At 36.0% G+C, this 72,089-nt stretch overlaps 5 protein-coding genes, 3 long non-coding RNA genes and 1 pseudogene across 9 annotated transcripts; 2 read left to right on the top strand and 7 right to left on the bottom strand.

The window, feature by feature from the left end:
• Positions 1 to 3,969: 3,969 nt before the first annotated feature.
• On the bottom strand, positions 3,970 to 4,673 carry LOC131012764 (dirigent protein 22-like). The gene has a single exon (XM_057940786.1). The coding sequence runs from the start codon at positions 4,603 to 4,605 to the stop codon at positions 4,078 to 4,080; it is 528 nt and encodes a 175-aa protein (XP_057796769.1). The 5' UTR covers positions 4,606 to 4,673; the 3' UTR covers positions 3,970 to 4,077.
• Positions 4,674 to 7,389: 2,716 nt separating this feature from the next.
• LOC131012763 (dirigent protein 22-like) lies at positions 7,390 to 8,201 on the bottom strand. Its single transcript, XM_057940785.1, has one exon. The coding sequence runs from the start codon at positions 8,153 to 8,155 to the stop codon at positions 7,625 to 7,627; it is 531 nt and encodes a 176-aa protein (XP_057796768.1). The 5' UTR covers positions 8,156 to 8,201; the 3' UTR covers positions 7,390 to 7,624.
• Positions 8,202 to 18,777: 10,576 nt separating this feature from the next.
• Positions 18,778 to 19,596, top strand: LOC131012775 (uncharacterized). The gene is made up of 2 exons (XR_009097431.1): positions 18,778 to 19,178; positions 19,421 to 19,596. It is a non-coding gene; the product is annotated as an uncharacterized LOC131012775 (long non-coding RNA).
• Positions 19,597 to 26,077: 6,481 nt separating this feature from the next.
• LOC131012774 (uncharacterized) lies at positions 26,078 to 28,094 on the bottom strand. The gene is made up of 4 exons (XR_009097430.1): positions 27,999 to 28,094; positions 27,470 to 27,520; positions 26,948 to 27,018; positions 26,078 to 26,284 (listed from the first exon to the last, which is right to left on the bottom strand). It is a non-coding gene; the product is annotated as an uncharacterized LOC131012774 (long non-coding RNA).
• Positions 28,095 to 28,384: 290 nt separating this feature from the next.
• LOC131007858 (uncharacterized) lies at positions 28,385 to 30,151 on the bottom strand. Its single transcript, XM_057934772.1, has 7 exons — positions 29,904 to 30,151; positions 29,528 to 29,670; positions 29,395 to 29,442; positions 29,256 to 29,308; positions 28,933 to 29,017; positions 28,640 to 28,846; positions 28,385 to 28,492 (listed from the first exon to the last, which is right to left on the bottom strand). Exons 2-7 carry the CDS (start codon positions 29,573 to 29,575, stop codon positions 28,385 to 28,387), a joined length of 549 nt encoding a protein of 182 aa, XP_057790755.1. The 5' UTR covers positions 29,576 to 29,670; positions 29,904 to 30,151.
• A 6,578-nt stretch (positions 30,152 to 36,729) lies between these two features.
• LOC131012739 (uncharacterized) lies at positions 36,730 to 39,481 on the bottom strand. Of its 2 annotated transcripts, none has more exons than XM_057940737.1 (3): positions 39,409 to 39,481; positions 37,774 to 38,625; positions 36,730 to 37,376 (listed from the first exon to the last, which is right to left on the bottom strand). In XM_057940737.1, exons 2-3 carry the CDS (start codon positions 38,614 to 38,616, stop codon positions 36,840 to 36,842), a joined length of 1,380 nt encoding a protein of 459 aa, XP_057796720.1. In that variant the 5' UTR covers positions 38,617 to 38,625; positions 39,409 to 39,481; the 3' UTR covers positions 36,730 to 36,839. The 2 variants fall into 2 exon arrangements, with proteins under 2 accessions (XP_057796720.1, XP_057796721.1); XM_057940738.1 differs by lacking the exon at positions 39,409 to 39,481 and adding an exon at positions 38,723 to 38,766.
• A 7,748-nt stretch (positions 39,482 to 47,229) lies between these two features.
• LOC131012771 (pentatricopeptide repeat-containing protein At1g62670, mitochondrial-like) lies at positions 47,230 to 60,047 on the bottom strand (annotated as a pseudogene).
• A 3,197-nt stretch (positions 60,048 to 63,244) lies between these two features.
• On the bottom strand, positions 63,245 to 65,518 carry LOC131012730 (pentatricopeptide repeat-containing protein At1g12620-like). The gene is made up of 2 exons (XM_057940726.1): positions 63,845 to 65,518; positions 63,245 to 63,605 (listed from the first exon to the last, which is right to left on the bottom strand). Exon 1 carries the CDS (start codon positions 65,446 to 65,448, stop codon positions 63,868 to 63,870), a length of 1,581 nt encoding a protein of 526 aa, XP_057796709.1. The 5' UTR covers positions 65,449 to 65,518; the 3' UTR covers positions 63,245 to 63,605; positions 63,845 to 63,867.
• Positions 65,519 to 68,920: 3,402 nt separating this feature from the next.
• On the top strand, positions 68,921 to 70,170 carry LOC131012776 (uncharacterized). The gene is made up of 2 exons (XR_009097432.1): positions 68,921 to 69,375; positions 69,887 to 70,170. It is a non-coding gene; the product is annotated as an uncharacterized LOC131012776 (long non-coding RNA).
• Positions 70,171 to 72,089: the final 1,919 nt, after the last annotated feature.

The following is a 72,089-nucleotide window of genomic DNA, read 5'->3' as shown; positions in this document are numbered from 1 at the left end:
GATTAAATAGAGAATGAACAACTCACGTTCAATACCTTTACAATGACCTAGGTATTGAACATATGACACTCTCACAAAAGAACAAAACTCGGTTCAAGAGTAATACTCCGAAACCTTACAAAATAAAACAACGAGTGTTGACTCAGATGTTATACAGAATCACACTCGTACACAATTGCCCTACATGGCTTGATTTCTCTCTGTAAGCTTTTGGCAGACTGAGGGAACAACGAGTGCTGCAAAAGATGTTATCGTAACACACAACATAACACTTGTACAAGAACCGCCTATCACCCTCTCAAGCTGCACTTTGAATGAGAATTCTTCCCCAGCTTATATAGGCGTCTCCAACTTGATCCCCAAGCCTTGAAAAACGTGCTGCAAGTGATGGATGGAGTGATTGTTGAAGTGGTTAGGTTTTCCTAGTTTGTAGGAACAAACTCCACCAACTTTCTTCCCTTAACTTCCAACAACCACGTTTGAGCCTCCAACCACTTCCTTTATGTTTTGTTTTCCCTCTTCTCATCTTCCTTATTTGTAGGAGTCTTCAACCTCTCTTTGACTCAGCCATTCGAACCCTACAAAACACACGTGAAGAAGGAAAAACAAACCAAAACTTTAAGAAAGTTTTATGGAGTTAAAAATTAACTCCAACATACCCTTATAGTCCCCATTTAAAATTTGTAATAAATTATAAGTTATAAAAATTAATTTGAAAGAAAAATAAGTACGATTTTTTCACATATAAATCATATAACCCCCATCCTGGTCTAATATTAAAAATACTGATAAATAATCCTAATAACTCCATCATCAAGAACGTGAATTTACATATAAATCATATAACCCCCATTCTGATATAATATTAAAAAATAATGATAAATAACCTTAATAACTCCATGGTATAGCTCCGAACAAAAGTTTAAGAACTTGATTTTGCAGAAGACGCAAAATGCAGAAACTCACGGAGAAGAACATCAATATAATTAAGGAAGAATAAAGTATAACATCATCTTGGATTCGTTTATCTTGTGGTTTGAAGATATTTGCTTTCTATGATGCAAAATCTAAATGAGAGTTATGAAAGTACATCTGCAATCTCATGAAAGGGGCGAGCTTTCTAGGCCTGGCTAATATAGAATTTGCTATAAAGCTATGAACACTACTATTTCTAGATTTAATATATGTATTGATCAAATGAGATCTAGAAATAAAGAAACAACTCTTTTTATTACTGATACTGCCAAAGGAAATTTAGCAGTACCAAAAACCATAAAATGGAATCAAGTGACTCTTCCAGAAGTCTGGAAACTTGAAAATATAACTCCACTTGTTAAAGAGGAAAAAAGAGAACTTGAAAGCATCATTCAGTATTTCGATGGTGATGTTGAAATCAAGTTCAAGTCTAGAAGGTTTCGTCTTAAATTAGATGAAGAACTTCTAAGTACTTCTAGAGCTTCTACTTCCTCTGTTCCTTTATCTGATTTTGAAAGAGTCAGTATATCTGGAATTAATAAAACTCCAGAACGGGTATCTCAACCTGAATACAGGGTTGAAGTCCCAGAAAGTAAAAATACTAGGAGAAATGCGGGATCTCCTACATTCTCTGATATGGGATATAGTAGTAATGTTTTTATGATTAAAAATAATCTTTCTTTCTCTAAAAGAGTAGAGAAAAGTCTTAATAAGACTAAAAATAGTGAAAAAAGAAAATGGTTTCTTTGTTCTCTTTCAACAGGTCAAAAATCTCTTTACACAAAGAGATATGATGAATGGAGTAATACTCATGGATTTAAATTAGATTTTTTCTCTTGGCTTGAAAATCTCTACTTTCCTCAAAGAGAAAAAGAATTTCCTGATTTCAATAACAAAACCTTTTTATCTGTTTTAGATAGATATATATATATAGGGGCGCACTCTAGTGAGACCCAATATTTTTCGTGTAACACTGTGGATAATGAATAAGACATATAATACTAATGAACAAGATGTATATTTAACGGACAAGATGTATATACTGATGCAAAATAAAATTTAAAAAAATAGTAATGAACAAGACATATATACTGATGAACAAGACAATATATAGTGATGAACAATGCAGTATATACTGATGAATAACCAAATGTAAAATATTCCACTCCCTCCAGGATTCGAACACTGCGAAAAAAATTCTCCCCTCCAGATACAATATCAGCCATAGGATTGATAAAATAAACGCACCACATTGTGCCCTAGATCTCACTAAAATTAGGGGGTCTCATTGGATAGAGTGAAAATATACTTTATCCTAAGATTTAATTACCATGTTCGTTAATATCAATTCACATGATTAATCTCATCGTATGATTTAATATTGACGATTAATCGCATTCAACATTTATACTCATTTCATCATTTTAATATACTTATGATTTCATCTATACATGTTCTTATATATAATATGATATATATATATATTATATAATAGTCTTGGCTTATATATTTGATTTACCAAAATAAATATAATCACTTAATTTTGGTAATCTAGAAAAAATTCAAAAAATTGTGATAATGATTTTTATTTTATTATTGATCATTTATTTATATAATATTAAATGATCTAAAACAGGTGGTTTCGTGAGGAACAACGAACGATGTACCGTAGACCGAGTTACACCACACTAGACTCTGACCGGCATCCTACCCACCCCATTTCAACTGATGTACCCCGGTTGTACCCAAGTTTTTTTTGAAAATAAATAGTTCCTTTTTCCTTAGCCAATTGAGTATATAAGCAAAGCCAATCAAAAGCAATATCAATGTTTATTACCTGCATTTTAAAAAAAAAAATGTTTATTAACCTGCATGAACCTGCCGTTGAGGCAATTTGTCAAACAGCTACAGTGCAGTATGAACCTGCCATTGAGGCATTTTGTCAAACAGCTACAGTGCAGCATGATCGCGCAGAAAATCGGGCCTCCAATTCATCTGCTTCTTCATTTAAATTTCATCCACACGAGAATTATGCTTCTCAATAAAATTGACCAATTGCTTAAATTAATTTGATGCTGTATTGTTTTTATGTGCGGGACATCTTGCAAATGTAAAGAATAATACAAATTAAATTGAGTTGATGGAAACAACCGATCTACTATTATAGCAAAGGGATTCATCAATACAATAAAATGTCTTCGAGACTTTTAAACAATTTACTGTTGAGCTTGACAATTTTGTATTTAACTTATTACTCCCTCCGTCCCAAACGAAATGTCATATTTATTTTCGGCACGGAGATTAAGAAATATGTATAAAGTAGATAAAGTGGGTTGGTGGAAATTATTTAATATTAAGTATAGAGAGAGAGTGTATTGCCCAAAAAGGAAACATTATATTTCGTTTGGGACGGAGGGAGTACTACTTTATTCTGTACTAATTAAGCATTTTTCTTTTTTTGAGACAAAGCATTTTATTAGTTATCTTGTTTATTAACAATATTGAGTAAGATTTCGGTTCTTACGGTTAAAGTGTCCCACATTAGTTGGAGATAGTGGCATGAGCCACTTTATATGGTGAGGCAACCCTCTCACTTATAAGGCCTTTTAAGGGAGGAATGAGCTCAATATCCATTTCTAACTTAAGCTGTTTTAATCAATAATCACTACAAGAAAACGTGTTCTTATATAAAGGTTAACTAAATACGGAAATGAAAAAAATAAATTTCAAACAAAAACATTAACGACCGTTATTAATGGTTGTAAACATAAAATTAAATCGAAAGTAAATTAAATTCTTAAAGGTTAACTAAATACGGAAATGAAAAAAATAAATTTCAAACAAAAACATTAACGACCGTTATTAATGGTTATAAACATAAAATTAAATCGAAAATCAAAAGTAAATTAAAAATATTAACGACCGACATACGGTCGTATCCAATTTTTTGATCGTTAAAATCGGTAGCAGGAGCTGTGTTTTTCTTGTAGTGAATTGAAATGCAAATCCATCACATCCATCACCGATGGCACAAATATTTCGAATACAATCAAATTGAAATCCATGTATGATTGCTTCATTAACCAATTGAAGCACAAGAGTTTAGTAATGTAGCACAGTCATGTTAGATTGAGTGACTGAATAGCCGCTCACGGAGTCATAGGAAAGAACCTCGTACGTCGCGTAACCGCGTGCCAGCCGGAATATTCCGGTGCCGCCCACCACCGCCGCCTCATTCAGCCGCTCAAACTGCGCGTATGAACCTTGTATTTCCAACGTGCTGCCTTTGTACTCGCCATTGATAAACACAATCGACATCACTACTTGAGCGTGGGTCCCATCTAGGGCCGAGATGACGTATGTACCTCGGCCCCTCGCAATTAGGGTTGAGCCTTCCTCGATTTCTTCGGTTATCGGGTCGTCCGTGACGAATGAGGCTCCGAACCGTATGAAGCTTAAGGGCTCGGTCGAAGGGCCGCGTGCCTCGATCGTGGTCGCATTCGGGCCGCCGGCGTAATCGTGGTAGTAGAATGACATTTTGGTCTCTTTGAGAAGCCCTAATTCTGCCTTAGAATGTATGGAAATAGTAAGAAATAGAATAATAGATAATGTGATTTTTATGGATGCCATAGCTTAAAAATTTGTGAGAACTCAAATTGAAGATTATTTTGAGTTTTGTGTGATTTGGTTATAACTTTTCAAGACTTATTTAAAGGGTCGAGTGTTTGAGCATATGAGCATGTGAAAGAGACTTGCCAACTAATTAGTAATTTAATAGTGGATAATATATTCAATATCTGTCAGTTGCTATATAAAATTATGAATAGAGCATATGTAATATTATCTTTATTGGCATACACTGCAAGGCATGATGTTGTTTTATTGTTTTTACAAAAAACAAAAATTGATGATTTGTTTAAATTGATTTGGCGTTGGTGTTTGGCATGTTCAACATATATATTGCATATTATTAATTGTAGAAAAGGGACAGCAATTATTGATGATTTTTTTGGAGCATATAGAAATTAATTAAGGGAATATCCAGACAATAAAATGTTTATTAATTACGTAGGATTATAAATGAGTCGAGCCAGCCCTCTGTGACCAGCATCATCCAACAAGTATCAGTTACTATTATTAAAATTATTATTTGCATGAATTAAAAGTATAATTTGATTGTAATGTATTATAATATCATGCACTATATACAATTTTGTTTGTTATTGATATAATAAAAAAGTGATTTGTTATTAGTAAAAATATTATTGACACAATAAAACTAGATAAAAGATGGGGTGGGGGGTCATTCAATACACTAATTAATAAATCCAAGTACTATATATTATAGGGTTAATTCGCTCTAAATCCTTAAACTATAGTCATTTTCCGTTTTTTCCCTCAATTTTTGAACTTCCCACAAAAAACCCCCAACTATTGATTTTTCCTAATTTTCCCATGACGGGTTTTCCGGCCAAATTCGATCACGCGTGGAATCGGAATTAACTGACGTAGACACACTGGAAACTTAATAAAACGACATAGTATCTATTGTACATAAACGACGTCATTTTTTGGTTGTTCTTCTTCAATTAAAATTAGGGCAAAAATGACGTCAACCCTCATTTAATAAATCTCACGAATTCTGTGAAATCTTGCAAGGATTGAAGAAAATTTCTTGTGTTTTTACTTTAACTGAAGAATTCGCAGCTGTTGATGGGGTTGAATTGCTATTTCGCCAGCTCCACCACAAAATACGATTTGGAGAAAAATCAAGAGAAGATGTGTAAATGCTAGTCGACTGCCGTGATTTTGATGCCGAGGACGCCGGCCAATGAGAGGTGATCGTTAATATTCTTACCTCCTTTTAAAACTTTCCAAGGCAAAACGACGTCGTATAGGGTGATTTGGCATTAATAGAACACGTTGGCGCTACGTATTGCCACGTATTAAGTGAATAACGCTAGGAAAATTCCGACTTCGGATTTGGCCGAAAAACCCGTCATGGGAAAAATAGGAAAAATCAATGGTTGGGGGTTTTTTGTGGGAAGTTCAAAAATTGAGGGAAAAAATGAAAAATGACTATAGTTTAAGGATTTAGAGCGAATTAACCCTATATTATATCGATGGTAGCTAGGTACATGACCTTATTCTGAAAATATAAATATATGCCTATTATAAAAAAACCTTATTTTATCAAATTTGATTTGCCTATTATATCCCTCATACATACTTAATTTAAAGTTAATTGTGTAATTTAATACTCCATCCTTCTCACAACATGAATATTTTGTCATTTCGGGGTGTCTCACAAAAACATGAACATTTCCATTTTTGCACACTATCCCCTTATTTTCATACTTATTTACCAAAAAACCATCATGGCCCACCACTAATTTTCCTCAATTAATTTATTACTCCCATAACACTTTATAAAGTGAGAACCATTTTTCACTCACAATAACTCTCAAATAACAATTCTTAGGATCCGTGTCACTCCCAATTCTTCATCCACACTTTAGTTGATTAGTACTTTTTTATTCTATAAATTCTTAAGATCCGTGTAACTCTCAAATAACAATTCTTAAGACCCGTGTCATTCCCAATTCTTCATCCACACACTGGGAAGTTCGTCTAACTTATGCAATACTGTATAAATACGAAAATAAATTGTGGGTATAAATAAATAAAATAAAAAAAATAAATAAATAATTGTCGGTGGCAAAACGCCGCCGCTAATCAACGGCGGTAACCGCCGCCGGTATTGCTCTGGCATTCCGGCGAAAGGCGCCACCGCTGTCTGGTCACAATTACCGGCGTCGGTAGAGCTGCCGCTAAGTACCGACGGCAGTCGTCGGCTTTGCTCAACCGTTCAACAGCGACAATTACCGCGGCGCAGCTACCGTTATTTGCCGGCGGCATTCGTTTGCCGCCGGTAATCGACTCACCGACGAGTAATGTGCTGGCGGCATCTCGTCGCCAGTAAACTTCTTTCCAACGGCCGCCTCCCTATTACCGACGGCAAACGCCGCCGGTAATCAGGGTTTTTTTTGTAGTGTTAGTGTTACTAGAATCCTTGAAATTAAAACTAATTATATATGTAATGATAAAATCTAGAAAATAAACACAAATATGTATCAATCTTCTTTTCTTTTTGGTGGTGTTTTCTTTGTCTAATTAATGACGACAAAATTAGGTGATGCTTAATTAATTAAAATTAATTTTTTATATTAAATTTAGATGAGTTTTTTCAATTTTATGAGTTTAAAATAATACAATTTTCAAAAATATCCAATAATTGATTCAAAAAATATATTAAAATTGATAAATAATACTATAAAATATAAATTTATATTCATAAAAAATTATTTATTAAAATAATTTATTTTACGTACGAATGCACGTCACCTCTACTAGTAGAAATAAAGATACCATAAAATAGAGTATATCTTATTTGAATTTTTACTACTCCATATGTAAGTAAGTATTACAAGTCCACGCCGAATGCCAAACATTCTTATTTAACCATATCAATAATTGAAATGCAAAACCCATCACATATCCATCACTAATTACATAAATATTTCAAGTAGAATCACATTGAAATTTGAAATTGATGGATAATTTCTTTATTAACCAATTGAAGCACAGGCTAGTAATGTAGCACAGTGATATTAGATCGGGTGACTGAATAGCCGCTCACGGGATCATAGGAAAGAATCTCGTACGTAGCGTAACCGCGGGCTAGCCGGAATTTTCCAGTGCCGCCCACCACCGCCGCCTCCGCCACCGGCTCAAACTGCGCGTAGGAACCTTGTATTTCCAATGTGCTGCCTTTATACTTGCCATTGATAAATACAACTGACATTAGCAACTGAGCATGGGACCCATCTAAGGCCGAAATGATGTAGACGCCTCGGCCCCTTGCAATAATTGGGGCCGAGGCGTCCTCAATGTCTTCGACTGCCGGGTCGTCTACGACAAACATGGCTCCAAACATGGTGAAATTTAGGGGCCCGGTCGACGGGCCCGGTATCGGGATTGATGTCGCATTTGGGCCGCCGGCATAATCTTTGTAGTAGAGTGTCATTTCTGTCTCTTTGTGATGCCTTAACTTTGCCTGAGAATATGTAAAAATGGTAAGAAATAGAAGCATGGATAATGTGATTTTGATTGATGCCATAACCTTGAAATTTGAGAAATCAAATGCAAGATTATTTTGAGTTTTGTGTGATTTGGTGATAACTTTGCAAGACTTATTTATAGCTTCGAGGGTTTGACCAAATGAGCATGTGAAAAGTAGACTTGCCAACTAATAGTGGATAGCTGTCACTAGCCAGCTATTTAAAGTCAATAAGAATATAGAATATGTAATATATTATCATCGTGGGCATAGTGCAAGGGTTTGATATATGTAATTGTTTTGTTTGTTAGAAAAATGATATTGATTTGTTTAAATTAATTTGGTGCAAGTGTTTAGCATGGTATTGTTTTTAGTTATGTGCTCTTGCATGTATAGGTGTTGTGACAGAATACGATTATAGAGCAATAAACGAACAGAAACGTAAAGAAGACACAGATTTACGTGGTTCACCAAATGGTCTACGTCCACGTGCAGAGATGAGAACGGATTTTATTATGCGGCTAGGTTACAGATTACAGATCTCAAGACCATATATAGTACTGAGATAATACACCAAAATTGGGCTTAAATTCTGCAAAGCGAGAGATTCAAGACATATCAACAGTAACTAAGGAAGGGACTGCAGGCAATTATTGATAAATTAAATATTTTGGGGAGCATATCGTAATTAAGGGGATATCCACATAACAAGTTAATGTTGAGTTCAAATATTGTTGTCTCGCGAAGCTTGTTAATATATATATTTGTGGGTTAGATAAAAATTTGACTGTCAATTTTATTAATTACCGTATGTGTTTAATATATGATAAATATGTTAATTATGTTATAACATTTCTATCAAAATAATCAATTTTAATAAATATATTATTATATTTTTGAGGCGCTCCTCGCCACGAAGCGCTTGAAAATCGCATCTGAGACGTCACCTCAGGTTTAGGTTCTATAAAATTTAAAAAGCATTCACATTATCATTTGAATAAATAATACACTAATGGCTCGTTTGCTATTCATGATAAGTGTGAGATATATATCTATAACACCTTAATATGTTGCTTGCTTCGTATATCAAAGTCCTTTTGAAAATATATTCCTTAATCTAATGATGAACTGATAAATTTTGTTAAGTAGCCCATTTTTTATTATAATTAAGGGTTAAATGCATGTAATATCATGAACTTAAGCCGAAATCCAAATTTAGCACGACTTTTAAAAGTTCCAATTAATATGGATACCTTTGCTCCGTGTTCAATTTTAGCACCGATTTATTTTCCGGCATAACCACGTGGCAATGACGTGAACCACGTGGCAATGATGTGTATTCCAAGTGACACGTCATAATCTGTAACTTACGAACCTCCAATTTTAATGTGTAACTTACTTCGTATTCAATTTAAATATTTAACTTTACTCCTTGTTCAATTTTAGCATTGAATAGAGAGAGAGAGAGAGAGAGAGAGAGAGACGAGCATGGTTGGAGAAGAAGAGACGCGGCGGTTTAGCTTCGTCAGTCGGCGCTTGGGACGACGCACGGCGAGGCCGACGCTCTTCCATCCGGCGTCGCCTTCATTTTCCTTTCTCTTTCCCTCTTCGCTCCCCTTTCTCAGACACACAATCAGGGCTAAAAGGGCGCGAGCCCCATTTTTTTCGATCCAGACCAGGTGAGGTCGCCGTCGCTGCCGCTGAAGGCCCAGTGAACGGAAGCACACAATTAAGGGGGAGCGGGAAAAAGGGATCGAGCCCTAGCTTCTCCGCCTGAAAGCGCGGGTGACCGCACGCCGCCGCGCCTTCGTTGGCCAGAGATCGCCGCACCGCTGATCTCCGTCCTCTGCTTTCGTTCGGCGAGCGACAGACACGCTGGCCACCGCCGCCGCCTGGTGGAGATTGGGGTTTTTGTCTTTTTGGGGTTGCCGAAAATTGCCAGCCACTCCCACCGGAAACTGGAAAATTGAAAGAGATGGTGGACTGATTTCTAGAAATTTTTGATCGGAGGTGGGGACTTTTTGTGGAAGATAAACAAGGTTTTTGGTGGGCTGTGGAGATTAGGAACTGAAACGCGGTGAACGCCGATTTTGCGAAGGAAGCTAACCGGAGAAGATGAGGGGCGGCGGGAGAGAGAGAAAGCTTGGCGAGCAAAACGCAGCGTTTTGCTCGCCGGCCGGAAGCTTATGCCGGCAAGCCACGTAGGATTGAAGCGTGTGCCGGCAAGCCACGTCAAAAAGGGGTGCTAAAATTGAACACGGAGCAAAGGTAGCCATATTAATTGGAACTTTTAAAGGTCGTGCTAAATTTGGATTTCGGCTTAAGTTCATGATATTACATGCATTTAACCCTATAATTAAACATATATAATTGTATGGCATTTTCTTACATGCATGTTAGTTAAATTAGTTAGTGGAGATGAAGTTCTTAACTCGTAATCGAGATTTGTTTAGCTCATGTTGTAACTGTAAATAAATGAATCCATGCATGCAGAATAATGATTGATTTGATAATTAACCTTTTCACTTGATTTGTGGATAACTTATAAGCATTTCTCACTAGAGTTTACTTGAGAGAGAAATTAAATTGGTAGTAAGAAGAGTAATTACATGATTTTGCAGCATCTAATTAAGCAAGACAGGCTCGCCTGGTTCTGCAGGTTGAGAGACACTTTACGAGGAAGTGAAAGAACCACACTTTACCAGCGATTTCCTCCACACCACTTTACTTGCGATGTCAATGTGTGAAGCTAGGGTTTCAGAGAGAACATTTAAGAGGGATTTAAGAACGATGAAGAGAAACAAAAGAAAATGAAACGACGGCGTTCTAATTTACATGTATTTTAGTCTTTTTCTTTTTTCTTTTCAATCCACGTAGACACGCCATATAGGAACTCCGACTATCCACGAGGAAAATATTTTTTTGGTAGGTTGGGTATCGCGTTTTGGTATTATCGTTAGGTTAGGTTGGAACATTTTTTAGAATCCGCTAAAACGATGGGACATAAACATTTACCCTTATAATTAACTCCATATTTATATATATATGTACATATGTATATATGTATATAAAGCTCTCCATATATAGGATATTAAATTAATTAAGATAAAATAAGTAAGTCTGAGAACTTTTCATGTTTTTCAGGAAACAAATATAGCCCTACTTGCTTCTAAGTGCAAATTAAATTAACTGATCTACTATACCCCCAATCTATTTCTTTAGTATTATTATAAATTTTTTAAACTTTAATAACATTTTATATTTTGTACTCCCTTATTAACCATCAACCCTTTACTCTTTACCCCTTTTCGATTTTTCCCTTTCCCTTATTACAAACAAATATAGAGAGAAACAAAGAGGCGAGGGCTTGAGTGATAACAAAAATAAAAAACTTCTCTTTTGATACGCCCGGCCCATCTCTAGCTTGGCCCTATTATGCTCCAGCCCATTAGCAGGGCCGGCCCTTGCATAGGCCCAAAGGGGCAAGGGCCTAGGCCCCCTAAATTTAGGGGAGCCCAAAATAAATACAAGTCCACTAATATTAATCCTATTAAAAAATTTAGATTATTTTTCTAATATTTTTATTGCATATAGAATATTGTTGATTATAATGTGGTTATTATCCCCTCAAAAAAAGACTATACTGGTTATTGTAACTTTAGTAGAAAGAAGTTTTTTAAAATTAAAATCAATAAAATTATAGTATATATATATATTTGCATTCTACTATATCTCAGAAAAGGTTAAATGTATTAGCAATTTTATACTTTAAACATTGGGTATTCTTGAAGAGGTTATTGATAATTTTGTTCCCAAAATATTAAAAATCTACTTTATTTCTATAATTATTTGATCATTAATTTGTGATTTATTGCACTTTATAATAATGTTAGTTATATATGGAACTATCTCAAATTTGCTATAAAATTATGAAGCTTCATTTTCTAGGGGGATTTTTTTTTTCCTTTCGCCTAGGGCCCCAAGAGAGTTTAAAATTATTGAAGGCCATTATCGTAGGGCAATTTCCAAAAATAGGCCACTATTTTACGGACTTGCAAAAATAGGCCAATTATTTTAGTTTTTGGCATTTTTAGGCCACATTTGAGCTCAATTCAGCATTTATAGGCCACTTTTTGGGGTCAAAATGTGGCCCAAAATAGCTTGATTGGGTACACATGTGGCCTAAAAATACCAAAAACTTTAATAATTGGCTTATTTTTGCAAGTCCGAAAAATAGTGGCCTACTTTTGCAAATCGCCCTAAGATAATGGCGTGAAATAATTTTAAACTCGGCCCCAAGAATGTCAGGGCCGGCCCTGCCCATTAGCTCATTAGACTTTCATCATTAGATATAAATAATGTAATCTCTAAGCTTATTATTAAATTGAGGTTTATTGTAAAAACCCTTGAGAGCACAAAACGCAGACTAAGGGCACGAAAAACTTATGGATTATGGAATGAATATTTTGGTTGATGCTTTTCAAATCTCTCTCTTCGATCTCTTGATTTCTGGAGTTTGAGCTACTCGCATTGCTCCACCATTGATACGGATCGTATCATCTTTCTTCTTGAATCTCTCTGTCGTTCAATCTCATTCATCGTACCCCCAAATATAAAATCCTAGATCCACCGCTACTTACCTAACAACACTATATATAAATTATTGAAATGCAAAAGCCATCACATCCATATATAATTGCATAAATATTTAAAGAGTTTAGTAATGTAGAACAGTCATATTACATTGAAGGACTGTATACACAGAATCATAGTGAACAGTCTCGAAAGTAGTATAACCGCAGGCTAGCCGGAACTTCCCGGTGCCGCCCACCACCGCCACCTCCGTCACCCGCTCAAACTGCGCATAAGCACCTTGTATTTCCAATGTGCTGCCTTTATACTTGCCATTGGTAAACACAATCGACATTAGCATGAGAAAATCGGCCCCATCTAGGCAGGGGCGGAGCCAGAGGGGGGGCAGTGGGGTGACTGGACCCCCTTAGGATTTTTCAAAATTTTTAGGGATATTTTTGTCATTTCACATATATTAATTAAAAATATAAAAATATTGTTTCTTTTCAAATTTTTAACATGAAATAATATAACACTCAATCTCTAGCCTTTGAAAATTTTCTTATTCTTATTTCTTTCCTCTCTAAATTGTTTGTGGTGTTAATCTGCCTATTTTCAGTTCTTTTCTAATACTCATTTCCTCTAGAACAAGCTCTACAATGCTTATTCGTGTATTCACTTCATATTCACTTCATAGCTAATATTCAATTTGAACTTGAATAATAATAATGTAATACTCTTAAATACTAAAATAAAATATACTAGAACTTAACAGAGCTGGTCTTACAATTGTTAACCTACCCATTCGTGATTTCAGCCAAATAATAATTTTTACATATGTATATTATTAGTTTTTTCTAGTACTATATTCTTTATTTTTAATTTTCAGTGTTTACACGGAATTAGGTTCTATTTTTCTGCCAATTATGAGTTCTCTCTTGGAATATATTTATAAATGTTACCATACTAATGAAGCTATTATAGAGAGGTTCTAGAACATGAAAAATAGGAAAGAAATGTTATGTTTATTTTATTTTTTTGACTTGTTATGTAACTTAAATGACATTCTAATTGTGTTAATGGTTATTATTTTATTTTTTATTTTTTTAATTATTAATTTTATCGGGAAAAAAAAATTGGATCCCCCTGTGCTGAAAGTCTAGCTCCGCCCCTGCATCTAGGGCCGAGGTGACGATTAAACGCTGGCCCCTTCCGATGGGGGCCGAGCCTTCCCCAACTTCTTTGGTTATCACGTCGTCCATGACGAACATGGCTCCGAACTTGGTGAAGTTTAGGGGCCCGGTCGACAGGCCCGGTATCGCGATCGTGGTGAGGTTTGGGCCGCTGAGATAGTCTTTGAAGTAGACTGTCATTTCGGTCTCTTTGTGATGCCTCAACTTTGCCCTAGAATGTGTAAGAATAGCAAGTAATAGAAGTAAAGATAATGTGATTTTGATGGATGCCATAACTTGAAACTTTTAGATAATTGAAGATTATTTTGAGTTTTGTGTGATTTGGTTATAAGTTTTTCAAGACTTATTTATACAGGGTTTGAACAAAGTGAGCATGTGAGAGACTTGCCAACTAATAGTGGCATATTGATTAGTTGTGAGTAGCTATATAAAATTATGAATAAATTAAGAATAATATTATCGTCATTGGCATCTCAAGGCTTGATGTTATTTAATTTCAAATTAATTATATTTTAACAGCTAATCTACTGCCGAATGGGACAACAAACAATTTTCTAAAGGAAACAATTGTAGCACGTCAAAAAGGACTATTATCAATCACTATTTAAAAAAAAATAACTGTAATATAACCTGTCTAATTTCCGCAGGAAATCACTCCAGGTTGTGATTTATATTAGAGATGTTTACTTGGGACTCTAGATTAAGTGCTCGTTTGGTTCAAGTAGAGGAATGAAAAAAGAATGAAATCAAATAAAGGAGAGGAATGGTAACAATAACCATTACTTTTATTGAGTGTTTGGTTTAACAATGGAAAGGAAACATTAGTAAGGGATTCCCTTCCTTTTGTTTCCCCTCTATTTTGAGGGGTAACAAATTGGGTGATTGGGTTACCCTCAAGTAAGGGTAATGATTATCTCATTACCCAAACCAAACAACAAGTAATGGATTCAATTACTTGATTCCCTTTCCAACCTCTAAAAACATCCAACCAAACGTGGGCTAAGAAGATAAATTTAATACTTCCGTCCATAAAAGAATTTCTTACTTTTCCTTGTTGAGATGTCCAAAAAAAGAAACTTTCTACCTATTTTTATACTATATCCCACCAAGCGGAAGCTGGTGGGCCTGTGACGCCCGGGGATGAAGTGCAGAGTGATCGTCGGTGCAAAAGAGTCACAGACAAGGAGTGGCTCCGATTAAGACTTCCAAGCGAAGGGGCGCAAGGATGAACCGAAACATACCCGAACGAGAAGCATTCCGAGAATATGTTGGAATGGGATGACATATTCGAGGAGAGCGTAAATGATTTGATAGATGCTACTCATATAAACAAGATGCATCCTTTTTTTGGGGGCTCATGTAGAAAAAACTCCAAGATTAAGCGTGCTTGGCTCAATTTCAGGATGAGTGACCCCCTGTGAAGTTTCTTGGGAAGCGTGTGAGTGAGGACAAAACATGTTAGAAAAAGACTCGCGTTGGTCTTTGGGGACAACCATCAAATCTGGAGTCGGGCTGTTACAATATTAATAACTAATATTTTAATAATTCACATAATAATAAAAATGAATGTGTGAAAAAGCTAAAATAGGCTAAAAGAAACAAGCTATTACATAAAATAACAATTAACATGAATTAGAAATATCTAGTTAAATTATATTAATAACTAATATTTTAATAATTCATATAATAATAGAAATTGAATGTGTGAAAAGCTAAAAGAAACAAGCTATAGAGAACTAAACATAAAAGGTAAATTACAAGTATATTTGTAAAGAATTCTACAGTCAAACTCAAATTTTAATGTTTTATGAGTCCAATACAAAAAATTACCCTACAAAAGAAATTTAAATCAAACTTACCTATTAGATAGAGAAAAATGAACAAATTAAATATCAAATAACAACAATGTTACATCATATAATACTATGAGAATTTTGTTGTAAAAAAATCAAAATGAATTTCATATTAATAATAAATAAAGAAATACAACATATATATATATATATATAGGGGCGCGCTCCAGTGAGACCCCCTATTTTTCGTGTAACATGAGTACAATGAATAAGACATATAATACTAATGAACAAAACGTATATCTAATGAACAAGTTGTATATACTAATGAAAAATAAAATTTAAAAAATTCGTAATGAATAAGACATATATACTGATGAACAGGGCCGTATATACTGATGAACAATGCAGTATATACTGATTAATAACAAAATTTAAAATATTTTGCTCCCTCCAAGATTCGAACCCTGCGAAAAAAAATCACCCTCCAGATACAATATCAACCATAAGATTGATAAAATAAACGCACCAGATCGTGCCCTAGATCTCACTAAAATTAGGGGGTCTCATTGGAGCGGCGGTTATTCAATAAACCACCCTTATCTTAAAATTACGAACCAGCAAAAATGCATGAATTTTATGTATAACACGCATGAATAAACTGTATAAAGGCATGAATTGCGAAAAATAATTTTTTGCTACTTTTGGGATTCGAACTCAGGACCATGAATTTATCCAACAAGGTGATGAATCAACCGTAGATCTTGATGATCTAAGGGCTGAAAATGGTTCCTAATTTATATTTTAAGAAGCGTTCTTATTTTAGCCTTCCCCTATATATATATATATATATATATATATATATATATATATATAGTGGAAGGATCAAGTGTAAACTCTATCTTACGGTGAAAACTGTTAGATCCTATGAACAAACACATAAAATACGTGAACAAGAGATAGTCAAGTTGTGAACAATTGTAATATATAAAATACATGAACAAAAAGCATTGAATCTTGTATACACGTGAACATTTAATTATTCACGTATTTTATGTGTTTGTTCATAGGATCTAGTTTTCACCGTAAGATAGAGTTTACACTTGAATCAAACCCTATATATATATATATATATATATATATATATATATATAGGGAGAGGTTCAAGAAAGAACCATAAATAAAAGAAGACCGGAGAACCATTTTCAGCCATTCGATCATCAAGATCTACGGTGGATGCATCATCTTGTTGGATGAATGCAGATCCTGAGTTCGAATTGTCACAGCCCGACCTAAGCTAGTGAATAGTTAAGTCGGGAAAAAGAAAAATGAAAACAAAATAAGAAAAATGAAAAAGAAAATAGATCTCAATAAAAATCACTTACCTGCTTAAACAATAATTTACCAAAATGTTTGGTAATCATAAACAATCTTTTCTAAAACTCAAAAGCAGACAACTCGCAATACATAACGACAAGTTGTCTAAGTATCGAGTGACATAATTCTGTAAGCTATTAGTTTGAAATCTTTGCAACACATCAATAAAGTAAAACGCACTAAGCGTTGCAGCGGAGTAACTTAAGTGGATTACATGTATGAAGACATGAAATCCTGAGCCTAATTTAGTACTTATGTTTCAAAGCTTCGCTCTGCCGACATCCATCTGCATCACAGCTTAACCTGCACATTTAGAAAACATATGCAGGGCTGAGTACTAAAAAGGTACTCAATGGTCACATGCCGAAATAACTTTAAAGCTTGCTCTTAGAGCTATATATTGAACTTGCCATCTCAAACATCACACAGGAGTTTTATTTAAATAACCTGCGCACGCCAAAACTGTAAAACTTCTATATATATATATATATATATATATATCATAACATCATATACGTCTGCAGACATACTTCTTTGTACTCTACCATATCTGCAATGATAACTGTGTGCCGAGAAGGTGGCCACCTTCTACGGTCACTGACCGGCCGATACGCTAAACCGGCTCACAGTCCTAGACCGGCCGATATGCTAAACCAACTCACGGACCTAGACCGGCCGATACGCTAAACCGGCTCACGGTCCTAGGCCGGCCGATATGCTAGATCGGCTCACGGTCCCTTGTGTACACTAATCCTGTCTAACATCTGGATAGAACAGGATCCGAATTCGATTAACTTCTGGCGCCAGATAGGTATCATACAAGCTCATAAAATAATTTGGCAAGTCAATAACTTTAATATAACTTAATTCATGTAATCATCATGAAATAGTGTGCACTTCAGATTTTGAGTTTAGAAAGCCCACCTGATCGTGGTCTGACGACACAAGTAACTCTGAACTAATGCTTTACTTCTTTTCCCTTGTATTTGACCTTCAGTATAAATACTGACTAATAAATAATGAGAACATGATATGGACTGATTTATAAAGAATGCTTATGTTGGTTTTATGGTAATAGTTCTACTGAAAATTTTGATATAAAGACTAGCTGCTACTTGACAAACTTATCAAAATACCAACAAGGAATTAAACTGTGATATCATAACTCTGTCATTAGTCATAACTCTACTTGCACTAATTAATAAATAACTATGAATTTAGAAATAATATAAACCTCTTTTTCTCTTCTTTAAAGACTTGATTCTGGAATACTTTAATGTGCAACTATTAGGCTCACATTGAAATGATTTAAGCTTAGTTAAATAAATTAAAGACTCAAGTATATAAATTAAATCCATTGTCTAATTAACCATCGAAGCTAAGAATTAAAACTAACCCAACTCAATTGAATAAATGAAGAGCCCAATTAATAAGTTGAGTCCATAATTAACTTACTATTCTGGTCCAATATCAATCTTATACTCCCTCCGTCCACGAAATGAGTACCCATTTGTGGACGGCACGGGTTTTAAAAAATGTATGGAGTGTAGTGTGAATAGTTTAAGAGTCCCACTTTTTGAGTGTATTAATTAAAGAGATGTGTGGGGTACACTTGCCAAAAAGGGAAATGGATACTCATTTCGTGGACGGACGAAAAAGGAAATATGGGTACTCATTTCGTGGACGGAGGACGGAGGGAGTATAAACCAAGTCATCCGAAATAGGGCCCAAAAATAAATAGGCTTAAGAATTTACTTAGCCTAATTAAATTAACCCCTCTTATAACATAAATCTATATAAAATAAAAACTAGTCTTCTTCTTAAAATAGAGGAAATCAGATTCCTCCTTCTCTCCTCAGACGTGGTCTTTCTCTCTCTGTTCACTCGCCCGCGTCTGTCACTCTCCCTCTCTCTCACGCTTGGCGACGTCGCCGGTCATCGCCGCCTCCGGCGCGGCGAGGCCGGCGCCTCCCTCTCCCCTTCTTCTTCCTTTCCTTCCTTTTCCCTTAATTCTCAAATCAAAAACCAACCTAGGTTTTTTTTTAATCTCCCCCATCATTTTTACTCCTCTGGAGAATCCCGGCGAATAACGTCGCCGCCGCCCCAGCTCGTCGGATTTCCGCTCCTCCGTCGTTCTTCCTGCCTCAGGTAAGTCCCCTATCTCTCTTCTTCTCTCTATATCCTCCCTCTCAGTCTCTCTCACTCTGCCCCTCTCGATCTTTCTTTCTCTGCCCTGTTCGCGGCTGCCGCCGTGAGCCGTGGCTGCGTAGCAGCGCCGGGGGTGGCCGCCGCCTCTGCTTTCCCTTTCTTTCTCTATCTCTTCTCTTTTTCTCTATTTTCTGGTTTTAATACGTTAAATTAAATAAATCTCTAACTATGTTCTATATCAGGAATTGGTCGGCATCGTCGACTCCGGTGTGGCAGCTTCGTCTACTGCCCAAGATTCTACCTTTTCTTCCTTCGTTTTTATTTATCTGGTTTCTTGTTCAATTACTGAAAATTGGGATTGTTGATGATAAAGCATACTGCTTATGCTTAACTTGTATAACTATATCATTTTTCTATTGTTCGTGGCTGTTAGATCTATACTCAATGAATGGATTATTGAATAAAAGAAACACTACCTTCTTTGCTGTGAACTGATGTGGTTTATTGCTGTGGATGATTTGTGTTTGGATGAGGCGTCTGCTTTGCTTTTGCTGTGTAGAATTTGCAGAATGAGAAAAGAAATGGAATTTCAGTGGCTTCTCAGTCATATACTGGACTGAGTCGGTTAGCAAAGGAGCTGCGTCAAAAGTTGAAGGCTACGTGTTGGATTGATACCTAATCAAGATTAAAAATTCCAACGATCTAATTTAGAGTTAATAAACAATCAACTAATCATATACATAAGTTGGGCTCGACTACTCCAGCCCAAAATAACTATTGGGCTTTCTACTCTTACACAACTTTTAGCCCATTTATCCATAATTGTTGGGCTTTTTGCATAAAATCCTATCAACCTTAAAATCATGAAATACTTGGGCTTCTATGATTTAAAAAAAAATCTCGATATAATCTGCTCGTTAAATAACTAAGTTCAGGTTTTGCATAAAAATTGAGACTTCTCTTTCTTCTTTAAAATCATAGAAAACAATATTAATAATATATATACTGTGGTGAAAATGCTGGGTGTTACACGAATCCTGAAGGGAGCATTTTTTTAAAAAAAATTTAGTGCATTAATTTTAACAGCGAATGCATTAATTTTTACAGTGGATGCATTAGATTTGATGGTTCTCCCGTTCTCACAAATAATGTAGTTCTCTCTAGAACTACACCCTATATATATATATATACTATTTTTTTGAAAAATTCTAGTGGGGCCTCCACTGGACCCCCTAGCTCCGTCACTAATCTCAAGGTCAAGTTGACCTCGAGCGAGAATTTCAACCATTAGTCATGAATGTTCATAACTCATAAAGAAATGAAAGTTTATGTATCTCAAAGAAGGATTTTGAACCTTGATATATATAGAAAGCTCATTAAGCTAGGTTCAATAAAATTTAAAAAGCAATCACATCATCACTTGAATAAATATAAATAATACACTTTAATCTTATAACTCAAACTCAAGATACAAAATATGTTTGATTTGTAAGATTTCTTTGGTTTTATAACTTTTCAAGCATGTGGAACTGCCTAGATTCTCTAGCATCGTCTATGTATAGCATGAATAGTTTTTTGTTTAAAATATGGCCATTTGTTTAAATTAATTTGTTTTTTTTTTTAATCTTCGTTGTTTATTCTAAAGTACAAATTAAATTAACTAGATTCTAACGGCTAATCTACGACTGTCGGAAGAGGACAGCAGACAATTTTATAAAGGAAAAAGTTGTAGCACATCAAAATGGACTACTAATTATAGCAATCACCATTTTAATTTAAAAATTAATTGAAATATAATAACACGATTTACTAATTTAGTCGATGTTATTTTAGTTACATACAACATATATTCGAATTGTTATGTTTTATTAATTAATTTAGTGGAGCTGCAGAAGTTCTCAACTCATGATGGACATTTGTTTTAAACATAATTATTCTTTTAGCTCGTGTTGTAACTGCATGAAATTAATATAAATGAATTCATGCATATATGCAGAATAATGATTGATTTAATAATTAACCTTCTTAATTACTTGATTTTTTTTTTTTTTTCTAATTTAGCGTTTCTCTAGAGTTGACTTGAGAGAGAAATTAAATTGGTAGGAAGAAGATTAATTACATGTCCTTCAATACTATAATGAACTCGTTAGATATATATATCTGTAGCTTTCCTTTAATTAGGATATTAAATTAATTAAGATAAAAACATATATCGATCTTGACCATATAAGTGTGAGAATTTTTCATGTTTTTCAGGAAATAATATATAGCCCTACCTGCTTCTAAGTGCAAATTAAATTGATTTGATGCTACTCAACAACTATCTACTATAGGAAATGGACTATATATAGTCACTTTTAATGAAAATTGCTTTGAGTTTATTTTCGTAACACAAAATACATTCTTACATAGGCGGAATTAATTAACTAGCATGGGGCGATGGGGGTATAGCCAGTGACGTAGCTAGAGGGGGGCAGTGGGGGCACTGGGCCCACTGAAAATTTTAAAAATATTAGGAGTATTTTAGTAATTTTATATTTAATATTAAATAAATCATGGGCGGATCTTAGTTGGGGCTGCATTATGTATTAATATATTTAACTTAATATTTATGTAGCTCAGCTCATAGCCCAGTCCAATTTTCAGAGAAAGATAAAAAAAAATTCAAAATAATAATAAAAAATTAATTTATTCTTGTAGAAGATAGATTAATTTTTTTAAAAACATAGAGAGATAGTTTTTTATATGCTTTCAATATATTTGTTATTGAATCAATAAAAAGAGAACAAATATTGATTATAATTAGTGATCAAACTATAATTCTAAGTCCATTAAGATTATACTTGAACATAAAGATAAACTGTACGGACTGTTCGAAAAATTTGGCTCGGGGGCTACCGCCCCCCAACCCCCGGGCATACCTTCAAGTTCAGCCTCCCCTATCGGCAAATCTAGATCCGCCCCTGAAATAAATACATAAATATTAGTATTTTTTTTTAGTAATAATTCCAATTTCTCTCTACTCAATCGTATATGAGATACGCTATCGAATGATTGTCTAATATTTTACATCAGAAATGATGAATTTGTAAATATGTACTAATGAAACGATTATGTAGCGATTTCAAAACATGAAAATTAAATAGAAGAGAAATTTTATGATGGTAGAATATTTATTTTTATTTTTGTAATATTATGATGCAACTAATGTAGCATTATGATTTTATTGAAATTGCTATATATTCGGAGTCTTTTAGGAGTATAATATTATGATTATTACTTTCTTCGTCTCAGCTAAGTTGATCAACTTATTTTTGACAAAAAATTTAAGAACTTAGTATTTTAAGTGTCTTTGGTAATAAAGTGAATAAGTGATTAATTTTATTTTTTTTTTGCTTTTATATATTTATTCCATATAAGAAAATTGATCATCTTAATTGAGACGGTCAATAAAAAATATTTACGAAGTTAGTTGGAACCAAGAGAGTATTTGCCCCCCTCCCCCCCCCCCCCTCCGACTGAAAAGTCTGGCTACGTCACTGGGTATAGCTATATCCTAATTTTTTCTACCCCCGATTTGTTTTTATAGTATTATTATATAGAGAAATATTAACCAGTGATAATGATCAAATGTGGTGAGAAATAAAACTTAAGTTAGAACATGAGATATTCAAAATCATATGGTTGCTTTTACTTGGAGGGACGAAAATTTCACCATATATTAACTTTGACGGCTATTCGTGCATTACACTCAACTTATTCGTTATTCTCATTTTTTTCACGAATAATAGTTATTCATACTGTATCATTTCTCTCTATACATATAAAATGGTTCAAATAATAACACTTACTTATTATGAAGACGGGAAATCTTGTTCAACCTTTTGATTACGAAGATCTATAGTGAATGCATCACTTTCATGTTCGTGACAAATCAAATTAATTAGCTTTTAACAGCTAACCTATTGCCGGAAAGGGACAATTACAATCAATTTTGTAGCACGTCAAAAAGGACTATTAGTATAACTTACCGTATAACTACTCTTTTTGTTTTTTAAAAAAAAGAGTATCAATAATGGTTCCCCATTTTCCCCCTTAGTGACTCGAATAATATTTCCTAATTTAGTTGGTGTTATTTTAGTTGGAATGAGATTTAAGGGGTGTATTTGATTAAGAATTTTTAAGATTTTAGTGTTTGAAAATTTGTGTGTACATCATCGCGTTCAACTATATTATACATCTATTATTTAATACTCTCTCCGTCCACTAATTCGTGATCCATTTTGTCATTTTCGTTCATCCACCAATTCTAAACCCATTCTATTTTTAGTAACATTTTCACTCCTAATAAGGTGAGAGCCTCGTTCCACTCTCAATATATTACACCAATTTCGTAAAACTTGTGCCATTAGCAAATGGGTCAAGAAATAATGGACGGAGGGAGTAATAGTTTTTTATAAAGGAAAATATTTACTTTAAATTTTTTTTATCACCACGTCAACCTTCCCGAAGCCACCATTTCATGTGATGAGTTAGCATGATTGAAATTTTTACTCGGGCTATAAACTGAACAATAGGTTCTATTGTTATGAGTAAATTCAAACTAAAAAGTGACTATGGGGTCAAAGCTTGGACTATTTTTTTAATAATAACCCTTAAAATATATATAGACTACAATTTTGGTAGAATTGCATATAATTTCAATTACAACCAAGTTGAGCTCGAAGGAGAATTTTATTATTGGTGAGAAATAAAGAATCTAGTAATGTAGCAGAGTGATACTCCCTCCGTCTCATAAAAACATGAACATTAATTGTAAGTGGCACGGATTTTAAGAAATGTTAGATAAAAGTATATTGTGAGTGGAAAAGGGGTCCCACTTTATGAAAAGTAGAGATGAAAAGTAAAGGGATTGTGGTGGGGTAGTGTACTAAAATAGAAATATTCATGTTTTTGTGAGACACCCCAAAATGGCAAAATGTTCATATTTTTGTGAGACGGAGGGAGCATTAGATTGGATGAGTGAATAACCGCGCACCGGATCATAGGAAAGAGTCTCGAAAGTGGCGTAACCGCGGGCTAGCCGGAATTTCCCCATGCCGCCCACCACCGCCACCTCCGACACCCGCTCAAACTGCATATAAGAACCTTGTATTTCCACTGTGCTACCTTTATACTTGCCATTGATAAACACAATCGACATTAGCAAGAGAAAATCGGACCCATCGAGGGCCGATGTAACGGACAAGGCCCAGCCCCTTGCAGTCAGGGCCGTGCCTTCCCCAAATTCTTCAGTAATCGGGTCATCCGTGACGAACATGCCCCCGAACTTGGAAAAGTTTGGAGGCCTGGTCGACGGGCCCGAGATCTCAATCACGGTCGTGTTGCGATAATGTGAGTTTGATGGATGCCATAACCTTTTAATTTGACAACTTAAATTGAAACTAATGTTTGATTTGTAGCATTTTAAACCTTATTTATAGCGTAGAGGGTAAAACAAAATGAGCATGTGATGTAAACATGCCAACTAAAAGATGATTTTCATTGGCTGCAGCAGCTATATGTGTATCATATTAAAGAATAATCTATACACACATACATAGGGAAGAGATAATATAATATAAATTCTTTAACTTCTTGTAATACCATAGATTCCTTTAATAGTGTACATTATTGAACACGAAAATAAATATATAAATTTAAAAGTGCATAAATACATTAATTCAAAAATATACATGTTAACTATATAGAGAGAGGTAGAGAGAAATATTAAGAATGATAAATGTTGTGAGAATGGAACCGATAACAAATTATCAGTAAAATCTACAGATAAATTAATGTAACGTACGAATATAGTCATTTTCAATTGGGTTCGAATCTCTGAGGGGGTGAGAATTTCACCACATTAACTGGATACAGCTATTTGTGTGTTATATTGATTTATTCATATATTTTATTAATTTATTATTTATTCTCATTTCTCACGAAATTAAAATAGCTAGCTCACTATAAGGTAATAAGGATGAAAAAATTGTGAACTTCTTTTTCGTATAAAATGTGCGGGGGGGGGGGGGGGGAATGAGGCATTTAAAGGCATAAATTTTTATTATCCCTCATTTTTCCATGATAAATTTATTCATCAAAGTAAACGCACCCTGAAATAAAAATTGTTCAGCAAGATAGTTACTACTAGAAAAACGCTCATAGATAACGGATTATCCGTTATCTATGAGCAAAAAAACCGTTGTGTATAGTGGTGTTATCTATTATAGGTGTCATACACAACGGTTTAAAAACTGTTATCTATGAAGGGAAAAGATAACAGTATAAACATACATATATCACGGTTATGAAACCGTTATCTATATTGATTATACATAACGGTTTTTTACTGTTATGTATTATAATTTATCCGTTATGTATTCTATAATATATATTTTTTTTTCATATTATAGTTAACAGTTTTTATACTTTTTATAACGGTTTAAACCGTTATCTTTTTCTTACAAAGATAACGGTTTTTTACTGTTATGTATTATAATTTATCCGTTATGTATTCTATAATATTTTTTTTTTTCATATTATAGTTAACAGTTTTTATACTTTTTATAACGGTTTAAACCGTTATCTTTTTCTCACAAAGATAACGATTTTCCACTGTTATGTATTAGAATTTATCCGTTATGTATTATGTAATATTTTTTTTTCCATATTATAGTTAACAGTTTTTTATACTTTTTATAACGGTTTAAACCGTTATCTATGTAAGACATAGATAACGGTTTTTTGTACCTTTTATAACGATTTTAACCATTATCTTTAATATTTAATATTTTTTTCTCAATTTTTATGTTATTTATATCAAGAAATAAATAAATAACTTTAAAACAACAAAATGATAAAATCAACAATAACAATATTATATATTATCCAAAATATTCGTACATTATCATCCGAATGAACCAAGTATCAAGTATCTAAGATCATTACATATTTCGATTCACTTCCTGGCTTATCCACTCCGACAAAGTCCTCATCGACCTCTCAAAGGCTTCCTTCGCGCTCATCTCCATCTTGATCTTCCTCCCTTTTTGAAAGTAACATCCCTTGATAACATACAAACATATACGCCACTTGTCAAATACTCAGTTATATGAAAGGAAAATAGTGTTAAAAAAAGATATTATGCATACACTAGCATTATTGATTGAGAAAATCCCCTTCTGAAGAAATGATAAAAAGGAAAAAGACATTGTTCTTCATGCATATGTACATTCAAGGAATATGATGGAGTTAAACCTCAATATTTTGTTAGTTATCAGCCAGATCTAACTAAACCTTTGGGTCTTTTTTTTTTCTAACAAATTTCCAAAGAGCAAAGGATAGGAAACTTATCCATGTAAAGTTCAAATTCCACATATCTACACAAGATATCAAGATGCCTCAGTTTACAGTATAAATCATAAATATGTTCTGATATGACTATATACAGTTCAGAGCATCGATACGATATCACCTTCTTTCAGTCCACATTAGCAAAGAAATTCTGAGGTGAGTACTTTCCAGCAGAATGCATCAACTTAATCATGAAAAAATCTGAAAGTCTTCTCACATTAATATATATCTATGTGTGTGTGTAATGGACCAATTTACGACAGATATAAAGCGGTAGACAATTTTACGACAGATATGAAGAGGCTCATTGAGATGCTCAGATGGGATAATATATCAACAGCAAGAACGCCTGATATGGAAAGAGCAGAGGCTACCTCGTAGCAATTCCTGAATAAACATCTGCGGGCTTTTCTCCAGCAACCAAGTTAACAGCAGCTGCCCCTGGCTGAATCATTATAATGACAAATTCAGTCCAGGTTGAGCGAAAATAAAGCATAAAGCATCAACATCATTGGAACCATCCCCTCGAAATGTGGGTCGGTATAATATGAAGTACAAAAAAAAGATATATGGAAAAAGAAGTAAGTAATAAGAATAAGAGAGGTTTCATGAGAAAGATGCAGAAAGCATATAAATAATACAAGAGAATACATAAAACAAGTGACATATATGGTGTGTCCTTCATCTGATTATTCTCACAGTGCACAACTGATGAGAATATTCAAATTTTTGAAGCCACGTATTAATATCTAAGCCATCAGCATGCGTACTAGAAATTCAAGATATTCACAAAGTCCACTTTCAAAATGAAACAAGACCCTGAATTCCAAACATGGAAAGCAGTAGCTACACATAAGGAGAGAAGAAAACTGAGAATAATTAAGTAAGAAACCCACCTTATCCCTACCAAGGGCAGCATAATGCTGTAAACCATTGCAAGAACCATCCTAGATAGAACACAAATTGAAAAATATGAGAAGAGCAGTTAAAAATAAAATAGCGATGCTTTAGATAAATTAACAAAGAATGCACTCCGACAAAGTTCATCAAGTACTTCAAGAGAAAACTGACATCAACTTTACATATCAAAGTTAATAACATTGCATATCATACATGAAATCGTCAAATCGACAAGCTGGAAAGCAAATAGATAATGCATAATTGGATGACTTTAGCTCCTAATACTATTAACAGACAAGAAGAAATTCAACTAAAATAGACAAGAAGAAATTTAACTACAATATTGTAAATATTAATCTTGCAGAGAAACAGGTTATATGCTTTAAAATATAGAAGAATCTATAGGCAACATCAGAATATATTATGAAAAAGCACATGCTACATAGGAGATTTATTAATTCAATTTAATAGTTGTAGATATGATCTAATGAGGATTTAGAATATTGCATGTTATGAAAACAGTACTTGGTGGACTGGAATATGAGATATTATTGTCTCGGGAGATGGACTTCTAAGGGCCTCAGCAAGGGTAATGCATGCTGCCAAACATTGAAAAGGATCTTCTGCTTTTAACCACCAACGCTCTCCTTCAAGTGGTCTATCTGCAGAATCAAATATATCGTCCAAATGGTTCTCAGTAAAAGCTAGTCGACAACCATATGTAATATAACTCTCTTACAAAGCCAATAGTTTTCACCTTAAAATCTTCATTCATCAAGAAGTAGAACCACAACCATATGTAATATAACTCAAAGGCCACCACAAACAACCAAAAAGGAAAATTCACCAAGTCAACTAAGAGCATTAAGCTGCCATAACCACTCATATGTTGAGCTGAAAAATTACCTGCATCAATCTCCAAAATTCTCAGCAGAAGTATCAGTGTTCTCATCCTCGTCATCATCCAATTCTCGTATCTTAGCAATCTCAGCCTGCGCACGCTCAAAATTCACCAACCACTGCACCATGAAATGCATAAGCTACGACAAGTCAAAAGTGCAAATACGGCTCTTTTGTCTTGATAATAAAACTATAGATTTCACAAGCAAAGGTGGGATTTTGGCAAAATGATTAGATGACAGTGTATGTAGTCGGATAAAAGCTACCTCATCCGCATCCTCTATAGTGCCATCAGTCGCAATACCCTTGGACTTCGCCCACATATGGGCCCCTTCACCGACCAAGAACCTGAGGAATATAATCTTTCTAATTAAGCAGACAGGTATAAAGAGGAGGATGAGTGAACCTAGTGCCGCTTGAAAGCTTGATACCCACTCCCCGGTCTGAAGATCATAGATATGCACCAGACCATCCTTTAAAAGAGAGTTTGGACAAAATTAGAGACTTAACTGCTGTTGAATTGAATGCCTGAAAAGATTAGTGGTAGCTAAAAAGGTACCTGACCACCAGTTCCAAGATATCGACCAAGAGGTTCAATAGCAAATTGTATTCTCTGATTGGTGCTTTCAGATGATCGATATAGTCTAACCAAATACAGAAGAAAAGTTAGTAACAATTGAATCCTAATGCTTTAACAAGGCCCACACTTCTTCTATAACTATTGCAGAGGAGAAATTAGCATTTGGCAAGCAACTAAGAAAAAATAATTCAAGACTAGTCCAACAGGAGAACTTATGAGATTGATAATGAACATAGCTAGCTTTTTCTGCAGTCAAATGCCCAATTCCCATATGAGGTTTTAGAGAGGAGCAAAAAACCTACTTGTAGACAATATCAACAGTTTTGCGAATATCCCAGCATAGAATATAAGGATCCTGCAAGATATTTGAAAGAACATCCATAAAAGGCCCATCTAATTTTGCATTAGTATGCTGTCAAAAGAGGAGCAGTTGGACTCTACCTTCCGTCCCCCAGAGTACAAATAGTTTCCATCCTTAGAAAACTGAACCTGGCAGATACATACTTCGAATGATTAACCACTTCTAGAAACTCAAGAAAACATGAACCCACAGAAGGCAACTCTACCAACTTACTTGTGTAACCCCACCTTCTTGGCCATGCAACACATACAGCAGTTCCATATTGTCTTATCTGTATATAGCAGTAGTCTGGTTGTAGGAGCCCACAGCCAGCATACCAGAAGAAGTGGGGGAAAAAGCAATAGAAGATATAATACCTGACCATAAGAAGAAAGAAGCTCAGGAAGATTAGATCCCACTAAAAACAAATATATTTAATGCATTAACACCACATAGATACTACTCGATTGAACCCACATAGATCACAACAAATAACTTATCAAATACTTGAGCTTATATAATGATTTAAAAGTTTACAGATTTAGGGTCAATCCAAAGTTGGTGGAATTCATTCCAAAGCCCCATTAATCTAGAAATTAGATAAAATCACCTGATTGGCCTTCTTTGTTTCCTAAAACAGTCGAGTGTTGTTCAAAATCTCTCCCTGGGCGATGAACCTCAAAAATTCTGATAGCTTTATTGTATCCAGCAAATATCCTGATCAGAATAATATAATATCTTCAAATATACAAAATAGCTACATGTGTGAAAAACAGAAGTTCCTGAAAGACATAGGACTATCATAAGGCAAAGACTTAAAACCAAAAAAGACAGAGATCTGGATTCAGGGGCAAAGAAAAAAACAGACATGATCAGAAATTATCAAGCACGCGTCAATAAATCTACATGATAATCTACTTAATCACAAGATACTCTGTAGAAAAAATACCCAAATAACACCAACAAAATACCTCCAGAACTTGAATTGCAGCTGCAACAGCATCAATACATCCACCAGAACCCTAAATTAAACAAGAAATAGTTCAGTAGTGAAATGGAAATACATTGGAATCAACCTCATATTGAGAATGTTTTGAGCAGAGGAAGGGCTTTAGCGGTGTTGCGATCTCCGAGCAAGGGATATCCGGCGGCGTCAAGCCAGGGCGGCGACCGGCGATTTCAGACAGAGAAGCTAGGGCTCTACTTCTTCCCTTCAATTGCGCGCTTCCAGTGAGGGATTAGAGAGGGAAACCGAGACAAAGAGAAAAAGAGGGAAAGAACGGTCAAAATTAGTCGCCAGATTTTACAGAAGCAGCGCCGGAGTTTCAGAGAAGGATACATCAGCGGCGGCGCCTCGGACCGCTGCTGTTCGCGGAAGAGAAAGGGATAAGGGGCCTCAGCGGCGAGGACGGCGGCGCGAACAGCTACACGGCGGCGAGGACGGTGGAGAATGGCGGCGAGGATGGGGGCTGGCGGCGACAGTGAAGCCCGGTTTGAAGGGAGTAAGGCGGTGGAAGAGAGAAAAGGAAGAGGAGAGAACGGTGGGAGAGAGAGGGGGGTTGGCTAGGGTTAGGATTTTAATTTTTTATAATATTATTAAAATTAAAAATAAATATTCATAAAAGTAATACATAACAGTATCAAGGCGCTCATATATAACGGTTAAAACAACCGTTATAAAAAATGCTCATAGATAACGGTTTTGTAATACCGTTATGTATGCAACTAATAGATAACGCAAAAACATAACGCATTTGTTCAAACCGTTATCTATGCATTTAGACAACACTACATAGATAACGGATTTTCGCAAAACCGTTATCTATTCCTAAAAGTGCGCTCATACATAACGGTTTTTAAAAAAAACCGTTATCTATTCACTGTTATGTATGTAAATTTTTGTAGTAGTGTTGAGTGGAGAAAGGGACCCATAATTTATTAAAGTCAATGCAATTAGGCAACAATTTATTAAAGGGACCCACAATTTTGATTACAATATGAATATAAACTTATCCAAAATAGATATGACATAAATTGGTGGACGGACCAAAAAGGCAAATAGGCCAACAATTAGTGGACGGAGGGAGTAATAAGATAATAGTTTTTGTGGACGAGTGGAGGGAGTAATCAACTATAAAATTTGCATATAATTTCAATTACAACCAATTTTGAACTCGAAGGAGAATTGTATTCTTGGTGAGAAAATAAGAATCTAGAAATGTAGCATAGTCATATTAGATTGGATGAGTGAATGACTGGCACCGGATCATAGGAAAGAGTCTCGAAAGTCGCGTAGCCGCGGGCTAGCCGGAATTTTCCGGTGCCGCCCACCACCGCCACCTCCCTCACTTGCACGAACTGCGCGTCGGAGCCTTGTATTTCCACTGTGCTACCTCTGTAGTCGCGCGTTCTCCGGTGATCGGGTCGTCCGTGACGAACATGGCTCTGAACTTGGAGAAGTTCGGAGGCCCGTTCCACGAGCCCGGGATCTCGATCACGGTCGTGTTCCGTATTGAAGTGTCCCACATTGGTTGGAGATAGTGGCATGAGCCACTTTATATGGTGAGGCAACCCTCTCCCTTATAAGGCCTTTTAAGGGATGAATGGGCCCAATATCTATTGAAGTGTCCCACATTGGTTGGAGATAGTGGCATGAGCCACTTTATATGGTGAGGCAACCCTCTTCCTTATAAGGCCTTTTAAGGGAGGAATGGGCCCAATATCCATTTCTAACATGGTATCAGAGCCAACCCAATCCAATGATGGGCCCCCCCAATATCGTTGTCAACAGATGGCATTTGGGATAGTCCACGTTGCGCGTGCGGGGGGTGTATTGAAGTGTCCCACATTGGTTGGAGATAGTGGCATGAGCCACTTTATATGGTGAGGCAACCCTCTCCCTTATAAGGCCTTTTAAGGGAGGAATGGGCCCAATATCCATTTCTAACATTCCGATCGCCGGACTAGTCTTGGTAGTAGACCGAGATTTTGGTCTCCTTGAGATGGCCTCGCTTTGAATTTGCATATGTGAAGATGGTGAGAAAGAGGAGAAGAGCTAATGTGAGTTTGTTGGATGCCACAACCTTTAAATTTGACAACTCGAATTGAAGATAATGTTAGATTTGTAACATTTCAAGACTTATTTATAGCATAATATATGTTGGGACTTTGAAATATAATATTCCAAGAATAAATAAATCAGAACCTCTTCCCAATTAATTTGATGTATGTGATGTGGAATAATCTCTCATCGTGAAATTCTAGAGAGGATCTTATTAATTAATTGCTAAATCCTATTTAGTTCGTCGTCAGAACTAATTTTAAATCGAATTGGATTATCGCACTAAAATTCTACTTCTTCCGTCCCACTATAATTAAGTGGCTCAAAATTTTTCGGCACGGGAACTAAGAAGAATGTGTAAAGTTGTTAAAAGTGGTAGGGCCCTCATTTTTTTAAAGGTTAAATTTTTCTATTTATGGAAACAGGCTACTTATAATGAAACGATTCAAAATGTAATACAAGCACTTTTAGTGGGATAAAGGGATTATATAGTTTCTCCTGGTTAAAAACTGATTATAAATTGAATGTATTGCATTGTCTCACTAAAAACTTTACCAGTTTAAAAAGTGAATGATCTCGCAACTGAAATATGTAAACTTTAGGCTAAATCATCGTCAGCTTGGTCGTAAGAGAAGAAAGATTCTGATTGAGGGAGAAACAGCTATTTAAGAATAAAAACATAAGTTTCAAATAATGAATATAAAATAGCTTTTCACGATACAAAATTAATTAAATATACAGCTAAAGCAGGTGGGAGAATCTTGTTTGACTATAATCCAAGCTCAGCTTAGCTCTAAACATGATCCTAATCACATGTCCTTTAATTAGTAAAATTAAGATAAAGATAAATAAATGTCGTGATCATATTGGTAAGAGTAATATCTAAAAGGGTTATTATTAAAAAATAGTTCAAACTTTAATCTCACGTACGATGACTTTTTAGTTAGAATTTATAAAAATTATTAATATAATCTTAATTTATCTATGTTGTCCTGTTTGTATACCCGAGTCAAAAATTCGGCCAACTAAGGAGTGACATGACTTGTCGGAAGCTGACTTGAAAATAAAATAAAAAAATTACATTAGATTTTTTATATCTTTACAACAGCTCCCAAATGTCTAATATTAAATCAGATAAAAATTTGAACTCTTAAGTAAAACAGTGACATTTTCGAGCGAAATTTTTACTCGGGTTATAAACTGAATAACATAGATAACTTTAGATTATATTTGTAATACATTTAGGCTAAAAAGACATCATCGGGTCAAAGTTCGGAATATTTTTTAATAACAACCCTATCTAAAATTTATAGTTTTTAGAAAAAATAAATATTACACTACATACCTTATGTGAGTTTTAGTTAGCATTATCTTTTGTTTCATATATTTATTTTTATAATTTTAATATTTCATAAATTATTATTGAGATCATTAACTTTATAAATTATATAAAATTAAAATTTGATTTGTTCTTTTTATTAATATTTGAAGTTTGAGGAAATATGACCAAATCGAACTTGATGATCTAAGGGCTGAAAATTATTTTTATTTATTAATGTTCCTATGGTAAACGAAAATTTTGTAGAAGTGATGTCTTAAGTTTGAGATTCGACTCTCACAAGGGAGCACTACAAAAAAACGCGAAAATAGCGGCCAAAATTACCGACGGCGGCGCCGCCGCCGGCAATTACCGACGGCACGACGGCGGCAAAAAAGGCGACCCGCCTTTTGACTATTACCGGCGCATTACCGACGGCAAACGGGCCGCCGCTAATTAGCGGCGGTTACGCCGCCGCTAATTTAAATATATATTAATATAAATATATATTATTTATTACCGACGGCAATTGCCGTCGGTATTTACCGGCGGCAACCGGCCGCCGCTAATCACCACCGCCGGTGACATCCGGCGATAGCACCACCACCGTCCGGCCAAAATTACCGACGGCATTTTTCCGCCGCTAATTACCGATGGCAAATGTTAATTACCGAGGGCAAATGCCGTCGGTAATTTATTTTATTTTATTTTTATTTTTTTTTAATTTTTTTTATTTTTTTTCATTTTTTTTTTCATTTATCATCTAATAAATTGATCAAAGATAAAAATACAAAAACATTAAAATCAAATATATATTGAAATACAAGTGAATTTAAACATTGATTATTACTAATCTAAGATTATTACTAAGAATTCAAGATTCTTAGTAAGAAACTTATAATTATAACTTAAGAATGTTAATTTGATTAGTGATTTACTCATCAATCATCACTAATCCAAGATTATTACTAAGAATTCAAGATTCTTAGTAAGAATCTTATAATTATAACTTAAGAATGCTAATTTGATTTGTGATTAACTCATCAATCATCACTAATCCAAGATTATTACTAAGAATTCAAGATTCTTAGTAAGAATCTTATAATTATAACTTAAGAATGTTAATTTGATTAGTGATTCACTCATCAATCAACACTAAGGTTATGAATGGTGTATAAACTAGATTGATAAAAAAAAAAATCGAAAATTAATAATAAATTAATTAATAAATATTTTTCCGACATAAAAATATAACGGAAACGAGCCCAATCCGTAATTAACAACATTTTTTGTATATCATCTCGACATATTCTAAGGTTATGAATATATATGATATTGTATATTGAAGTAGACTTTAAATGAATTAATAGATACTATATATATCAATAATACGAGTGTTCTGTACTGGTGACCATTCGAAAAGAACTTCAAGGTTAAGCGTGCTTGACTTAGAGCACAACTAAGATGGGTGACCGACTGGGAAGTTCGTCTAAATTATGCAATACTGTATAAATACCGAAATAAATTGTGGATATACAATAAAATAAATAAATAAATAAAATAAATAAATAAAAAAAATAAAATAAAAAAAAATAAATTAAAAAATATTACCGAGGGCAAATGCCGTCGGTAATGCCGTCGGTAATTACCGACGGCATTTTGCCCTCGGTAATATCGTGAACAACTCCGGCGTGTGCGCCACCACCGTCCGGTGGAAATTACCGACGGTGATCTCGCCGCCGCTAATTACCGACGGCAAACGCCGTCGGTAATTTTCCGGCAACTCTCCGCCGTTCAACGGCGGTATTTAACGGCGGAAATGCCGGCGGCTTCGCCGCCGTTAATTGCCGGCGGCGGCCGATCGCCGTCGGTAATGGCGTTGCCGACGAATCGTTTAGCGACGGCGAGTTGCCGCCGGTAACGCCGCCGGTAACACTATTTACCGGCGGCCGTCTTTTGTTACCGACGGCATTTCGCCGTCGGTAATTCACGATTTTTTTGTAGTGGAGCTTGTTAATATATGTGTGGGTTCGATTGAAGATATAAATGATATTATCAATTGGAAAGTTAGACTAAAAGCAGCTCTTAGGGTGCGTTCTTTTTAGTTGTAAATTTATTATGGAAAAAAGAGGGATAAATATAATTTCACCTTTTAAATTTTTCATTTATTTTCTCTCATTTTCTACAAAATAGAATTTGAACCTTACTCATTCCTTCTTTTCACAAAATGAAATTATTACTGTTATAAAAGTATGTATTGTTACGAAATTGGATATTACTAATTTTGTATCTAATTCAAGCTCAATAATAATGTTTGGGCTCAAAAATGTTTGGGATCAGTTTTGGATTAAAATATATATGTTGAAACGATAATTTCTTGTAGGTCTCAACATGAAATAGACAATAATTGAAATGGATAATTACTCATACCATTTATTTGTTTGATTTGGTTCGGATAGTTGCTAGTAATTCTAAGTTCCAAAATAATAAATTAAAAATTGAAAAGAAAACAGGACTTGTTATTTTAATTTTTTTTTTCGATACAATTATTTAAAAGAACAAGATTGTAGTATAAATGATACGAAGAGAGTACTCCCTCTGTCCCACGAAGCATGACACGGTTTGCTTTTAAGTTTGTCCCACGAAGCATGGCATGTTTCTAAAAATGGCAAAAAAATTGCTCTTTATTCACTTTTTTACCTATCACTCTTAACACACAAAATACCAATTTCTTAATTCTCGTGCTGAAAAGAATTGTGTCATGCTTCATGGGACGGAGGGAATAATATTTTCGGTTGCATATTCAGCCGATAAAAGATTTACTTAAAAATTTGAGACACAATTAATGATTAAGTACATCCTTTGTTCAAGCATCTACCGCCGCTATTTATTTTAGCGTTTTCCAATGTTATCTCTGCCATATTTTGCAATAGTAGAAAAGTACGTAATTAATGATAAAGTAAGTGAGGAGTGAGTAGAAAGAGATAATAGCAAAAAAAAAGTAAGGATAAAGTAAATTAGAGCACACAAATTAAGGAAATAGCCTTATTTAATAAATATTTTTTTGGATTGAAACATTATAAATGAGATAACCCAAAAATAAAACTGAGACGTTATTCATTAGCATAAATAAAGTAGAGGCTGAGAGTTGATCGGTCCGTCCATGTTCAAAGCGGCTGAGTCGATCTAACATGAAAGCTGTAGTTGTAACAATTGACGCCAGTGTAAATACCATCACTCACGTCAGTGTAAAGAGTGTTGCCGTCGGTGGAGCTCTTGTCTTCCTGAGTGTAAGAATACGGAATATTGCACGTGCCCTTGGTTCCCACATAATCAACCACAACCGTGCTCCTCCCCGGCACAGGAACCGAACCTGTAGCCGTAACTGATACTGAAGTTGATTCTTCAGTGCCCCATTCAAATGTCCCATTTATCTCATAATTGACTGTAATCGTTGCTTTCTCAATGAAGGGAACGCCAGCTTCGATGGAGGCGGAAACCCCCGCCGTCAACGATAAGCTACGTGTAAAAGTGTAAGTCTTCTCGTCTGTGTACGTAATCGAGACTGACATAGAAGCCTCTCCATCTTTGTCGTTGGTCAGCGTGGACGACCCCGCTATGTAAGGCTGCTCGTCGAAGATCCGAGCATACTCCATCTCGTACCTCACGTTGTAGATCGTCCTTCCCAGCACCTGTTCTTGCACCTGCGTAGGGTTGTAAACAAATCAAATAATTTTGGTCCGATTTGGTCATCTCACCGTTAGATCAATTTGATTAGTATTTAATAAAAAATTAAATTATACTCCCTCCGTCCATGAAAGAACTTCCTATGAGGGTTTGGCATGGGTATTAAGAAAAAATAATGTTGAGTGTATTGAGAGTGGATAAAAGGTAATTGAGTGTATTGGGAGTGGTGAAAATGTGTTATAATTAATATTGGGAGTTGTGAAAAGTGAAAAGTAAGAGGATTATAAGTGGTGGGGTATAGTTCAAAAATAGGTAGGAAGTTCTTTTGTGGGCGTCCAAAAAAGAAAAGATAGGAAGTTCTTTCGTGGACGAAGGGAGTAATATATATTCGATTCGATTACACCCCTAACTAACCTGCATTATTGCCTCATTGGTTATAGTGGTAGCCGATGCGCTCAGACAATCCACAGCACCTTCAGCACTAAGACGCCGGCAGAAGTTGTTGTTGTCAACGCTGCGGAGCGCGATTGATTTTTCGTCGATTTTGACCGGCCAGAACTGATTCTGCTCATTGAAAGGATCAACCATGTCAATCCAGGAATTAACTGTATGGCTTAGTGCCCAGTAAGCATCTTCATCACCAGCCAGCCTTATTTGGACATTTCCGTTCGGCCTCAGCTCGACCACGTAGCTCGAATCTTCCTTATTAGCATCATCGGACGCGAACTGCAAGCTGCCGTTAAAATTTTTGATATACTTTTCATTATCTCCTTTGATCGCTATGCGCGGAGGCAGTTTCACTAATGAATTCCAATCCACAAAAGTTAGGTAAGCTTGTTCACTTATAGGGTTGGATTCCACATAGAAAGCCAAGGTTGCGGTATCCATCAACAGATGCCCTCCGCTCTGAACGTGAATCAAGTAGAAGAAATCATCTACCTTAACTGGCTCGAACAGTGTGCATGTTGGCTTCGTCGTGTCTTCATCGGGCTGGTCGGAGTCGGCCACAATGAGGTTGCTGTTTGCCTTCCGCGCCCAATATCTATTGGAATAACAAAATCGCAGGTTGATGTAGCTGTTGCTGCTTGTTGATCGCTCCGCCTCGATCTTCGCCACCGTGCTGAACACATCGGCTTCACCGAGAAGTACGGACCCACCACCGGTGCCGTCAGCCTTGAAGTATGCGTTGCCTTTATCACTATAAACTTTCGACTTGACGACGATGAACCTTGGAATTGCGTCCGCCGCCAGTGCCATATCTCCAACCTTCAAATGTAAACTCAAATATTTCGACCTATAAAAATAGTCTTATTTTTAAAAGCCTCACAAAAAATATTCTCACTATAAGAAAATACGATTTTACCCGGTTTCTATCTACTCAAATGACCGGTTTCATAGCTGGTGGTTTCGTAGGGGTCCAAAATAAACGCCTACGAAACCGGTTTATATTAGCATCATTCTTAACGCTGTCGTCATATATCATCATGGTTAACTAATTAACAGAGATAATAAATTACCAAGCGCCAAAACAGTACTATCTTTTTTTTACTTAAAAAAAAAAACTATCGAGAAACATCAATTTACAAGATATAAACAATAATGAAATTGGTACCGAGAGTAGACAAACTTTAACGAAATAAAAAACTAAGAGATAATATGTGCACTGTAGCGCACTTTTAAATTAATTTTTTTATTTAACACTGTTGATTTATAATGAAGAAAAAAGACACTAAGAAATTAGAAATACTCCCTCCGTCCCACGAATCTTGACATGTTTGGTTTCGGCACGAGAATTAAGGAGTTGCAGATTAGTGTGTTTTAAATGTGTAGTTAATAAAGTATAAAAGTGATAAAGTAAGGAGAGAGAATGTAATAAAAGTAATAAAGTATGAAAGAGAATGTAATAATTATTACCTTATTTAGAAATGTGTCAAGATTCGTGGGATAATCCAAAAAGAAAAACGTGTCAACATTCGTGGGACGGAGGAAAATATTATATATCCCGTAAGTAATTAAAGACTTGAAAATAAAGAAGGGAGAGAAGATTACCGAAATTGAAAAGAAGAAATGATTGTTGATTTGTTGTGTGCGCTCAAAGCTTTAATTATTCGATGACTCTCGATGTTTCTTTTTTCAAATGGATCAACTCTATTTATAGAGAAGTTTATAGCACTGCACACAAATAAATTAATTTCCACACGTTGTAGTGGTCACCAGTACAGAACACGCGTATTATTGATATAACTAGCGACTATTAATTCATTTAAACTCTATGTAAGACATTTTTTTGGGCGTTCTGTATATTTAAGGTATTTTTTTAATTAAAATATGAGCATAATACTAATAATAACGAACAATATTTTCATTGATTATATAGTTTCAATATATCACAAAACTTTTTTTGGACATTCCGTATATTTAAGACATTTTTTATTAAAAGACAAGCATAATAATAATAATAATAACAAACAACATGTTCATAGATTATATATTTTCTATATATTATAAATTAGTTTCAATACATTATAATTTTTTTAGCATTTCATACATATTAGGCATTTTTTATTAAAAGACAAGTATAATAGTAATAACAACAAACAATATTTCATAGATTATATAGTTTTAAATAACAGAATTATCCTTAAATTAAGTATATATGAGAGAATATAATAACCAAATACTCTTTTATAAAACAAAATTATTTTATAATAGGTATAAACATATATCTATATATATTTTAAAATTAAATTAAAAAAAAAACTCAAACTTTGAGAGGGGACTCTAGCCCCCCTAGCCCCGTCCCTGACTTAAGGAATATGACATTTTAAATTTTTACTCATTTCTGATGATTACTTTAGCTCCATATGCGAAAGGTTTATCAAACTACTCATGAACTGTAATATTGCTATTGCGGTAATCTTTGATTCGTTTGAATAAATTGCTAATTGTTTTTCTTTCCAAGAATTTTAGGCAGGAAAGAAATTTAAATACGTGGCTTTTGGGCTTAAAGTGAAATGTGCATGTCATTTCACGTGGTACTAGTATTTGTCATGATATACGACAAACTTCTTCATATGAATTGCAATGAGTAGTAATTAATAAATAATAGTATTATTCCACAATTTGCACCTCAAGATAAGGTTTTACTATTGAATATATCTCGTGTGCGTTGGAAAGTAGCATCACTGAAATAATAATTTTTATAATAATATTACAACTTTCCAATTTATATTGTTTGTCAATTGCAATTGCAACTAGAGCTGGCAAAATGGGCGGCCCGGCCCGGCCCGACCTTGCCCAACAGGCTTTTGAGATTTATCGGGCTGGGTTGGGCTGTCAATTTTCAGGCCCAGCCCAACCTCGACTGAGCTACTGGGCGGTCGGGCCAAACCCGCCCAATGATTTAATTTTTTTTCACTAAATTTTGTTTTTTTTACAAAAATTTAAATAAACTAAAATAAATCCAAATCATATATAGACAAAATTAAAATTAAAAATAGAATATTTAATTAAAATTATGTGAACGATTGTACACTCATCTGTCTACTGGTCAATTTGTTTCCAATTGTTGACACAGTCGTCTTTCAATTTCATTGCTAGATAGCTTAGGAATTAAATTAGTAATTTTTTTAGTAAAACTGGACTTGCAATGGCAGAATAATACTATCATCCTAAAAATGATGTTGTGATCACTCTAATTGGATTTCCTCATTTGGTTTGTGCCATGAGCTATTAATAGCTAGTTATTCAAACATCTGCAAACAATTGGTGTTATAAGATTTTATTTTCTGACATTTCTTGGTATTTTCTTAGGTAGCATATGGCATTATGGCTGTTTTTTGCCTGTAAATAAAAGTCACCGAGAACTAGACCTATTTATTTAGCATAAAGATGGGAAAAAAATAGTGGATCTAGAAAAGCAAGAGGCGATCTGCTCTCGGCTAAAGCTGGAAATGCTTCACCCGCTGCGTGTTCTTATCACAAATCGAGGGCCAGACGTCGAGCTTTTGGTAGCTAATCCGACAGAATTAGTATATTAAAATTAAAAATAGAATATTTAATTAAAATTAAATTAATAAAAATATATTTTAAAAATTCAATCGGGCGGGCTTTTTAGCCCGAAAACCCCGGACTTTTTAGCCCCGGGCCCGATCAACGGGCTGATTGGGTGGGCTTTTTAGGTCTGAATTTTTTTGGGCCTACATTTTGTACAACCCAGCCCAGCCCTAAATACGGGTGGGCCGGGCCAGGCCCGTTTTGCCAGCTCTAATTGCAACCCAACGACAGGCTTGAACTAATCTGAAACAGCCGTTGTGGTCCCATCCCGGTGGCAAAAGTTTCTTTTTTTAATTTCGTTAATTTATTAAGGTTGTATCCGCAAAACCCCAAATTTGGGCAGACAAACACTATGCAATTAATCAAACCTTAAACATATACTCCATCCATTCCACGAATCTTGACACGTATTTTTTTTTAGGCCGTCCCACGAATCTTGACACATTTCCAAATAAGGTAGTAATATATAATTATTATTTTTTCTCTCCTACTTTATCACTTTTATACTTTATTACATACACACTTAAAACACTAATCTATAACTCCTTAATTCCCGTGCCGAAACCAAACGTGTCGAGATTCGTGGGACGGAAATGGTAATATAGTGTAATGAATATATGAGAAAGATGATTGAATGCGACATGAAGTTATTCATGTAGCTATAGAACTCAATTATTATATCGAGCTAATGATATAAAAATAACTATTTTGGTAAATTGAAAGGTCTCGTTAGATAGAGTTGATAAGCCAAGATAGCAAGCTCTGACTACTTGTTTGGTAGCTTAGATATGTTAAATGGTACTTGAAGTGTTTGTCGGTTGTTACAGTTACAACTGATACGTTCTAATACAACATGTAGTGAATCCACAATTTTTAAATTGGGGATTCAAAAAATAATTACATGATATCAACGTAAAAAAATATTTACTATTAAAAATAATACATCTCGAAATGTAAAAGATATTTAATGCGGTGAGATTGAAACAGAGAAAATATTACTACCTCCGTCCCCAAAATAAGTTCCTCATTGGGGACGGCACAGGTTTTAAGGAAAAGTGATAAAGTGTATTGATAGTAGAGAAAAATATATTATAATTAGTATTGAGAATAGTGAAAATGTGAAAAAGTGTTATAATTAGTATTGGAAGTTGTGAAAAAGTGAAAAGTAAGAATAAATAAAGTATTATTAGTGGTAGGGTAGTTGTCCAAAAATGGAAAGAAAGAAAGAGGAACTTATTTGGGGGACGGAGGGAGTATTTTGCTAACTTAAGACAAAGAGTGTTTAGCTAAGTTTATTTTAAAAGAGCTTATAAGCTCAAGATGTAGTTTTTAAGAGCTTATAAGTTGTCAAAGTATTTGGATAATTAAGCTTATAAATAATAATAAAAATATTAACAGAATTACGATTTTATCCCCATAGCCCTAAACTAAAGGGGGGTACGTATATGAAGAAGATTCAAAAAAGAAAATTTGTTCAGGGAAAAATATATACTGAAATTTGAGTTGAACAAGAAATCTTTAATAATAATCTCATTGATACTGCTGCAACTAAAAAACAAGGGGAAAAAGCAATTTTATGCCGACTCAAATGTGAAATTTATGTGGATTTCTGCCCATATTTTAGTTTCGTACTCCCTCCGTCCCAAACGAAATGTCTTGTTTTTCTTTTTGGACTGTCCCAAACAAAATGTCATGTTTTCTTTTTTGGCAATACACTCTCTCTATACTTAATATTTAAATAATTTCCACCAACTCACTTTATCTACTTTATGCACATTTCTTAATCTCCGTGCCAAAAAGAAATAGGACATTTCGTTTGGGACGGAGGGAGTAGTAATTGTGATGTTGCTACTATATATATACAATGCTTTGGGATTCTAAATATGTAATTTTGTATTGAATTGGATGGTTGGAATTCAATCGACCTTGTGAATTCTAACATTCATTGATGAGATATTGGTGACTGGCTAGGGTTGCAATAAATGATTTTTGTACAAATTGTGGCCATCTAATTTGTGAGAAAACTTGGATGTGTTTGCAATTAATACATTAAAATACAAATTGTGGCCATCTAATTGTGGCCATCTATATTTGGTTCTTCAGTTATCTCATGAAATACATTAATATCTCTTGAAACACAATTATTGACTGAGTGCATGATCAAAATTTTCATTATCTCAACTTTCGATGTCCTAGACGATTTGATTTATTGAAGAAATGAAATCATATTTGTAGATTGTATTGTTTGTATATTATAATATTAAAAGTAAATTTATTGATGCCTATGATAGAAGCAGCAAATATATTATCTCATTGACCTTTGATTCAACTCCATCGTAGAAGTTATTTGTTCAAATTTTGGGGCTATGATGATTTCAGACGCTACAAGGCTAAAATAGTGATTTTATAAATATTCTTATTATTATTTTTTATTTAGTGATGCTATTAATAGAATTACCCTTAGGATGTGTTTGCTTTTTATCCCTCTAAATGGAGGGATAAGAAAAATTTATGTCTTTAAATGTTTCCTTTCTTATCCCACATTTTACACAAAAGAGAAGTTCACCATTTTTCCTTCCTTATTTTCACTTAAAGGAAGGATAATATTATCCCTCCAAATGAGACATTTAAAGGCATAAATTTTTATTATCCCTCATTTTCTCATCCGTCAAAGTGAACGCACCCTAAAAAGATTAATCTCAAGTCCAAACAGCAAAGCCGCCATACATAGGTTTGAATTATTTTTGATAGAATAAAGATCTGCAAGGCAGATTTGTGCTGACATTAGAAAGGGAAAGCATGAAACGTTCATTCTATAATACCCCAACGGACGGTCGGGGGACCTCGAAGCAGGGGCGGATTCAGAATTTGTCGATAGGGAGAGCTAACCTTGAAGGTATTAAGTGGGGGTTCGGGTCGGTAGCCCCCGAGCCAAAATTTTCGGACAATCCGTACAATTCATTTTTATGTTCAAGTAGAATTTTAATAGACTTAGGATTAAAATTCGATCACCTACTATAATAGATAATTATTCTCTTTCTATTGATTCAATAACATATACATTAAAAGCATATAAAAAACTACCGCTATATGATTTTAAAAAAATTAATCTAGCTTCTACAAGAATAAACTTATTTTTATTAGTATATTGAAAGATATTTTTATCTTTTTTGAAAGCTAGACTGTGTTAAGACTGAACTATATAGAAATTAGGCTAAATATATTTAATATATATAAGACAAAATTTTGGGCTTGCACTGGGCTGGAGCCCAGTGTAGCTCCCATGTAGATCCGCCCATGCCTCGAAGGTCTAGATGTATATGAAACGTTCATTCTTACGTTGAGAACCGCCATCACAAGCGGTGTGCCAGACATCATAGACAAACATATCAACACCCTGAGCTATCTATTTTTTGCTTCTTAATTATTTAAATTTATAAGGATATTTTAGTAATTTAATATATGGATATTTGATGTAGATAATTAACTATCTATTTATATCTAAAATTCTACAAAATTATGATAAGATTAATTTCTCTATTTTACTTACACACACGTATTTAGAATAGGTTTAAATGAGATTTTAAAAAAAAATAAGAACAAAGAATAATTCTCATCAGTCCTTCGATCATGATGATTTACAAGGTGAATATTAATTTAAACCTCAAACTAGCTAGTAGTATATATGATAAGTGATGTGCTCAAGTTTATTAATTTAGTATCAAGTCGAAATCTGAACTTTGTTTATCGAATCTTTGAGGCTCTCTAACTTAATACGAACATTTCAAAATTTATATTTTTATTCAACATATTGATTATTTTCTTTTGAAAATAAATTATTTCATTCAAAATAATAAAAATATTAATTATTTTATTATAACAAATAGAGTTAATTAGAGATTTAGAGAATTGAGACTTTTCACGAGCTTATCATGGATGCATCCACGAGATCGTTAGTACAATATATGCATATCCACGAGATCAAGATTTAAACCCTTTCAAATAAAAGGCAAACGCATTTATGAAATAAGAAAAAGAGTAAAATTTTGAAGTAACCAAAATGAAGCATAAAACACAATTTATGGCCACACATTGAAAAAACACAAATTTTGGCCATTTTTATTGATTTGGACGTTTTTACCCTTAATAAGGCGGACCGGGTAGGATCAGGCACGCGGGTCGCGTGCCGGGTCGGGTTAGGCACTTATGGCACTATTAGTGCCATAAGTGCCAAGATTTTACTTTGGTTTTATTTTGGATTTTCGTTGGCACTTATGTCACTATTAGTGCCATAAGTGCCAACGGAATTCCAAAATAAAACCAAGTAAAATAATCATTTTGGGCAACGATCAGATCAGATCCACCGCCGCCGCCTCATCAGACCAGATCAGTCGCCGCCACGCGCTGGAGAGAGAGAGAGGGAGATGAGAAAGAGATAGGAGAGAGCGGCAGCTGCTGGAGAGAGAGAGAGAGGATCTCCTCCACCACCGCCGCGAGAGCTCCAACGAATTCTCCAAGCTCGGCGCCGCAGCCGCGCAGCCGCTGGAGAGAGAGAGAGAGGGAGATGAGAAAGAGAGAGGAGCCGCTGGAGCAGAGAGAGGGAGATGAGAAAGAGAGAGGAGCCGCTGGAGAGAGAGAGAGGGAGATGAAAAAGAGAGAGGAGAGAGAGAGAAGGGTAGAATAGTCATGACATACAAAAAATGGCTAAAATTCATGTTTTTTCAAATGGTGGACAAAATTTGATGTTGTATGTTGAATAAGGCCATTCGGCCCTATTCTTTCTAAGAAAAAAACACATACTAGCTTAATTCTATAGACAAAAATATTCAGATCTATATCTCAACAACAAGAAAATGAAAAATTATTAACCCAATTTTAACAAATTTATGAGCAGCCAACTAAATAAAAATAATAACAAAAACTCAGCAGCCAGCGCCTCATTAATCCACATTCTCTCTTTTTCTCAAGTAACATTATTCCATATTCTCTTCCCTTCCTACTCAAATAACAGAGAGTATCTATATTAAATTTTAGAAATTTACAACAAAGATGAAAGGCTAAATCGATATTTAAGAAAACAAAAAAACTTTCAATCTTACAATTGGTTACAAAACATCCTCAAGCTCATCAAATTTCCTATATTTTTTGCACAACAAATCTACCAATGTATTAAAAGTGATCAAAACAAAAACTGATAAACAGAATTTCCTATTTCGACTGATAAACAGTATTTCACCTCATTCCATCTAACCTAAAGCTGCACGAGCCATTAAAGAAGATCACCAGCAGCTCGACTCTTCCGGTTCCTGCACAGCTCGTTCACACGGCTAAACAACGCACCAATCTCACCAACTAAAACAAGCCATTTCAAGCATATAAAGAATCAAACTCAGGTTTGCAGCTCCGAGACAGCTGAAAATCCTCGCCCTGCAGTGGAAACGCATCAGATATTGGATAGTCTTCTCGATTTGCTTCATGTCAACTCTCTGGGAGTGATAGAGATACTTATTAAGAAGATCTCTGTGCAGATTCTCCTCAGCAGTCCACGCCCTCGTCCAGACTGCCCAAGGAGTTAAGCTCGCCCCCGTCTCAATCCCTCACGCCATCCAAGGCGTTGAGCATTGTCTGGCACGTCAACTCAAGTCGTAAACATTTCCAAGAATACTAGCCCTTCACCACAACATTTTTTTGTAAACGTACAAAAGCATTTGCAATATACCAACATCGCACAACCCTTGAATAATCCAAATGTTAGAGACAAAAGAAAAGCAGAGAGTAGATTGAGACCCCTCTCTACGGATAACTCACACTCACCTCAAGCTCGAGAGAAGAAGCAGCAGGGACTCAATGAGATCAACTGCACCTCTCTCGGAGCATGCTGTCATACGGTTGCCAGAGGCTGACGCAACGTCCTCCAACGTCTCCAGTACTCATCCGTGGAAATTGCTCCACCTAATCACAAATTCCACAATGAGTGCTGCTGAGGATGGTTATATTCATCAACATCTCCACTTATGCTTTGATCTCACGTATACAAACTCCAACATAGAGCATTCACTTGTCAATTTTGAGCACAAATTTTCTTAACAATCTCTTGCAATTTCTCATCTTTACCTTCTCTTATTCTTAGTTCCTGAAGCAAAGCAGAAATGATCTCCGAATTAACCTTGAACCCTCTCCTGCACATCTCCTCCAAGAAAGGAATCGCCTCACACATCTTACTGCTCTTCAAAAGATTCCACACTATAATGTTGAAGGTCACGCCATCAGGCGCGCAGCCACTCTTCTCCATCTCCTGCATCAACCTCTTCGCCTCCCCTTCCCGCTTGTTGCGGTACAGGGAGTCGAGTATCATGTTGCAGATTTGTGTGTGCGGATTTAAGTTGTTGGAATGGAGATGGTTGAAGAGCCTTATAGCATCATCAAGTCTTCCGCCCTTGCACAAGCCATTGATCAGAACACCATATGTTACAATATCAGGATTCACACCTTTCGCCTCCATGACCCTCAAAAATGCAAACGCCTCATTAATCCAACGGATCCTACACAAGCCATCTAACAAGATGGTGTAGGTGTGCATATCCGGATGCAGCTTCTGAGCTTCCATATACTCGAAAAGCTTTGATACACCAGTTGGGCTAAACTTAGAAGAGCCCAATACCACAAGAGAGGAAGAGCAAGCCCAATTGAAGAGAGACCCGAAGCCCACACGCATGAGGAAGTTACCAGCCCACTTTGAGGATTTTGTCTTGAAATAGACGTTGAGCACCTGGTTCTTAAAAACCCTAGGTCCCCACCTTTCTGTTAGGATTGTGCAGTAGCAGCAGGAAGATGCTATTGGCTTGTAGTGAATAAATAGCAGATATTGTACCGAGAATGAATTAATGAATGAAGATATTTGTTCCCTATCTCTTTCCTTCTTATTTTAGTTGGAGTTTGGCTCACTCTAAGTAGTCTACAACTGCGATCAGAAATGGAGCACTTCTCATCGTTGTCGGAGTCGTTTTTATAGCTTATTTGGCACTGATGACACTGACGATCCTCCTGAACTTCCGTCTCCAGAGGCTGAACACACGGTGGACGAATCCAATGACCCAGAAGTGGGTGGCGATATTTCTTCGTTCAACACTTTGTCGGGGATGGGTCGCCCTCGTTCCCTCCACCTTCGTGGTCATATTCACCGACAGGAGGTCCGTGTGTTGGTTGACAGTGGGAGCACGCATAACTTCTTGCAGCCGACTGTTGCCCAATCTCTCAAACTCGACACTCGAGTTGTTTATCCCTTTCGAGTCTATGTGGGAAATGGTGATTACATCGTTTGCGATCGCATTTTTCCGGCGGTCACGATTGATCTTCAAGGCCATGCTGCAACGGTGGATCTTCACCTCTTGAAAATCGCCGGTCCGACGGTCGTTCTCGGCATCCAATGGTTGCAAACGTTGGGGCCCGTTACCCACGATTATGTCGCGCAAACCATGAGTTTCACATTGGCCGGCGTCAGCACATCACTGGTTGGAGATCCTGCGTTGGACTTACAACCCATTTCATTCACTCAACTGCAGGCAACTGTTCACAAAAATGAAGTGGGTTTTATTTGGGCCCTATGCATCCGGCCTATTTCAACTTTAGCTCGGCCCGCCACTCCACATCAATTTACTATTCCAGATGCTACACCACCGGGCCTTCACCCTTTGCTCTTAGAATTTCAGCACCTCTTCGCCCCGCCGACCAGCTTACCGCCTCACCGGAACGTCGACCACCGTATACATCTCAAGCAGAACACGGATCCGGTCAATGTCAGGCCCTACCGCTATCCACAGTTTCAAAAATAGGAAATGGAAAAGCTTGTAGTAGAGATGCTCTCGCAGGGGACCATCCGTCCGAGCCAATCACCATTCTCTTCACCGGTCCTTCTCATGCGTAAGAAGGATGGCACGTTCCGCTTCTGTGTTGACTACCGCGCACTTAACGCAGTCACCGTGCGAGACAACTTTCCCATACCCACCATCGATGAACTCCTTGATAATTTGGGTAAGGCAACAATCTTCACCAAACTTGATTTGCACGCCGGATATCATCAAATTCGGGTACACCACCGGGATATAGCCAAGACGGCCTTCCGTACCGCCGATGGACACTTTGAATTTCTGGTAATGCCGTTCAGACTGTGTAATGCACCCGCCACTTTCCAAGCTACGATGAATCAACTCTTCACGCACTTCCTTCATAAGTTTGTGGTGGTGTTTTTCGATGACATCTTGATTTATAGCCCAAGCTTGGAAACGCATGAGATTCACCTCCGGACTGTGTTGGAGTATCTGCACACTCACAAGTTTGTGCTCAAGGCTTCAAAGTGTGTGTTTGGGCAGTCAACCGTAGCTTACCTCGGCCATATCGTGTCCGAAGGTCGCGTTCTTGCCGACCCGGAGAAAATTGAAGCTATGCAATCGTGGCCTACACCCCACAACGCGAAGCAACTACGAGGATTTTTGGGGCTTACCGGGTATTACCGCCGCTTTTTCCGCCACTACGCAGGTATCGCTGCCCCTCTTACTGATTTACTTCGCATTAATGCTTTCAATTGGACCTCAGAGGCTGAGGTCACATTTCATAAGCTAAAAGAAGCTTTATCGACCACTCCTGTTCTACGTTTGCCCAATTTTTCTATGGAGTTTGTGGTAGAGTCGGATGCTTCCGATGTAGGGATTGGAGGTGTGCTAATGCAGGGAGAACAACCGATTGCATATTTTAGCAAGAAGCTTAGCCCAAGACTACAAGCGGCCTCAACTTACACTAAAGAGTTGCATGCAATTGTCGAAGTTGTTCATAAGTGGCGTCAATATCTCTTGGGGAGATTCTTTGTAATTCAGACTGACCAGAAAAGCATTCGTGAATTGCTCCAACAAACCATCCAGACCCCCGAACAACAGAAGTATGTGCGGAAGCTTCTCGGGTTCCACTTTAGAATCGACTACCGTACCGGCGCGTCTAATCTAGCGGTAGACGCCCTTTCCCGGTGACACGAAAGGACAGTGGAGGACAGGATTGAAGCTGCCCCAGTCGCACAAGTTTACCTCACACAGAGTGTGCCAGTGGCGGATCTCTTGGTTCAACTCCGGCAAGAGAATGTGAATTGTGCAGATTTGCAGGAGCTGCATCGCCGTTTTCTTGACAATCAGCTGAACTCGAACTTTGCGGTGGTGGAAGGCATTCTAACCTTCAAGCATCGGTTTTACATCAGTAGATCATCGACTCTCATCCCTCGTTTATTGCAAGAAGCCCACACTACTCCAATGGCAGGACATGGAGGAGTCAAGAGGACTTTAGTTCGACTCGCCTCCACATTTTATTGGCCTAATATGCATCTAGCGGTGAAGGAGTTTGTGGCTAAGTGTCTCATTTGCCAACAAACTAAATATTCCACACAGAGCCTCTGCCGGTGCCGGCCCATGTTTGGACGGATGTAACGATGGATTTCATCACTGGTCTTCCCCCTAGTCGCGGTTTCACGGTGATTCTAGTTGTGGTGGATCGGCTGACTAAATTTGCTCATTTCGGCGTACTACCCACTGCATTCACGGCTGCTACCACAGCTGCACTCTTTGCCGAGATGGTTGTGAAACTTCATGGGTTCCCGGCCTCTATCATCTCCGATAGGGACCCCATTTTTCTCAGCTCTTTTTGGCAACACCTGTTTAAGCTCAGTGGCACTACTCTTCATCACAGCACGGCTTACCAACCTCAAACCGACGGCCAAACCGAGGTGGTTAATCGGATTTTGGAGCAATATCTGCGCGCATTTGCTCTTGCACGACCAGCTACATGGTCTTCTTATCTGGGTTGGGCTGAGTTCTCCCATAATACTTCATATTGCAGCAGCATTCGAAGAACCCCTTTTAAGGCTCTGTTCGGTCGACGCCCACAAATGCTCCCATGTTACTCTGCTGGCGCCACTTTGATACAAGCCTTGGATGACCTTCTGCAGGAGCGTGACATACTACTTAGTCAGCTGAGAGAGATGCTCCGGCAATCCCAAGACCGCATGGCGCAACAAGCTAATCGCCACCGGCGTGATTTGGAGTTGCACGTGGGGGACAAGATGTTAGTTCGTCTCCAACCATATAGGCAAACCTCTGTTCAAGGCCTCCGTTCGCCTAAGATTGCACAGCGGTACTATGGACCGTTTACTGTCACGGAGAGAGTTGGTCGTGTTGCTTACCGTTTAGCACTTCCGCTGGAGAGTCGCATTCATCCTGTATTTCACATATCCAAGCTCCGGCCATACAAAGGTGATAGTTCAGTGCCGATTTGCAGATTACCCGAGGCAGCCAAAGACTCCGAGCCTATGCAACAACCTCTAGTCATCTGCGGCAAACGGACCGTAATCACCGCGGAGGGACCACAACAACAGGTACTGGTGCAATGGAAAGGAGAGCCACCAGAATGTTCGACGTGGGAAGCTCGAGATCAACTCCATCGATGGTTCCCTGACTTTAACTTTGAGGACAAGGTTATTTTCGATGGAGAGGGGAGTGATACACCAGTTGGGCTAAAATTAGAAGAGCCCAATACCACAAGAGAGGAAGAAGAAGCCCAATTGAAGAGAGACCCGAAGCCCACACGCATGAGGAAGTTACCAGCCCACTTTGAGGATTTTGTCATGAAATAGACATTGAGCACCTGGTTCTTAAAAACCCTAGGTCCCCACCTTTCTGTTAGGATTGTGCAGTAGCAGCAGGAAGATGTTATTGGCTTGTAGTGAATAAATAGCAGATATTGTACCGAGAATGAATTAATGAATGAAGATATTTGTTCCCTATCTCTTTCCTTCTTCTTTTAGTTGGAGTTTGGCTCACTCTAAGTAGTCTACCTAGCTTTATCTTATCAAGCTTCCACCCGTCTAAAAAACTAGTTAGGCGTATTAGTCCGTGCATCATCGTGTTGTACGATACGGTGAAGTGCTTGAGATCTACATGCGAGATTTCATCAAAGAAACACCATGCTTCATCAAGGTTTCCCGCCTTACAGTATCCCTTAATCAAGATATTATAGGTGACTACATCGTGCTTGATTCCCGTCTTTGCCATTGAATCGAAGAGCTCTCTGGCTAGAACTATCTTTCCCGCCTTACAGTATCCCTTAATCAAGATATTATAGGTGACTACATCGTGTTTGATTCCCGTCTTTGTCATTGAATCGAAGAGCTCTCTGGCTCGAACCATCTTGCCCTGCAAGCAATATCCATCTATCAATATATTGCACGTGACAACATCAGGCGAGACTCCCTTCTCCACCATCTCGGATAGCAACTGCAAAGCATCATCAACCATCCCGCGCTTCGACAGCCCTTCCAATAATGTATTATAAATATATAAGTCGGGATGTACATCTTGAGCTTTCATATCCTTGAAAAGCTTTCACCCCTCAACAAATCTATCTTTCCCAAATAATCCATGTATCATGGAGTTATAAGTAACCGCATTATGCTCCACACCTTTACTGGGAATTTCGAGAAAAGAAACCAAGCTTCATCCACGCGCCCCTTCTTGCAATATCCATTTATCAAACTGTTGTAGCTAACAATATTGGGTTTGAGACTGCTAGTGTTGCTTCGTCTGGAACAAAATGTTGTGCAGAGTGTTGGAACAGTACACACAACAATACAGAGTAAACAACAGCAGAAAACTCGATTTGATGCACTGTGTTTAGGAAACACACCAGTGCACACAGAGAAAAATTGCAGCGGAAATAAAAATGGAAGACACAAAGAGATGGAAAAAAAATCTTCAAGTTATAATTTATAACTTGAAGACGCCTTATGGCAAAATGACTAAATGGAGAATGAACACTCACGTTCAATACCTTTACAAGACTCTAGGTATTTGAACATTAGACACTCTCATTAACAAACGAAAACTGGATTCAAGAGCTATACTCCGAAATCCGACGAAATCAATGAATGCTATAAACGATGTTATCCTAACACTCTAAACATCATTCGTACACAGATCACTGAAATGACTAGATTTTGATCTTCAGACTTCGTGATCTGAACTGAGACTTCTCCTTGATATATATAGGCATCTCAATCTTGCTTCCCAAGGCTTGAAGTCGTGGCTTTGATCATGGATGAAGTGGCCGTTTGATAGTTGTTGGATTTAGTCCACTTCTCCCTTGATTTTAAGAGCTGCCAACAAGCTCCTCTCTTTTCTCTCTCTTTATCTCCACTTCCTCCTTTTTAGCAACTGAAACTCTTTCCCTTAATACCTTCGTTTACAGCTTCAAATCACAAGTCTTGACTAGGTCAGTTTCCTATCAACCAAAGACGTGAAGAAAGAGCAAAACAATAACAAATTAAGCATTTGTGAGTTTAATTTGGAGTTAGAAAAATAACTCCAACAAACTCCCCCTTTTTGCCTTTCTTCACAAAACACATACACTCCCCCTTGCTGTAAACTCCCCCTGCATACATACTCTCTGCAAAACAACGGTGAAGAAAGCGCAAAACAAAAACGATAATGTTGGAGTACATGTGAGCATAACACACACGTTAACGCACACTAACAAACTCCCCCTTTTTGCCTTTCTTCACAAAACCAAACAAGATCTCCCATTTTCTTCGAGCTCCCCCTGCACAAGCAATTACTAACACAGCAGTTGTCTAAACATGCAGGGAACACAAGGCAGCAGATTAATACCATAAAAAAACAAACAGAAACCCATCAAAAAAACAAGATCAGAGTAAGAAGATCCATCAAATTCAACTGCCACAAAGTTCCGCCTATCTCATGAAAAGATCTCATCCTGCCTTGGTCATTTTGCCTGTTCCCTGCATCTGCTGCAACATCACTTTCTACTCCCCATTTTTGGGAAGAAAGAGACTCGACAAAGTTCTTCCTTGCTTTGAATTGGTAGAGTTCCATATCGTCAACGTGTTGCAAGACGATTGAAGAATTGCAACTGGCACTGTGATCATAGCATCTGCCGCAACACTAAAAACAGCTTGAGAAGTTCAAAGGTTCTCTACGTCAAACAAAGATGATGATGAAGAGTGATGAAGATGATGTGATTGCATGGCACTACATATAGAGAAAAACAAATCCAAACACTCAAAAAACAAAATCGTTGAAATATATCTTCATCACAGTTTCAAAATTTAGGATTAGAACTTAAGGAAACCAAGATAGAGATATGCACAAATCAAAAATCATGGAAAGCTTCAAGATTCACAAAAAACCGTGGATAGAGAGAGAGATCCCAAAAAAAATCGGACACTGGTAACTTTCCAAACGTTACAGATTTTACGCCTAATGTGATTTACCATGTTACCATAACATCCACTAACACATATCTCAGCTTTTCATAATTCACACATACAAGCACAGTACCAAGTAAAATTCACTCATTTGTAGTGACATAAAGTGCATCGTCGCAGCGAACGTCGTGCCCCTAGTCTAAACTTGTGAAAGCAATCGAGGATGACCATTTTGTAAGGTAGCATCGTCGCAGCGAATGCCGTGCCCCCCAAACTACTTTGGTTTTTTCTGTGCTTTGAATAAATTATACACACACATATGCTGAGTTAGTGTAGAGGAACATGTTATAGTAACAGAGACCATCACACAGGCAAAAACACGTTGCATCCAAAAGAATAGTCACTTTACACATGATGCAACAAATAAACCCTCTTTATTTAACCACGAAAGCAAAGGCCAAGAGACCTTCTTAATGTGGTAAATCTCTCAAAATCCAAGGGTTTCATAAAAATATCCACAATTTGATTTTTGATTTGAACAAAGTCTAGCTTAATTACCTCTTGTTCCACCAAATCGTGAATAAAGTGATGTCGGATTTCAATGTGTTTGGTTCTTGAGTGTTGAACCAGATTTTTCAAGATATTAGTTGCACTGATGATATCATAGTACACCATCATCTCATCGCACATCACACCATAATTCAAAAACAATCTAATCGACTCAATCCGTGCCACAGGTGTGAACGTATCATCGAAATCCACCCATTCATCTTGAGTATAGCCCTGAGCAACCAACCGGGCTTTGTTCCTCACGATCGTTCCACATTCATTGAATTTGTTCTTGAATATCCACTTTGTGTCGATCACATTCCTGTCAGTAGGTCTACGAACCAAATACCAAACATCACTCCGAACAAATTGATTTAACTCATCTTGCATGGCTAATACCCAAAACTCATCACGTAATGCTTCTTTAACATTTTTAGGTTCAAGTTTTGAGACAAAACACATAAAATCAGGCAAAAACGTGCAAATAGAAGATAAGCAAATCATTTTTCGGTAATCTAATGGTGCTCTACCTCGTGTCTTCACACCGTCACTCACATTACCTATCACTTGAGAGACTGGATGATTTTTGCTAATTCTTCGAGAAGGCTCACATTTCTCACTCCCTCTTTGAACATCTGCTACCATATCTTTTTCGTTGTCACTTTGATCTTCAGGGATCTGTGATGTGGTGGCTTCTGTTGTCTCAGCATTTTCTGTTGCATTACGTGATGTGGTGGCTTCTGTTGCCTCAGCATCTCCTGTTGCATATGTCGAAGGGACTAATGCTTCTATCACTTGATATTCCATATCCTTCTCATCTGTAACACTACTCAAATCATCAAATACCACATTGACAGATTCTTGAACCGTTTGGCTTCTCAAGTTAAAAACCCGAAAGGCTTGACTATTCAAGGAATACCCTAGAAAAATACCTTTATCACATTTATCATCAAATTTTGTGAGGTATTCTCTGTCATTTAGTATGTAACACACACAACCAAAAACATGGAAGTATTTGAGATTTGGTTTCTTACCCCGCAATATCTCATACAGAGTTTTGAACGTACCTGGTCTGATGTTAACCCGATTGTTAATATGGCATGCTGTGTTCACAGCCTCTGCCCAGAAACGTTTTGACAAGTTCTTCGAGGTTAGCATCACTCTTGCCATTTCCATCAGTGTCTAGTTTTTTCGTTCAATCACTCCATTTTGTTGTGGCGTCTTGGGAGCTGAAAACTCTTGAAATACTCCTTTCTTTTCACAAAACTTTGACAATGACGCATTCTCAAACTCACAGCCATGATCAGATCTTATTCTTGAAATTCTCACACCACACATATTAGCAATTCGTGTAAACCAGATTTTAAAAACGTCAAAGGTTTCGTATTTCTCACGTAGGAAGAATGTCCATGTGTATCTTGAGAAATCGTCAACCAAAACATATACATACCGTTTTCCTCCAATGCTTTCGATTTCAACTGGACCTACCAAATCCATATGAATCAGCTCGAAGCACCTTGTTGTGCCGAAATGTTGTTCAATATGCTGGATCACACTGTGAGTAGCATGAACTTGCTTTTCTTTTTGGCAGCTCTCACACATAATTTTTCCCTTTTGTGTGATTTTGGGAAGTCCACGAACTGCTTCCATCTTCGATAGCCTGTCAAGATTTTTAAAGTTAGTATGTCCTAATCGTTGATGCCACAACATGCTATCGTCTACTTGTGCCTTGTTGCATTTTGGTTCATCAGCTAAATAACAATTATCAACCGACCTTTGACCCTTCATAATACAACAATTTTGACTATCATACACTTCACAATAATCTTTGTTGAACTTAACATGCAAATTATCATCGCATAATTGGCTTATACTAATGAGATTTGCCATAATCCCTTTAACATGAAACACATTCTTGAGAGTAGGTAGTTCAGGCACATTTAAAATACCTTTACCGATGATCTTACCTTTCGATCCTCCACCAAAAGAGACATATCCTCCGTCACATACCTGATATTTACTCAAGAGCGCATTGTCGCCTGTCATGTGATGGGAACATCCGCTGTCGAAGTACCACGAGCCTGAAATGTTAGTCTTAAAAGCAGCAAACACAACATTACATTTCATCTCATCCTTCCTTACCCATCTCATCACATTCCTCCTTACCTTCTGTGATCTTTTCTTCATCTTAGCTTTAGATTTCTTCGCATTAACAAAGATCCTCTTCTCGTCGTTGAATTTCCTAAAACAAAACGGTTGTATGTGACCAATTTTAAAGCAATAATGGCATACATACCTTTTTCTCCATTTTTGTTTCTGCTCTATGGGAGTTCCTTCAACCACAAACTTCTTCCCATGGGTTGATTTCACTTTTGTTTTCCCAGGTGTGGGGTTAACAGCGGGCGCGGCTACGGGCATAGCATTGAATCCTAATCCAGTAGTCTCCATGCTACCTACGGACACAAAATCATCATACCTATGTCGGCTCGAATTCCATTTATCGATGGTAGCTTGAGCTTCGTCCAGCTGGTTGGTGATATGCTCGAGCTTGACTTCCTTTTGAGTAACCAATGCTTCAAGCTTTGCCAAAGATGCTTTTAGCTTGGTGTTCTCGTCCCTTGTACTTTCAAGCTCCTGCCCTTGCTTTTTCCACTTTCCAAGAAGCTTATCGTAAAGCTTTTTTAGCTCTATGACGACATGTATGGCCTCTTCGGTGCTTTCTTCAGTGTCACCTACACAGACATTAAAGCACATAAAATTTGAATAATAATCTGAACCATACCTGTTGGAAATAGGGTCCTCTTCATCATCAAGAATTGGTGATCGCGTAAAACCCAGATTGCCAGGCTCCATGTGGAAGCAACTGTTACGATAACAACGAGGATCACACTCAGTGTGTCGAGTGTTGGCTCTGATGCCACTTGATAGTGTTGCTTCATCTGGAACAAAATATTGTGTAGAGTGTTGGAACAGCACACACAACAACACAGAGTAAACAGCAGCGGAAAACTCGATTTGACGCACTGTGTTTAGGAAACACACCAGTGCACACAGAGAAAAATTGCAGCGGAAATAAAAATGGAAGACACAAAGAGATGAAAAAAATTCTTCAAGTTATAATTTATAACTTGAAGACGCCTTATGGCAAAATGACTAAATGGAGAATGAACACTCACGTTCAATACCTTTACAAGACTCTAGGTATTTGAACATTAGACACTCTCATTAACAAACGAAAACTGGATTCAAGAGCTATACTCCGAAATCCGACGAAATCAATGAATGCTATAAACGATGTTATCCTAACACTCTAAACATCATTCGTACACAGATCACTCAAATGACTAGATTTTGATCTTCAGACTTCGTGATCTGAACTGAGACTTCTCCTTGGTATATATAGGCATCTCAATCTTGCTTCCCAAGGCTTGAAGTCGTGGCTTTGATCATGGATGAAGTGGCCGTTTGATAGTTGTTGGATTTAGTCCACTTCTCCCTTGATTTTAGGAGCTGCCAACAAGCTCCTCTCTTTTCTCTCTCTTTATCTCCACTTCCTCCTTTTTAGCAACTGAAACTCTTCCCCTTAATACCTTCGTTTACAGCTTCAAATCTCAAGTCTTGACTAGGTCAGTTTCCTATCAACCAAAGACGTGAAGAAAGAGCAAAACAATAACAAATTAAGCATTTGTGAGTTTAATTTGGAGTTAGAAAAATAACTCCAACAAACTCCCCCTTTTTGCCTTTCTTCACAAAACACATACACTCCCCCTTGCTGTAAACTCCCCCTGCATACATACTCTCTGCAAAACAACGGTGAAGAAAGCGCAAAACAAAAACGATAATGTTGGAGTACATGTGAGCATAACACACACGTTAACGCACACTAACAGAGACCCCTCTCTACCATGGTATCAAATAGATGTTTTACAAACTCGATTTCACCCCTTCAAACCAAACCCGTCAATAAGCGTATTATACATGACAACATCCGGACAAACATTTTGTTGTCTCATACTTTCTAGCACATTCCAAACCTCTTCCATCTTTCCAATCTTGCAGAATCCATCAATTAACGCACTATAAGCCTTAATGTTGGGACTCCACCCACTACTTTCTAATCTATGAAGCCAATCATGGGCTGCAATGACTTGTCCACCTTTGCACAGCCCATCTATCACGTGCAGAATCATTACATTGCTAGGCACGCAAAGTTTTAAATCCAGAACCTTTTTAAACAAGTTCACGGCTTCGGCCTCTTTCTCAACAAAGAACAACCCTTTAATGAGAGTGCTGATAGTCACAACATTTGGTTCGTAACCGATCTTGAAAAAGATTCCCATTATAGAAAAACCAGAGTATATGTCTTTCAAGAGACAACAACAGTTCACAGCAATAGTCATTGTGTAAACATAACAGGGATACCCATCCTAAGCATTTCATCGAACACATCAAGGGCAAAAGTGTACTGCTCAATCTTTACACTAACACTCATAAGTTTATTATATGCGAGAATAGGAGCCTCCAGCCGCATACTCTTCATTTTTTGAAACAATTCAATAGCATCCTTTAATTCTTTAACACAACTGAAATCGATTCTGGGCCACTTAGGTTGAAAAGCCTTGGAAGAGAAGAGAGAGAACGGAGGAGAGATAATACCTGTTTTATGTGACCATCCACAGAGAAATCTCTTTCCATGAATGAGATCAATTGCAGAAACAGCTGCCCTTCTGCTCATCTTCCTTAATCGTTGAGATTGGATATGAAGAAAGGGATGAATGGAGTTTGCGATTTTACTGCAAAGTTTATGCTGATTTCTTTTGTACTGATTCACCGCCGATTTCTTATAAGTTATAATGTGCTAAAGGCTACCTACATAGATTTTGGGCTTGAAAATGTTTTGAGCTTCAACAATAAGTTGGCCCAATCTTAAATTTTAGGAAATACTTTTATGGCCCATTTTCAAAGTTACTTTAAATTAGGGGCAGCACTTTAAGATCTTGATAAATATCTTTACGGGGTGGACTAAAATAAAAACATATTTTAGAATATAAAATATGAACAATTTTCAGCCCTTACATTATCAAGGTTTTCGATTGATTCCTCGCCTTGTTGGATTAATTCATGGTCTCGAGTTCGAATCTCATAGATAGCAAAAAAAAAAAAATTTGCAGTTCATATATTTACACAACGAGTTCATACGTGTTTTACATAGAATTCATACATTTTAGGTAGTTCGTATTTTATGTGTTAAGAAGTGTTTATACCGTAGGCCCCTTAAGAGTATTAAATATATAAATAAATTTATGCTTGTGATAAGATTTTTAATTTGTTATAAAAAATTATACTCCCTCCGTCCCTAAAATAAGTTCCTCTTTTTCCTTTTTGGGACGTCCCCCAAATAAGTTCCTCTTTCTTTCTTTCCATTTTTGGACAACTACCCCACCACTAATAATACTTTATTTATTCTTACTTTTCACTTTTTCACCACTCTCAATACTAATTATCACACTTTTTCACCTTTTCATCACTCTCAATACTAATTATAACATATTTTTCTCCACTATCAATACACTTTACCATTTTTTCTTAAAACTCGTGCCGTCCCCAAAGAGGAACTTATTTTGGGAACGGAGGGAGTAATATATAATTTTAATTGAAGATGTTATAATCACTCAAAGATTCTTTAATTAATTAAAAGAATTGTTTTTTTTTTTTCATTTGCTATATTTTCTCACAACTCGCATCCATTTTTTTGTTGGTTTCTTTTCTATTTTGATTTTATTTCATTTTTCAGATTTTTATTTATATTTGTTTTTATGCTTTTTTATATACCTAATTTTATAATTATGATAATTTTAATGAACTATAGTGTAGAAAATTATATTGATTCACTTTTAAACTATTTGATGACCCTATACATAAAATTTCGTTAGTATTAATTCTAATATAAATTTGTATGAATGAACAGTTTGTATGCGAATCTCAACCACTCATCCTCCAACTCAAAAAATTGAAGAAAATAATTCAACAAAGAAAGAAAAACAATTGTCGACTCTCGTTACAGCAGAACCGATCACCTACCCACCGTGGGCAGACATAATGTGTTCACCACTTATGTGGCAATCTTAATTAGAGTAAGATAATTTTAATTAGAGTAAGATGCTAATCACAGTATAGATTGTCCAATTAATTGATGATAAAACACACATATTTAGTTAGTCAATATGATTTTTTGACGGTTTTAGCTCAACAAATTATTAATATATTATTCAAATCCAATAGATAGAATTTGTAACAATTTTAGCACAGTTGCTAATAAAAAATGACACTAAACAAATGATTTAGCAACTCAATAAATAGCAACAAACTGGTAGTGATATGGCTAATAGTGTTTAAGCCTTGTAAGTGAAGCTCTAAACACAGCAGCCCAACTGAAGTGCTAAAACCTAATTTCAAACTAGCGATTTCTTATAATGTGCTTATACTTTGCTTTTTAGTAAATAATAACTATTGCTGCTAAATTTTATACATTAATTTTACAAATTTATGGAGATTCCAAATACATTTTATACACACGCAAACATATTTTTTAATGAGCTTTAAATTAAGGGTTAATGCCGTGAAAAATCATGAATTTTGGGCCGATTTTCAAGTTTGCCATGAACTTTTTTTTATCAAAAATTCCCTGAACTTAAGGGGTCGAACAATTTTTCCATGCTTTTTTGCTCCGGTGAAGCTACGAGCTGACGTGTCGCTTACGTGGTAATACCAAGCTGACCTGTCGCCTACGTGGTAATACCGAGCTGATGTGGCACGTACGTGGTAATACCGAGCTGATGTGGCAGAGCAGAGCAGAGTCGACAGAGCAGAGCAGATTCGGCAGAGCTGCCTCTGGCCACTCTGGCAAGGCTTAGTCAGCTCTGGAACCCTTCGTCATCTTTAATTTTAAGCTCGCATCAATCCAGAATTCTCCATCGCTGCCATCCACCGCAGACCTTGCATCATTCCAGAAATTCTTCTTCTCCCCATACCTCCACCGCCGCCGTCCACCACAAACCTCGCGCCGTTCTTCTTCTTCCCCAAACATCCATCGCCGCCGTCGACTTCTTCTCCCTCAAAAAATCTTCTTTTTCCCCAGATCTCACGCCGCCGACCTCACACCTCACTAGGGTTTGCGCCCCCTTTCGCACAGCGCCACCACCCGACCTCACGCCGCCTTTCATCGCTCTGGCGAGATTAAGGAATGAGAGATTTGGGAAACTAGGATTCTGCAAAACTGAGGGCAGGGGCGGTCCGGTGGGCGGCTCTTCGCCGGAGTTCAGAGAGGAGAAGATGGGGGCTAGAATTTGAGGTAAAACGACGTCGTTTTATGCCCAACTAAACGACGTCGTTTTGGTTCCCGTCCGGCGGCGCCATGTCATATTTCAGGTCACTGAAAAGTGCCATGTCAGCACTCAATTTGGGGATTTTTGAAAACCATGGCAAAATTGATCAATTGGTTAAGTTCATGGAAAATTTGATAAAAAAAAATAGTTCATGGAAAGTTTGGAAATCGCACCAAAGTTCATGGTTTTTCACGGCATTAACCATTTAATTAATAAGTAACACATTTTTTCTTATTGAACAATTCCAAGAATACTAGCAACAAATGCATACATAACAATTAAAAAAAAAGCATTAGGTCTTGGATTAGAGTCCCATGTGATGCAGCCTTTGAATTTTTTTATTTAATACTGTTAGTTTATCAAAAAAAAGGTTCAATTCTAGTTTCTATACATATTATAAAAAAATGCATTTAATATTCTTTAAAAAATATAATTCATTGTCTATTTTCGTCCATGGTGGAATGGTTTTGATGTTTTTAGAGTGTTGAATGAGTAAAATGCCATCAATTATAGATTGGATTAATATTTCTTGAGTCAAAAAAATTGGCCCAATATAATTTGGGATGGGCCATGATTTGTTCGGCAGGTCAATATATCTGACTCGAAATTTGCAACAAATTTGGGGTGGGCTAAATCAGTATGAAAAAAATAACTTTCATTCTCACAATAGGTTAGAAAACATTTCAGCCTCATCAAATTTCCTATTTTTGCACAACAAATCTACCAATGTATTAAAAGTGATCAAATCAAAAACTAATAAACAGAATTTCCTATTTCACATCATTCCATCTAACCTTAAACTGCACGAGCCATTGAAAAAAGATCACCAACAGCTCGACTCTTCTGGTTCCTGCACAACTCGTTCATCACGGCTAAACAACGCAACTGGCTCACTGATCTCACCAACTAAAACAAGTCATTTCAAGCATATAAAGAATCAAACTCAGGTTTGCAGCTCTGAGACAGAATCCTTTGGATCTTAGGCTGCACGAATGCTCGCCCTGCAGTAGGAACAAATCAGACAACAATGAGTGCTTTTGAAAACAAACAGTTCTTCAAGTTAGCAAAATAAAAACCAGCAGTTTCAATACAAGTTTTAGTACTCACAAAATTGATGTGAAAAAAAAAGGTGAACAATGTTACTTATACCGTTATGCAAAAAGAATGGTAAGTTGGCTGAAAAAACACACAATAATATTATAATTGCAATGATATTATATCGCTGTCAATTATCACTAACCTCATATATGAAGAAGAAATGGACTATGAAACAATATCCTTTGGGGCGAGGTCATTCATCAATTTGAGAAAGAAATCATCTCCACTCTGTTCACTTGGCACCGAAGAGGTTGGAGAATCTGATGAGAATCCCTTTTGGCGCATTTCTTCCATGAATGATATTGCCTTGTGAAGCTCATTTTGCTTTAGCAAACTCCGGATGATAATGTTGTATGTCACATGATTAGGCTCACAGCCACGGTTTTTCATCTCTACAAGCAAACGTTCTACCTCCTCCATAGATCCTTCTTGACAAAGTGAATAAATGATGATACTGTATGTCCAAACATCAGGTTGCAAACCTTTAGAAGGAATTTGATTGAAAAGATCTCTTGCAACGTTGAGTTTTCCATTTTTGCATAACCCATCAATGAGGGTGCTGTACGTGACTATATCAGGAGTAAATCCTTTCACTTCAATCACGGACAGTAACGAAAGAGCTTCCTCAATCTCTCCATTCCTACAGAGCCCATCCAATAATATACTATAAGTATGCAAGTCGGGATGTACTTGTTCAGCTTCCATATCCTCAAAAAGCTTCCAGCCCTCTACAAATCTGTCTTTCCTTAATAATGCATGTATCATGGTATTATAAGTATGTGCATCATGCTTCAAACCTTTACCCGGAATTTCAAGAAAAAGAAGCCAAGCTTCATCGAGGCTCCCCCTCTTGCAATATCCATTGATTAAGCTACCATAGCTAACAATATTGGGTTTAAGGCCCCTCACTATCATAGAATCAAATAGTTGCTTTGCTCTCTCGGTTTCACCTTTCAAACAAAACCCCTCAATAAGTGCATTATAAGTGAAGACGTTGGGCGCAATACCCTTCCCAACCATCATGGATACGAGTTTGAAAGCATCATCAACCATTCCACCTTTGCAGAATCCATCAATTAACGCACTATAACACCAAACATCGGCTCTCCACCCACTACTTTCTAATCTAAGAAGCCATTCACGGGCTGCAATGACATGTCCAACTTTGCACAACCCATCTATTACATGCAGAATCATAACACCATTTGGCTTGCAAAGATTCAAATGCAGAACCTTTTCGAACAATTTCACAGCTTCGGCCTCCTTATTATCTAAAAATAATCCTTTAATGAGAGTGCCTATAGTCGCGACATTTGGTTCATAACCGATCTTGAAAAAGAATCCCATTATAGAAAAACCAGAGTTCATATCTTTCAAGAGACAACAACAGTTAACCGCAATTGTCATTGTGTACTCATTAACCGGGACACCTATCCTAAGCATTTCATCGAACACATCAAGGGCAAAAGAGTATTGCTCAATCTTTGCAGTAACACTCAAAAGATTGTTGTACATTAGAAAAGAAGGCTTCGGCTGCATACTCTTCATTTTTTGAAACAATTCAATAGCATCGTCAAGCTTTTTAACACAATTGAAATCGATTCTGGGCTGCTTAGGTTGAAAAGCCTTGGAAGAGAAGAGAGAGAATGGAGGAGAGAGAATACCCGATTTATGCGACCATCGATTGAGAAATACTCTTCCATGAATGAGATCGATTGCAGAAACAGCAGCTCTTCTGCTCATCATCCTTAATTGGCGGTGAGATTTAATGTGAAGAAAGGGAGAGTGTTGGGCGGCGCTTGCGAGAAAGAAGGGTTTCACTTTTAGAAAACATATAGATAAAAGAAAAATACTCAGTCAAATAATTTAAACTTAATTTTAACAACCCCCGCTAAAATTTTCCTTTCAAAACAAACATATAAACTGAGTCAACAAATATCTATAAATTAATAAAATTGTCCTTTACAAAAAATACACTATTATCTTAGTCAAATATCTATAAATCAATGAGTACTGCTAAAATACACATAATATGTGCGCACATAATGCCCTTGAAAATTTATTTCCTAATTTGAATTATTATTATTACTAAATTACCCTTAATTAATATTAGAAATTTTCTAAAGATTTTTTTTCCCTTTATCTATTGCAACAATTTTGGAAACAAAATATTGATATGGCCACTAATCAAGATCCTATACATAGAAATTGACACTTCATTTTAGGAAAAGATATAAACACGATTTTGTTAGTTTTTTTTATTTAAAATACAATTATTTTGATTTATTATGATCATATTTACTGATATTGTTTTTAAGAATAAAAATTCATAGATAAAATAATACTACGATTTATTTTTTTAAATATACTTTAACAAATGTCACGATATTCCTCTAAAATTTAATATACATTATACTATAATATAGGATAATACTTTTTGTTTCGTTTTTCCTTTCCATGTCCTTTTTCATTTTTGTTTTGTTTTTTCTTTTTGTTATTTTTATTAATTTATTTTTGCAATTATAATAATTCCTTCATATTTTATATTTTTAATTTTGAGTTCATTAAATTTATTATGATATAATTTTATTGAGTAACTGATCGATGTGCTCAATGTATTTTCATAATCATATATATTTTTAAATTTATTATTTTGAATTTACTAATTTATTTATAATATATTGTCCTATTGCATATTTTTATTGAGATATGGATTGATGTGCTCAAAGTATGGCATTATTCCTATAGTTATAACCATACATTTATATTTTATAAGTTTTATTCTAATTTCACTAAATTGTTATGATTTATTCATTAACATATACTACATTTATAAAATAATGAAAGAATGTAGTTAGCGTATGATATTATTCTAACATTTTAGCTATTCTTTCCTATTTTATATAAATTCTTTTTATTTCAAGTCCACTAATTTATTGTGATATAATGTTCTATAGGATAATTTTATTTACTAATTGATTGGTGTGTTAGCGTATGACATTATTTTTGCTATTATAGTAATTTTTTATGTTTTTATTTTTTATTTTTTAAGTTCACGAATTTATTATGATATATTTTCCTGTAGTGTATTTTTAGTAGTTATCAATCGATGTGCTCAACGTATGATTATATTATAGTCATTTATTTGTATTTTTTTAATTTTTACATTAATTTCACAATTGTTATGATTTTTTCATTAACTTGTACTTTTATAAAATAATCAGAGAATGTAACTAACGTATGAAATTATTCTAACCATTTTTGCTATTCCTTCATATTTTATATTTTTTATTTAGTTGCTCTTAATTTTTTAACTTATTAACTTATAATTATTTTAATATTTATTAATTTAAGCAAATAATTATTCAATTCAATAAAAATGGATCCACATATTATTATCTTAAATCAATTTCGACAAGGGAAATGCTGAGCGCACATAATATGTGCGCACATAATTGGATATTTTTGTCATTCTATAAATCTCCATAAATTATGGAGTTAATACAATTTCAATTGAATTTCTAATTTACGTAATCATCCTTTGAGATAATTAAGGAATGTACAATTCAAATTTCAATCTTATATCTTTCCTTAATAATAAATTATTTATTTCCTTAAATTAAATTATGAATCAATTTTCATTATACAGCTTTGTCACACCCTGACCTAAGCTAGTGAATAGTTAAGTCGGGAAAAAGGTGTGACTGAAAACAAAATAAGAAAATAGATCTCAATAAAAATCACTAACCTGCTTAAACAATAATTTACCAAAGTATTTGGTAATCATAAACAATCTTTTCTAAAACTCACGAGCAGACAACTCACAATACACAACAACAAGTTGTCTAAGTGGCATAATTCTGTAAGCTATTGGTTTAAAATCTTTGCAACACATCAATAAAGTAAAGTACATTAAGTGTTGCAGCGGAAATAACTCAAGTGGATTACATGTATGAGGACATGAAATCCTGAGCCTAATTTAACACATTAACATCAAGACTTTGCTCTGCTCACTTCCATCCGCATCACAGCTTAACCTGCACATTTAGAAAACATATGCAGGGCTGAGTACTAAAAAGGTACTCAATGGTCACATGCCGAAATAACTTGAAAGCTTGCTCTTAGAGCTATATATTGAACTTGTCATCTCAAGCATCACACAGGAGTTTTATTTAAATAACTTGTGCATGCCAAAACTGTAAAACTTCTATATATATATCATCATAACATCATATACGTCTGCAGACAATACTTCTTTGTACTCTACCATATCTGCAATGATAACTGTGTGCCGAGAAGGTGGCCACCTTCTACGGTCACTGACCGGCCGATACGCTAAACCGGCTCACGGTCCTAGACCGGCCGATACGCTAAACCAGCTCACGGACCTAGACCGGCCGATACGCTAAACCGGCTCACGGTCCTAGGCCGGCCGATATGCTTGATCGGCTCACGGTCCCTTGTGTACACTAATCCTGTCTAACATCTGGATAAAACAGGATCCGAATTCGATTAACTTCTGGTGCCAGATAGGTATCATACAAGCTCATAAATTTTGGCAAGTCAATAACTTTAATATAACTTTATTCATGTAAACATCATGAAATAGTGTGCACTTCAGATTTTGAGTTTAGAAAGCCCACCTGATCGTGGTCTGACGACACTAGTAATTCTGAACTATTGCTTTACCCTTGCTTGTATCCGACCTTCAGTATAAAAACTGACTAATAAAAGATGAGGAAAAATGATATGGACTGATTTAAAAGGAATACTTATGTTGGTTTTAATAAAATAGCTCTATTGGAACTTATGGAATGATGACTGGTTGCTACCTGACGAACTTATCAATAAATACCAGCACATTATCTAAACCACAACCTAAACTATGATAATCGTAACTCTGGCGTTAATCGAAACTCCACTTACTCTAATTTAATAAATAGCTATTAACTGGAAATAATATAAATCTATTTTTCTCTTCTTTCAAGAACTTGAGTCTATAATAATCTAGTGTCTAATTTATGCATAATTACATAGAGTAGTAGCATAAATTAATCTTAACGAACTAAAATAATTCTACATATTTAGATCATTTAATAAATTAAACTAATTATTAGCTAATAGCTAATAATCCTTTATACATAATTATAGGCTTACAACTAAATAATAAGCCTATTCGATTAAGTCCATCTTCTCATTTACTACTAAGGCCCAATCACCAAGTTTACTGTTTAAACCCATGTTTAAACCCATCAGAGATTTAATAGGCCCAAACATTATTAAGTCTAATCATAATTAACCATTTTATAAGAAATTAAATAGAGTTAAAATCTAGAGTCTTCTAAATGAAATCAGATCTCTCTTCCTCTGCTCAGTGCTCACACGCGTTCTCTCTCTCTTTCTCAGTTCTCTCAGCTGCGTCTCTCACTCTCCCTCTCCTTTTCACCCGGCGACGCCGCCGGTCCTCGCCGCCTCCGGCGCGGCGAGGCCGGCTCCTCTCCTTCCTCCCCCTCTTCTTCCTCTTTCTTTCCTAATTTCTCTCAAATCTCTAAAATTCCTAACTTATATATATATAGGGTTTCTGTCTCTCTTTTCCTCTCTGAGATTCGTCCCTCCGGTAATCCCTGCCGCACCGCCGCCGTCTCCGACGCACCACCGGCCTCTGCATCCCAGGTATGTCCCTTCTTTCTCCCTCTCAATCCTTCTCTCATCTGTTTCTCTGTCCGTGTCTCAGTCTCTATCTTACTCTCTATCTCTCTCGCTCTCTCGCTCAAACTCTCTCTGTTGTGGTGGCCACCGCGGAACGCCGTGGCATGGGCAGCGCCAGCGGTCGCTGCCGTCAGTTGCGCCTCCGCCGCGGTGGCTCGCGGCTGCTGCTGTTCCCCACCCCCTGTTCTATCCCCTTTTTTTTTCTCTTTCTATTCTATTTGTTTTTCTGACTTAAAACTCTTGATTTCAGAAATCGATGCTCGAATTTCATTCTCTTGTATATACTCAGTTATTAACTCCTTGCAAAACTGGAATTTCTTGTAAAAATTACTCTAGATGCTAACGTGATTGTATTATTGCTTTGTATATGATTTAAGGGTAGGTGTAACTATTGTTTATATATACATATTGAATGAATGGGCTGTGATAAAGAAATACTACCTGCTTGACGAAGGTGAATTGAACTGCTGTGTAGATTATTGGGGACGATTGGTGAACTGGACCGAATTGCAGGGTGAAGAAAAATGGCTGATCGTGAGAAGGAAAATACTTATACTATCTCTAAGTCGGATGAGTGCAGAGCCACGTGTTGCTTGAGCAGCTAATCTACTTTAATAATCCAATTTGCACAGTTGCACTAATAAGAGTAGGTTAATCTACTGATTTAAAAGAGTTCAACTTGGGCCTCTTCTCATATATCTGCATAATCTTTGGCCCAAATAACCACTGTTGGGCTTTTCTATTTTTTATAAAACTCTTGGCCCATTTACTATTGTTGGGCTTCAACTCCTTGCATATACAAACAAATACTGGCCCAAATAATAAAGTATTGGGCTTAACTCGACAAATTCAAATAATCACTTGCCCAAAATATATTAATAATATATAGTATACTGTAGTGAAAATGCCGGATGTTACAAGCTTTATTTATCAATGATTTACATCCCATAAATTAGCTCAAACTCAACTAGAAGAATCAAGTAATTAAAATTGCAGTCAAATTATTGTTTCATATTCTTATTTAATTAGTTAGTTATTTTTCTTCAATAATGTTACATGACTAATTAATGATTTAATATGTATTGATGAAAAAATTGATGAACTCATCAACTTAACATTCTAAATTCATATATTATATAGATTTAAATTCAAATTTATTATTTTACAAATTTATTATTATAATTATTATTTTGAAATATAAGAATAATTATGCCGCTATTGGGTAATGTAGCAAAGGATTAGAGTGATGTTTGAGATGTAACATGTTTGAATCCGTTAGTGATAAGTTCCAATTTATAGCTCATTATTAGTGTCTTTCTTTTATTTTATTTTTCTTTTGTTGCTATTTTAATTTGTGTTTTATTTTTTTGTTGAAATTAGAATTAAAAAAAATATAAATATAAATAGATGACTATAATAAATCCCTAAGCAAACTCAAATCGGACTCGCTACATCGAGCCGGACCGACGGGTTTGGTCCGGACCAGACCGACTCAATAGACATATGCGGTGTGGTTTGGGTATGATTTTTCGGACCGAAAAATATTTGGGTCGGTCCAGGTCTTAACCCACTCCAACTCGTCGAACCCGGACCGACTCGTATCTTTTATAAAATAATTATTTAATTTATATATTTCTAATAATATTAAGAAATAAATTAAATTTTATCTAATATAATAACTCATCTAATATCTAAACCTAATATCTGTAAGTAAATTAAGTAATCTGTGTAGTTTTGTACCGACCCGTACCTTTAACATTTCTTTTTATGAACTTGTTGTGCTTGAATTATTATGTAATGGATTGATTTTAATTTATGTATTTTTGTTGTAATTGTGAATTGAGAATATTTGAGACTAAGATATGTGTTTGTATGGATTTTTTTTAAGTTTTAAATCTGAAAATTGAGTGTAAAATAGGAAAAATAAAAATTTGAAATTTCAGCAGGTCGGACCCGGATCAATCTGGACCCGATATTCGGGTTCGGTGCGGTCCTGGGTGGTCAGTCCTCCCTTACAATTCGGTTCGAGTCGGTCTACGATTTGAAAATTTTCGAGTCGTTGGTCCCGACGAGTGGGTCCGATTCGATGCTCACCCCTAATAATAGGCTAGCTATATTATTTGATTATTATGACATTATAAAATAGAAATGAATTACTATATCTGAGAAACAAATATGATAAGTTGACCACATTGCATTGATGTATTAAATCATAAAATTCTATCCCAGTATATTATATTTTATGAATTAGTGAAATTAAAATAGAAAATATAAAGGAATGACTATAATTGCGAGAATAATGTCATACGTTGATCGATTACGCAATGAAAACAAAATATAAAGTATAACACTATAATGAATTGGTGAATTTGAAATAATAAAAATACCCCGTATAAATTAAAAGGAATGAAGTACTTTAATGGTGAAAATACTATCATATGCTAGCTACTATCTTCAATTATTTCATAAAACTATAGGTTATTATGAAAAATAATAAGAAATTAAGGAAATTTAAATAGAATAGAAAATATGAAGGATATACTATAATTGTGGGAATAATATCATATGTTGAGCACATAAATCGACTACTCAATAAAATTATACTATAGGATATTAAATTATTATTTCATAAAACTATGGTTTATTATTAGAAAAAAATCATAATAACTTAGTGAAAT

This window comes from Salvia miltiorrhiza, chromosome 2 (genome assembly GCF_028751815.1).
Source record: "Salvia miltiorrhiza cultivar Shanhuang (shh) chromosome 2, IMPLAD_Smil_shh, whole genome shotgun sequence".
Lineage (NCBI taxonomy): Eukaryota > Viridiplantae > Streptophyta > Magnoliopsida > Lamiales > Lamiaceae > Salvia > Salvia miltiorrhiza.
This window is presented reverse-complemented; position numbering and strand designations above follow the sequence as displayed.

Coding starts and splice junctions, on each gene's coding strand:
- LOC131012764 (XM_057940786.1), bottom strand. CDS start 4,605: ATGGCATCCATAAAAATCACATTATCTATTATTCTATTTCTTACTATT.
- LOC131012763 (XM_057940785.1), bottom strand. CDS start 8,155: ATGGCATCAATCAAAATCACATTATCCATGCTTCTATTTCTTACCATT.
- LOC131007858 (XM_057934772.1), bottom strand. CDS start 29,575: ATGGAACTGCTGTATGTGTTGCATGGCCAAGAAGGTGGGGTTACACAA. Junction 29,018..29,255: donor ACTGTTGATATTGTCTACAA/GTAGGTTTTTTG, acceptor GTATTTGGTTAG/ACTATATCGATCATCTGAAA. Junction 28,493..28,639: donor CTATAGAGGATGCGGATGAG/GTAGCTTTTATC, acceptor TTCATGGTGCAG/TGGTTGGTGAATTTTGAGCG.
- LOC131012739 (XM_057940737.1), bottom strand. CDS start 38,616: ATGGCACTGGCGGCGGACGCAATTCCAAGGTTCATCGTCGTCAAGTCG. Junction 37,377..37,773: donor CCAATGAGGCAATAATGCAG/GTTAGTTAGGGG, acceptor AACCCTACGCAG/GTGCAAGAACAGGTGCTGGG.
- LOC131012730 (XM_057940726.1), bottom strand. CDS start 65,448: ATGATGAGCAGAAGAGCTGCTGTTTCTGCAATCGATCTCATTCATGGA.